Genomic DNA, 72089 nt, shown 5'->3' with positions numbered 1-72089 from the left:
TTTAAAAAACTCCATTAGTTCAAGGTAAGGGTCAAAGGATTTCTAAAATAAGTCGATTTTGAAATTCCATTTAAGAAAATGAGACTCATTCAAATTCAAATGAACAATCTAATTAAAATTTTAGGGTTTTAAAAAATAAATTTATCTATTAAAAAAAATTCTTAATAAAAAATATCACTCTATGCATGATATGCTAAACCTTTATCTAACAATTATATACTTTTGAATTTTCAGCATGGCCAATTTTTTTTCTGGTAATAGTTAATAAATGTTGTTTAAAATAGACTTTTGAGAGCTCATATGGATTGAGTGTGTCTTGGTTCACTTGATTTGTGCAAAATTAGCAACTAAAACTTGTCACTCAAAAAATCCCTCCTCAATTTTGGATAGATTACACGTGAAAATAGGCCCAACAATCTGTATAAAACATATAACTAATAGACTATGACATATGCCAATAAATGTGGACAATTTCATATATCTATTAGAGTCAACCATCATCAACCATGGTCAAGAATGGTTAATCATTGTCAACCACGGTCAACTATGGTCCAATATCACATTGTAACAAAGATTGTCTCAATTTCAAAATCAACCATGGTCACCCATTGTCAAGCATGGTTAATTATCGCTAATAACCATGGTCCCAATATGACAAAGATTCTCTAATTGTTGAATGTCACATTGTGTAAACCATGCTCAACCATGGTACACCATCACATTGTGACAAAGATTATGAATACCAAAATCAACCATGGTCAACAATGGTCTAACATCACATTATGACAAATATACTCTCAACATGAAAATCAATCATGCTCAACCATGGTCTAATGTCACATTTTGAAAACGTTTGTCTCACTATGAAAATAAACCATGGCTAGCCAACGTCCAACATGGGATTGTGACAACGATTGTCTCAATATAAAAATCAACCATGGTCAATCATAATATCAATAATATCAATCCCCATGGTTTATAATATATAATCCTTGGGTTTATTAATCTAAGGGTTCATATCCCTAGCGTATAATATTATTGATACGTTTATATTTTTAATCCTTGGGTTTAATATATATCCCTTTGGTTTATAATCCATTGTGTTTATAATATAAATTCTGTGGGTTTATAATATTAATCCCTTGTGTTTATTAATTTTAGGGTTTATGTTCCTAGGGTTTGATAGTCAACCATGGTCAACCATGTTTGTTTTAGGGTTCATAATATTTATCTAAGGGTTTATACGCCTTGGGTTTACAATATAAATCCTTTTGGTTTTTGGGTTTTTAGTATTAATCCCTTACATTTATTAGTGTCATCGGTTTATAATGTCAATCCTTTGGGTTTATTAATCTAAGGGTTAATATTCCTAGGGTATAATATTATTCATAAGATTTATAATTAATCTTAGGGTTTAATATAGGTATTTTCGGTTTATAATCCATTAGGTTTATATTATAAATTCCTTGGGTTTATAATTATAATCACAGGGTTTACATTCCTACGGTTTAGTATTAAGTATAGGGTTTATAATATTAATCTCTTACGTTTTTAATTTTAGTATTTATATTCCTAGGGTTTAATATTCATCCTAAGGTTTAATGTTATTCCCTTGGGTTTTTAACATTAATCTCTTGGATTCACATTATGACAAATATTGTCTCAATATGAAAAACAACCATGTTCCAATGTTGTATTGTGACAAAGATTATCTCGATATGAAAATCAATCGTGGTCAACCATGGTCCAATGTCGCATTCTCACAAGTATTGTGTCAATACGAAAATGAGCCATGGTCAACAATGGTCAACCATAATATCTAAAACATCAATCCCTTGGGTTTTTAGTATTAGTCTCTTGGGTTTATAATATAAATCCCTTCGGTATATTACTATAACGGTTCATATTCCTAGGGTATAATATTATTCATAGGTTTGTAATATTAATCCCTTAGTTTCAATATACATCATGGTCAACCAAGGGTTTATATACCTTGGATTTATAATATTACCCCCCCGGGTTTAATAATATTAGTCCCTTAAGTTTATATTACCTTGCAGTTTTATTATTAACCCATTGGGGTTATTATTCCCTTGGGTTTATAATAACAATCCATTAGGTTTATTAATCTAAGGTTTCATATTCCTAAGGTATAATACTAAAACCACAAGGGATTAAAACCCAAGGATATAATATTAAGTGAAGGGATGATAAATCCAAGGGATTAATTCTAAAAACCCAAGGAATTATAAACCCAAGGGAATCATATTAAACCCTAAGGATTAATATTATAAACCCAAGGTATATAAACCCTAAAATAAACATGGTTGATAATGGTTATTTTCATTTTGAGAGAGTCATTATCACAATGCGATGTTGGACCATTGTTGACCTTGTCAACCATATTTATTCGAGGGTATTTCATATTTATCTTAGGTTTTATATACCTTGGGTCTAATTTTCTTCCTTTGTGTTTATAATCCCTTGGGTTTAATACTAAAAACCCAAGGAATTATAAGCACTAAGGAATAATATTATACACTTGGAATATGAACCCTTAGATTTATAAACCCACGACATTGATATGATAAACCCAAGGGATTACCCTTGAGTTTATAATACCTTGGGGTTTTATTATTAACCACTTGGGTTTATAATATCACTTCTTTGGGTTTATCAATCTAAGGATTCATATTCCTAGTGTCTAATATTATTCATAGGGTTTGTAATTAATATTAATCCCTAAGGTTTATAATTATTCAGTAGCATTTATAATTCCTTGGGATTTTAGTATTAAACCAAAGGCATTTTTAAACCTGAAGGAATAATATTAAACCCAAGGAATTAGTATTTTAAAGTGAAGGTATATAAATCCTAAGTTAAATATTATAAACCCTAGAATAAACATTCAACCATGGTCCAAGGTTGCATTGTGAAAATCAATCATTCTCAACCATGCTTATTTAGAGTTTATAATATTTATCTTAGGGCTTATACACCTTGGGTTTATAATATTAATCCGTAGGGTTTAATATTATGCCCTTAGTTTTATAACTCCTTGGGTTTTTAGTATTAATCCATTGGGTTAATATTATTGCCTTGGGTTTGTAATCTATTGGGGTTTTATTATTAAACCCTAGGAATAAGAACCCTTAAATTTCTAATCGTGAGGGATTGATATTATCAACGCAAGGGTTAATACTCAAACCCCAAGGTATTATAAACCCAATGGAATTATATTATAAATAAAAGGTATATAAATCCTTGAATGAACATGATTTATATTGAACCTAAATGATTAATATTATAAACCTATGAATAATATTATACCCTTCGAATGTGAATCCTTAGATTAATATACCCAAGGGATTAATACTAAAAGGTGAGGGGAATATAAACCTTGGAGATTTAAGTATTAATCCATTGGGTTTATTATCCCTAGGGTTAATATTATTCCCTTGGGATTATAATATCAATCACTTTTTATTAATCTATGGGTTCATATTTATATTTCCTAATTTGAAATTAAATAATAATAAATAACATTTAATATTAAAGAATTACTTTTTATAAATAAATCATTATTATATATAAATAATAATTATTAATTATAATGATAACAATAATATTTTTATTGAAATAGGCTTTTTTGTATTATTATTTCTATTGTAACATATGGTAGATACAAATGAACCCTTGAGCTATATCAACCACATTAATATTTTTAATGTGGTTGTGCTAGTCTATGTTGTTTAAAATGCACTTTTAAGACCATATATGGATTTAGTGTGTCTTGATTCACTTAATTTAGGAAAATTAAGAAGTCAAAGTTATCATTCCAACAAATCCCTCCTTTATTTTTGGCATATTAGACTAGAAAAAACCAATAAAAAACACATAACAAATAAAATAAGGAGTATGCTAATAAAGGGGGTCAACTACACATATCACATTACTTTATAAATTCTTATCTACCTTTTGACTAGGTAATTTAAAAAATCCATTAGTCCAAGGCCACCACCAAAGAACTTCTTTGACAAGTGGGAGGTTATTTATAAACGCCATTAAGGTGAGGACCAAAGGACTTCTAAAATAAAGTTGTTTCTAAATTCCATTTAAGTAAATTTGACTCATTCAAATTCACATGAGCTATCTATCTTTTTAAAATTTTAGGGTTTTTCCAAATAAATTTATTTATAAAACAAATAAGGTTTTTCAAAATAAATTTATTTATAAAATAAATATCACTCTGTTTCAAGGAGAGTCTGCAAAGGGAAAAGAAAGGCATTGGCTCTCAAAAATTGTAGTCATTGAGCATATTATGTTTTACTCTCTATATAAATAACAAATAACTAAATATATTGTGTCCCTTTGGTCCTATTTGTTAAGAAGATAAGCCAATGGATCCTAAATGTGAAGAAGTCTTCGAGATGCAACTTGTTCAAGTTTTTTGGTGTTGTTACACTTACTTTGGTCTTATTTGACATTTTATATTTCTTCTTGGAGAGTTGGAACTTTCAGTCCAAAAATGCGATCCATGTGAGTATTTTTAATTGATTGGAAAAATAAAATTTATTTTCAATGTTTTACTTCATGTAATTATTTTTAATTGTATAATATGTACCTATTGTTTTCATTTTTAAGGAGTGAATATTATTTTTGTTTTTATGTATTGAGGCCTCTGTGATCTATAAAGAATTAGGAAAAATTTTTCAATAGAAATCACAATATAGAAATTTTTTGGGTGATGCTTTTGGAATTAACAAGTGTGGTTCATCATCATATGTTATTGATGATCAACCACACTTGTTGGCTCGAAAAGCCTCCACCAAAATTTTCTCTTATGTGATTTCTACTCTTCTTTTTGTTTAACATATATCTCGTCTTCTAAATTTTCTTTATAAAAGATAACTTGACATTTATTTGATAAACTTTGAGGTTTGAAGAACGCAAACCCAAAACATTGGGATAGAAAATGTTTAAGTGAAAACCCTTTACCATATCCTTTACACACCAATATACCCTTATCTCTTATCTTTTCATGGATAGTAATTTACCTTTTTGTTAGGACCCATTTTGTAAGGTCCTCGGGTTGATGACTCGACCGAGCGCAGGTGAGCGCACACGACGGGCGCGCGGGTGGGCGCACATGGCGGGCGCGCAGGCGAATGCACACGGCAGGCGCGCGGGCGAGCGCACAAGGAGGGCGCGCGGGTGAGCACACACGGTGGGTGCGCAGGTGGGCCGCGCACACACGAAAAAGTGACGAAACCAAGAGTTTAATGCGAAGACAGTGCAGACTTGGTGAAACGACATGCGACGGTTTATACCCTTCACTTGGAGTGTTTGTGGTGGTGAATGGATGAAATTTGTTGGGGGCAGGCTGACTTGTAAATACGCCCAAACGTTGTGTGTTACAGGTGTGTGGGTGGTCGACTGGGCAGCGCCACCCACACTTACAACACATATATATTTCGATGCGTTGGAGCGTTCAAAGGCATTCAACAAGTTCGATCAACACATCTTCTACAGTCTTGGAGATAAGTGCGCAGATTTGAAGGAGGCTTGAGCGCATAGCTCATGCGCACTCCTTGAGGATGCACTTGTGAAGATTACTCATGGGGAGAGGCGATGGTGTTGGGCAAGACGTGCCCGGGTTGGTTGCATGGTTGTGATATTGTGCCAGGACTTGGCGAGGGTGTCTTGGTGGCTCGGGTGAGTACCCGCCCATCCTGCAAGGTGTGCACAACGTTGTAAAAGGTAGGTTTGCCTCTCATTGTAAAATTGGTTATGAGACTTGGTCTTGCCAAGACATACTTGTGAATTGATATTCTTAATATATTATCGGGCAGACTCATTGTTCAGGGAGTTGCCCCTCCCTTTATACTGTGCAATTGTTGTTCTCTTTTATAATTGCTGATGATAATGAATGAGTATGGGTGTTCATTAGTATAAAAGAAAAAACATAATATTGCTTGGTTGCGAAACACAAACTAAGTAAGGAAAAAGTGTAATAGGTGTAGTCCAAGAACATTAGTATTGGCGAAAAGAAAGTATTTAGTGGTGCCACACCTCGCTATAAGTGGTTGGAAGACTACCGCAGGTGTAGGGGTGTGACAGGTGGTATCAGAGCTTTGGTTTGAAGCTGGTGAGCAGGGTTTCTCATGACAGTGGAAAGGGTACTTGCAGGTGAAGGAAGTCGTTTCACACAAGTGGAACAAGGGTTGGTTCAGGTTGCAGGTGACTTGGTGAAGCTGGTAAAGAATCGTGAAGGATGTCTATCTTGCAGGAAATGGGTTTTGCAACCTTCAAGGAATTTGAAGGGAGTCTACTTGAAGAATCAAGGGAGGTTGAACAAAAGTTTGCAGAATGGGGCAAAGGCTTGTTCAAAGCAAAGGATGCTCTTCGTGCCTTGGCCAAGGAAGGGATTTCTGATAGGAATAGGGACGAAGCCTATCGACTTGCAAAGGAAGTGGACTTGTTTGAAGCAGAACTCAAGGAATTGGAGATAAGGTGGAAATTGATTCGAAAGAAGTGGGAATGGCTAACTCTTGAGGTGAAGCATTCCATAGCTTTGACTCATAAGGGGAAAGCTGCAGAAGATAAGAAGAATGAAGATGCTTCTGTGGGGATGATGCAGATACTTGGTGCTTCTGCTACTATGGAGGTGGCCTCTAGGAGGGATCCTGAGAGGAACAGATTGGAGTATGTTCGAATGAAGGTTGGAGGTGCTGATGTACTCACTATGGTGGATAGTGGGGCTTCTCACAACTTCATGGGAGAAGATACTGCGAGAAGAATTGGGTTGAAATTTGTATCGGCAAAGGCACAAATGAAGACAGTGAATTCTTCTCCTATTGAAATTCTTGGTATAGTTGAGAAGGTGGACACTACACTTGGTGAATGGACAGGGAAGGTTGACTTCACTATAGTGCGGATTGATGACTATGAAGCTATATTGGGGATGGAATTCATGAAACAATTTGACGCTATGATTGTTCCACATTTGAAGAAGCTCTATATTTATGATGGAAGGGAAGATGTACCCATTGGTGTGCCAACCATTGTTGTGACAAGTCCTCATTGTAAATTGGGAGTGATGCAAATGGAGGATGAGAAGAGAATGGGAGATATGAGTAAGTGGTTGTCTACTGTTGAGGCAAAGATTATCGAGCAGTCATTGGTCATGAGGTCACTTTCAGATAGCATCTTGAATTTGTCAAGAAGGCTAGAGTTGGTTGAGGATGATGATGATGATGAGGAGGTATATGTGAGGCCAGATGTCCAGAAGGAAGACCAGGTTGCTTATTTACAAAGGATGGAGATTGGGGATCCTGATAGATGGATTGAGTTGATTAGTGAGGGAGAGCCTTCAAGCTCTACTCCCTCTACAGCTTCTTAGATGAATGAGAAGATGGGGCTCATTGTTAGCTGCTCATGGTAGTGAGTCCTTAGACATGTTGAGCAGATATGATTGATGGTGCAGGGATGGTTTGGCATCAAGCATCATGACATGTTGTAGATGAGATGGATGGAGTTTCCACGGACCTGAGCATGGATTGTGGAGATAGATTCTTGATGAGTCAAGAATGTGGCAGGATGTTTTGAGGAACAACTGATGATGACATGAGGATGTTAACTCTCATGAATTGAGTGTGACAGTTGGATTAGCTACCCAACTAGTTCAGAGATGGGGTCGCGAAGTGTGCAGAGATATGTTAGCATTGTGCTGGAGTATCATGACAAGAGGTTCACATGGGGACACATGATGAGGTCGACACGAGATGTTGCAATGAAGATTGTGGCAGAGGGGTTGATGATCATGGATCGAGATGATATCTAATGGAGGACATACCATTGAGGTGTATGCCATGGTATGGAAAGCTTGGTGGAAGTTGGTTACTAAGTTGGAGACATGATGGAGATGGAGTTCTACATATGTTGCAGGGATGTTTTATTTATGTGGAGGAGTTGACATCATGGATAATGATGATCTTTGTGGATGGCTACGAGGATGGTATGTTGTTGAGGAGGACAACGATTTCAGGTGGAGGAGGATGTAAGGTCCTCGAGTTGATGACTCGACCGGGCGCGGGTGAGCGCACACGACGGGCGCGCGGGTGGGCGCACATGGCGGGCGCGTGGGCGAACGCACATAGTGGGCGCGCGGGCGAGTGCACACGGAGGGCGCGCGGGTGATCGCACAAGGCGGGCGCATGGGTGGGCGCGTGGGCGTGCAGGCGGGCGAGCACACACGGAAAAGCGACGAAACCAAGAGTTGAATGCGACGATAGTGCAGACTTGGTGAAACGACATGCGACGGTTTATACCCTTCACTTGGAGTGTTTGCGGTGGTGAACGGCCGACCTTTGTCGGGGGCGGGCCGACTTGTAAATACGCCCAAACGTTGTGTGTAAGGGGTGTGTGGGTGGTGAGCTGGGCAGCCCCACCCACAGTTACAACACATATATATTTGGATGCGTTGGAGCATTCAAAGGCATTCAACAAGTTCGATCAACACATCTTCTATAGTCTTGGAGATAAGTGCTTAGATTTGAAGGAGGCTTGAGTGCATAGCTCATGCGCACTCCTTGAGGATGCACTTGTGAAGATTGCTCACGGGGAGAGGGGAAGGTGTTGGGAAAGACGTGCCCGGGTTGGTTGCACGGTTGTGATATTGTGCCAGGACTTGGCGAGGGTGTCTTGGTGGCTCGGGTGAGCACCCACCCATCGTGCAAGGTGTGCACAAGGTTGTAAAAGGGAGGTTTGCCTCTCATTGTAAAATTGGTTAAGTATGAGACTTGGCCTTGCCAAGACATACTTGTGAATTGATATTCTTAATATATTATCGGGCAGACTCATTGTTCAGGGAGTTGCCCCTCCGTTTATACTGTGCAATTGTTGTTCTCTTTTATAATTGCTGATGATAATGAACGAATATGGGTGTTCATTAGTATAAAGGATAAACATAATATTTTTTGGTTGCGAAACACAAACTAAGTAAGGAAAATGTGTAATAGGCGTAGTCCACGAACATTAGTATTGGTGAAAAGAAAGTGTTCGGTGGTGCTGCATCTCACTATAAGCGGTTGGAAGACTATCGCAGGTGTAGGGGCGTGACACATTTGATGTCAATCATATTCTTGTCTTTTTGGTTTCTAGGCAAATGAGTTTTACTAGTCCCATTGGATATTTTAATGTAGGAGCACTTCAAAATGGATAAGTCCTTGCATGGCCAACATCAACAACAATTGGTGATATGATAGAGTTTGATTGACTATATGACACCCACGGAGAGGGCAATAGCAGTAGGGCAAAAAATGAGGTAAGGTGGATGAGAGAGAAGAACTCTAGTCTCCCATTCTTTGAGAAAAAGAAGAAGAGGACCAACACTTAGAAGCCACTGTAGTAAGTTGTGTCCATCTATCCAAAAAAGAAAAGGAGAATCCAAATATCATTCCATCACTAGCTCTACCTTTGGATAACCTTCTACATACAACCTATAACTAGAATTGTAGCAGCTTGTTAGAGCTAGAGGTTTTCAAATAGGATATGGCCATGGATAAGTCCTTGCCATAGTGCCATAGAGAAAAGGCAATTATGTGTCTATCAGCCCAAAGAACAAATAAGAACTCTATATAGTTTCCTCCAAAAGAAAATACCCCACTCTAGTTAGTCTCCATTCCTCGGAAGAAAAGAATAAGAAATAAGGCTTACTTGTAAGACCTAAAATTAATAAGAGTCAACTCCTCTCTTTTGAAACATAGGAGAATACCTACTAAACCTAACCTGCAGACCTAATAGTAGGCGGACCTACTACAACCACCATCTATTAATTACAATGCCATTTAGACGTTTACCCTGTCCATGTTCTAGCGTAGATATAGGATGCGCAATAGATTCAAAGTCCACTACTAGTAAATCATCCCCGTCTGCGTTAGAGGGGTACACCACAAAACTTGTCGAGGTCCATGTTGATTACGAGTTGCATTGGTTATTATTCAATAAGTTCAATGAAATGGGATTTTTGAAGACTAGTGTCGGGTTGGGATAACCGACCAGAAGAGGTGCACAAAACTACACTTATTCCATGACCTGGTAACAAACGACCTGGTAACAAACAATCTGAAGTTGATTTGAATGTGTCCCCTGAACTCCAGAGAAGAAGCTATAAAGTGGTGTCCATAGTTGGTGGTGAGAGGAGAGAGTTTGACTACGATACCCAGCAGGGAGAGGCACAATAGGGGGCCAAAAAGGCAGGTCTTTATGGCAGGACTCTTTCCCCCCGCTAGTCAATACAGTAGGAGGTAGGTGTCGATGCCGGGCTCAATTCAGGTGTTGATGCCGCTAGTTGATCCCAGGAAGGAGCCAATTCTACGTCCTTACCATTTGAATATGTTATCTGTGAAATCAGCAGAATCTGAAAATGAATACGCGTAGCCTGTAGTTGTACCACCTAGGGTTTTACCTTCTTATTATACTTGCCCAAAGGCATGGTATATAGCTATTGATTTTTAAAATAATAATATGATTTTTAAAAATTATTTAAATTTTTTTTAATGGTTGAACATTTCATTGGTTGATATACATTGAGGGCTTATTGCCAGCTAATGTCACATATACTAATAAAATTTTATAATACAATTACAATGGAAAACCTAGAGATCTATTAACGCTAATTTCATAGCTACTATGAATCCACAACATAAAATGTTTTATACTTTTGTATTGAAAAGACCTTGGGTTTATTTTCCTAATATCTCACTAATGGTGTTGTGTAACAAGATGTTAGCATGTAATCCATTTGTCAATCCACAACATAAAATGTTTTATACTTTTGTATTGAAAAGACCTTGGGTTTATTTTCCTATCATCTCACTAATGGTGTTGTGTAACAAGATGTTAGCATGTAATCTATTTGTCAGGCTTCTTAGCCACTAATCCCTATTTAAAAATAAACTCATATTACAAATAGACTCATATTATTCTCTAGGCTCCACACTGCTTTGTTTGCACCATCTAATTCTACACAGGGTGTCTTCTCTTCCAATGACTTCTTAAGGTAAGAAAATCTATACCATCTACACAGGGTGTCTTCTAGTCCTGTCTTCTTCTCAAATGACTTCTTAATGTAGGAAACTCTACTAGACTTCAGTCCTTAGAAAGAACCTTCTCCACTCAACCCTTTCAATCCTTTCTAATTTAGAAGAGAGAGAAGTATGGCAGTCTACTACAAATTCAATTGAAAAAGCTTAAATTTATAGAGTGCAGTTCTAGAATTTCTAAGAGAAGGAAGTATGGCTATCTACTACAAATTCAATTGAAAAGGAAGAAACTTATAGAAGGTAATTCTCTGCTATGGAACTGACTGATTGTACTGCTTAGGTATAGGAAGGATTGTACTCCTTAGGTATCTTAATCTTTAATTTGTCAAAAAGTGGTGGGTTAGGGCTCTGAATCTAAGAACTTGTCTAGAGAAGGGAGACCTGGTTCAACCAGACATATTACTTTGGGGCTGGAAAGACACCACTAACTAGGGAGCTAGCTCCAACATTGCAGAATATCCTCAAAATTATACTTGAAAGTCCTAGTTTTATAGTAATACGTCTCTTAATAGTCAATCTTCATAAGCAATTTTCAGCTACCTCATGCAAATCTAAGTAAGGTGCATCACATAAATCTAAGTCAAGAAAACCAGAATACAAGTTGACTACAAGGAAAGCACCCACTTCCACCCAGAGATTCACTTCCACCGTGAGAACCTCTTAACTATGAAAAGGGTTTGAATATAACATTTTAATGACAATTCAATGTTAACATAACAAAATACAGAAGGATATCACTTGTATATTGGTTCATGGCACCATTTCCACCTAGTGATTTTTCCCAAATCCCCCTGGCCCTTGTGAAGGTTAGTGTTCATCTTATCCTCTTAAATCTTTTATTTTTCCTTCTCAGAATATCATTTCATTTTATTAGAATAACTCACTATTTTTCAGAAATTTAAAAGAAACACTTTATGTTCCTGAGTGTACTTTAACTCTCATCCCAACCTAAAAAATTAGAAAAATAGAGCTGTGAAAACTTTGTATAGGTAAGGAAACATTTGTTGGTCATAAATTCAAATGAAAAACCTATTATAGTAGGAAAATTTTAGCTAAAGCAAAACTTGTTAAGGTAACAACATTTTAACTAAACCTATACCTTGACTTTAGGGCGTTTGGTTGCCAAAACTCTATCCAAACCCTCTACATTCTATTTTTTATCTGCAAACTCCTCAACTAGAAAATGATTATCCCTATGCTTCGAGTAACCAATCATGGTAGCCTTTCTGAGAACTGTATTCATGGATGTATGGGTAGGCCATTTCCACTTGCACACAAAGGTGAGGGGCCTGAAGCCTCAATGATGGGATGGTATTTTCACTTACAAAAGTGAATGGCCCAAGAGGTTTCTAGCTGCACACAGAGGTGAAAGGCTAGAAGCTTTAAGGATGCCTTTTGGTATTTTCACTCTATCCTGAAGTGACATCACATAAGAGGCATGCAAATGAAGAGGAAGTGGTTTCCTTTTTTTTCAGCATGTTGTTGCCTTTTTCTTCACTTTATGTAAATGGGTTTACAACTAGACCATATTTTTTTATGATTTTTTTTTATAGTTGCAAACTTCAAACTAAAAGAAATAAAATGTTTTGTGAACAATTACAACTTGTTCTTATTATTCCTTTTCATTTCTTAAAATTGTATGATGCCGAGTTATTTGGCTTATCTATGTTGATGTTGTATGATTTGGCTTACCTATGTTGATTCTTGTGGCATTATACTAACATATTATGGATTATTCCAATTTGAACACAATGTCTAGAATAAACTTATTACACTACTTCTATGGGGAGAACAAGACCATACTGAGCATGAAATTGTGCTCCAAGCATAAGCATATGGATTGAAAACTCCATAGAGCCTTAAGCCTAAGTACCAAACACCCATCCCATGGGTAGATGATATTTAAGTGCATCTTTGTATGCTTACTTTAACCAATTACAGATGCGAAAAATGAACTTTCCACACCAGCTGAAACATTTGTATGGTAATCCCAATTGTGAAGAGTTGGGAAACTTCCAAATCTGGTAGAAATGTCAAATGATATTGCAGCATGTGATATGAGCTCAAAAATTACTACTCCAACAACACTAAAAGGCACTTCAAAAAGAAAAAAGGTCTATGCCTCTTGAATGGCATTTAATACAGAATTATTATTGAAGATTCTCTTTTGTTGATTTGCACATAGTAAGAAGCAAATGGGAGGTTGGCACCCACCTGTTTAACCCTCTAATGTGGGTGCACTTTCCATGTGCAGTTTTCAGTGTTTTCCATTGTTGCAAGTATATATTCTCCACTTCAACACAAAGCAAACATAGGTCTCATCTTTCTCCTGATTTTTCTCTACATTTATTTTGGTTAAATTGGTTAAATTTGAAAAGTGTACACCAATATAGCACCAACCAAGATTTGGCTACTGAATAGATAAGCCATACTTCCTTCATATGATGTTCTTTGTGGTAATGCACCATGTCTAAAATAAAAATTCCTTCATATGATTTTCTTTGTGGTGATGCACCAAGTACGAAATAAAAAAACATTTCTTCTACTTTATTCTTGATTGTGATGTTATTAGAGTTAACATCTTTGTTGTCAATTGCACTAGTAGAAGAGTTGAAGCTCTCATATTCAACAATCACTTCCAACAATGAACTGCAGTCTACAAGAAATATCATGTAATTTCTAACCAAAGCTCTATTTACTCAGTGTTTAAGTCAAAGGTCATACATGAGTTGCATCATGCTTTAAACTCATAATCACTTCGCTTGTGGTTTCAGTGAGTAATATAAGCACTTCACTTGCCGTTTAAGTGAGTAATATTATAGTTAGCAACAAATACTTAAGACTAATTACTAATCAAATAAATTTAAATTTTAGTGAAAATTAATAAATAAATATGATGTAATTTAAAATTGTTTTCTCTCCTAAAAAACTTTGGTGGGTATATCACAATATTTCCTTATTTAAATACTAAATAAAAATAAAGTAGAAAACTGATTGTGAATGTTTAGGTTCTTGATTTGCATCCATTATGCAAGAAACATACATCTCATTTATTTATTTTTATTGCAACAATATTAAACCCAACAATGGAATTGAACCCCTAAAAGAGAAAATTGAATTTCTCATTTTTATTGCAACAATGATGCAGTAAAGCCAACAATGGAATTGATCCCCCAAACTAGAAGGTTGAATTTCTCATGTACTTTGGGTGTCTGGCTAGAAGAGTTGCCATGGAAAGGTTGGTTGAACCCATAGAGTAGTGCCATAGTAGTGTGTCTTCCATAATTAATAATAACATATGCACAAATAACTACTATCTGAAAAGTGGTCCCTAAATAAAGCCTAAATAATAACCATAGTCTATCTCTCATTCTTTGAATAAAGAGAAGAACAACACCAACCAGGCTCCATAGCTGTCCATGGATGGGTTGAAATGTGCCATTGAACAAGAAATAAATAAGAATTTATCAAATCTCTAATGAGTTGATTGGATTGAGATTTTATTCTAACTCACTAGTCTTCTTAGTTGAGTGGGTTGGGGGGAAAGGATAGGTCCATATTGGGATACCAATAATTGTTATATTTCCCTCTATTACAAATGTATCATATGTTAAGATTTTGTCTAACCATTATATGTTTTGTTTCATTTCCCTCCATTACTAATGTATGATATGCTAAGATTTTGTCTAACCCTTGTATGTTTTTGAATTATCAGCATTTCCAATTTGGGTAAAATCTTGATCTATGCTTAAACTAGACTTTTAACAATATATGTGGATTGAGGGTGTCTTGGCCCACTAGATTTTTGGAAAGTCAACAGCTCAAAATTGTGATTCCAGCAAATCCCTTTTAGATTTTGAGCAAATTAGGAGGGAAAATATTCCCAAAACCTATAAATTTATTTACAAAACAAAATTCTTAATGAGAAATATATCACACTTCTAAAAGGGAGACTGAACAGCAAATTGAGGCATTGGCTCTGAGCAATTGTCATTGTGAGCATATTATGTTTTAATGATCGATTGAATAAAAAATAACTAAATATTCTGTGTGTTAAGAAGTTACTTCTATGTCCAAAATCTATCTTCAGGATGCAATTTATTCAGAGAAGAAATACCTTTATTCCCGATTTTAAGGAAACTAACTACTCTCACCAGTAAGAAGTGGATCAGTTCTGTAGCAATGCGCTATGCTTGGCTTACGCGCATTATATCTTTTATCATCGGATATAATCGGCTTGATCGTGGACAAAGGTTAAGACTTCTTTTAATTCTAATTTTTGAAAGTTGAAGATTTTAGAAATTCGTGCACTGATATGAATTATATTATTTTGGGGTTGACTGATAGATTTATTGATAAATCTTTTTAGGTTGTTTATGTGTTTTTACGCAGAGATATACTATATGAGCACATATGCACTTTGGGCACTATTGCAGAGGAGGTAGCCCTCTTTTATAGCAGAAATAGGGTACGCGCCAATGTGGATCTCATATACCATGCAAAGAGAGTGATGAGCATCGAAATTGATGACGCAGAGCAATAATGGAACACTGAAGTTTAGGAGTTTACGTAGTTTGTTTTGAAATGTTCATTTACAATTTTTAGAGATCGATTTGAGCATGTAACAATGGTAGAGATTCTATGGTAGATAGTTACATGGAAGTCCAAAGGTAGGTGAATAATCATGGTAGATGAATAGTTATTTGATTTTTATAGTTATATTTTTATGTTTTATTTGGAGGGGATTAAATAGTTGATTTTTACTTGAAGAGCTAGAGGTATTTAATTCTTCTAGCCTAGTAGATGTTGGGAATAATGCTTAATTAGTTATGTAAATTGCTGACAAAGTACCCAGCAGATTTGATTGAAGAGTTGATTGAAAAATATTTTAGTAATAGTTTTACTATTTAAGAATGTAGTTTATAGTTGAATTTAATATATGATATTTGCACCATTTCTTAGCTCACACAGTCACTGTTTTTTTAATTGTTTTATCTTTTATATGTTTTTTTCTTCATAGCAATGTTTTCTCATTTGGCTGGAAATAAGTCATTTCATATTCTACATGTGGTATCAGAGCAGTTAAAATTATTTTGGGTTAAAGCTATATTGTTGGAATTTCGCCATAGTTAATCATGTCGAATTCTAACCAGATGCTAGTTCCAGAATTTGATGGTAACGATTATGATTATTGATGCATTAAGATGTTATTTGTGGGAGATTGTTGAATCAGGATATGAAGCTGATTGGAATGCTCTTACAGCCAATGAAAAAACAGCAAGAAAGGAAGCAAGGAAGAAGAATGCTCAAGCTTTGTTTCACATTCAAATAGCTCTTGATAAGAGCTTATTTCCAAGAATATCTCGAGCAAAAACTGCCAAAGCTGCGTGGGAGACTCTACAAGAAGCTTACCAAGGTAGTGACCAAGTTAAGGTGGTCAAGCTTCAGACATTGAGGTGAGATTTCGAGAATTCGAAGATGCAAGAAGCTGAAAGTATCAGTGACTATTGTGTGAGAGTCAAAGATGTGGTAAGTAATGAAGTTTTAATTAAAAAAGTATTGAGATCTTTAACACATAGATGGAATCATGTTGCAATAATCATGGAAGAAAGTAAGGATTTAACAAAACTACAGTTTGATGAATTGGTTGGATCTTTGATGTCTCATGAAGAAAGATTGAAGGAAAGTTTTGAAGCTGTAGAGAAAGCTTTTTCCTCTAAATTACAAATTACAAAGAATGAAGATGCAAGTAGCAGCAGTACCAAAAGCCATCAAAGTCAAAGTAAATGGCAAAGCCAAAATTATTCAAGAGGTAGAGGAAGAGGTGGCTCAAGTGGAAGAGGTAGTTTCAGAGGAAGAAGTAGAGGTAGATTTGATAAGAGAAATGTTAAATGTTATCATTGTAACAGGTATGGTCACTTTGAAAGAGAATGCAGATTGAAAGAAGGTAAAAATGCTAATTATGCTCAAGAAAATGGTGAGTATCCTCCAGATCACTTATTTTTATCTTATGCCAAAGGTGAAAATACTACTAAAGATGTTTGGTACCTAGATTTTGGATGCTCTAACCATATGACAGGGAATGAGAAGTTGTTTTCACCAAAGGATGGAAGTTTCAAATCCAAGATCCAGCTTGGTGATGATAAATCATTGGAGGTTGCTGCAAAAGGAGCTATGGAGGTCCAGACAAAAGAAGGTACAAAGAGTATTCATGACATTTATTATACTCCAAAATTGAAGCATAATTTGTTGAGTGTTGGACAACTATGTGAGAAAAATTATAAAGTAGTCTTTGAAAATAAGACATGTACTATCTATGATAAGAATAAGGGAAATAGGGTGATCACGGTTGTGCCTATGACAAGAAATAGGATGTTTCCCTTGAGGTTTGATGAACATAACAGCAATCTTGCTAATATGGCTTATGAGGATTCAAGTTGGTTATGGCATCTCAGGTATGGGCATTTAAATTTCACAGTTTGAAGTTTCTAACCTCACATGCATTAGTTTCTGGTTTGCCCAAGGTAGAAGAGCATAAGGAAGTTTGTGAAGGATGTGCTAAAGGAAAGCATGCAAGGGAAAGGTTTCCAAAGGGAAGTGCATGGAGGGCTCATTACCCACTTCAGCTTGTTAATTCAGACATATGTGGTCCTATGCAGACTAAGAGTTTGGGTAAGTCATCATATTTCATCACTTTTATTGATGATTACTCACGAAATTGTTGGGTATATTTTTTGAAGGCCAAAAGTGAAGCCCTGGATACATTCAAGAAGTTCAAAGCCCTTGTAGAAAATGAGAGAGGGTGCAAGATCAAATGTTTGCGGACTGACCGTGGGGGAAAATTCTGCTCAAAATCTTTCCAGAGTTATTGTGATATGAATGGCATCAGGAGGCAGCATACTACAGCATACACACCCCAGCAGAATGGCATAGCTGAAAGAAAAAATCGTACTGTGGTTGAAATGGCAAGATGCATGCTACAAACTAAGGGATTGAGAAACACTTATTGGGGAGATGCAGTTGCTACAACAGTATACATCCTCAACCGTAGCCCCACCAATGCATTGAAAAATATGACTCCTTATGAAGCTTGGTATGAAAAAAAGCCTAATGTTAATCATCTCAAAGTTTTTGGTTGTTTGGCTTATGTGCATGTACCTGATCAGAATAGAAAAAAGTTAGATGCAAAGAGTGAGTTATGTATTTTTATTGGGTATAGTGAGACAAGCAAGGCTTATAAATTGTATAATCCTCTAACTAACAAGCTTATTGTCTCAAGAGATGTAATTTTTGATGAAGGGGGAGTTTATGGTCATCAAAAAGGCCATGTTGAGAAGACAAAATCTGTTTTGAATGATGATATAATTGTTGATAATGATCATGAGCAGCCAACTAATGTTTCTGTAATTAGTGGCTTAACTCCACCAAGGAGCCCTTCATCAATTTCTTCAACATCAAGTTCAAGTCCAACTTCTTCTCCAAGTTCTACAAGGAAGGTAAGAAGATTGAGTGATATTTATGGGAGGAGTGCAAATCAAGCACATGAAGAAAGCCCAATAGGTGAGATAGTCAATTTTGCTTTATTAGCTAAGGCTGAATTTGAACCAGCATGTTTTGAAGATGCATGTACTAATGAGGTTTGGATGCAAGCCATGCAAGAAGAGATGGATTCCATTCAAAGGAATGACACTTGGAAGTTGACAGAGCTTCCACATGACAAGAAAAAGATTGGCACCAAATGGGTCTATAAGACTAAATTTAACAGTGATGGGAGTGTTGAAAGACACAAAGCAAGATTAGTTGCTAAAGGATGCACACAGAAGTATGGAATTGATTATGAAGAGACATTTGTACCAGTAGCAAGACAAGAGACCATTAGAATGTTGATTTCATTAGCAGCTCATAAAAAGTGGAGCATACATCATATGGATGTGAAAAGTGCCTCCTTGAATGGATACTTAGAAGAGGAAGTATATGTGGAGCAGCCACAAGGTTTTGAAGTGGAAGGAAAGGAGAATAATGTCTACAAGTTGAAGAAGGCTTTGTATGGCCTTAAGCAAGCACCAAGAGCGTGGTATGCAAGGATTGATGGATACTTTAAGGAAAATGGCTTCGAGAGAAGTAAGAATGATCCTACCCTTTACTACAAACAAGAAGGTATTGATATTTTAATCATAAGTTTGTATGTTGATGATCTATTGTATATGGGTAGTAGTTCTAAGATGAATGATAAATTCAAAGCTGTTATGATGAATGAATTTGAGATGAAAGATCTACGCATCATGAAATATTTTCTAGGAATGGAGGTTTATCAAAGTAGGGATGAGATTTTCATTTGTCAGACAAAGTATGCACATGATATGTTAAAGAAATTTGATATGCTTGATTGTCATCCATCCCCTACTCCAAGTGCTCATGGAGAGGTGTTATGTAGAGATGATGGTGCTGATTTAGTTGATGAGAAAACTTACAGAAGTATTGTGGGAAGCTTGATATTTCTAACCCACACAAGGCCTGATATTACATATTCAGTTTCACTTGTTTCAAGGTATATGACAAATCCATCTGAAATACATATGAAGGCAGCCAAGAGGATTTTAAGGTATGTGAAAGGCACTCTAAATTTTGGTATTCATTACTACTCTTCTGAAAAGTTCAATCTTGTTGGATTTAGTGATTCAGATTGGGGAGGTAGTCTTGATGACCGTAAGTCCACATCTGGAAATTGTTTCTCTTTTGGTTCTGGTTTGATTACATGGAGCTAAAAAAAAACAAAGCATTGTTGCCCTCTCATCCACAAAAGTGGAATATGTTGCAGTTACTTCAGCATGTACACAAGCTCTTTGGCTCAGAAAAATTTTGGAAGAAATTGGAGAAAAACAAGTTCAGCCTACAGTGATTTATTGTGATAATGTAAGTGCCATCAAGTTAGCAAAGAATCCGTTCATCACAACAGGACAAACCATTTTGACCTGAAATATCACTTCATTAGAGATTTGGTGCAGAAGATAGAGATTTGGTGCAGAAGAAGGATATTGAATTGAAGCATATTAATACTCAAGCATCAACTAGCACATATATTCACTAAAGAAGTTGCAAAAGATCAGTTTTTGGCATTATGAGATAAGATAGTAAATCCTCATTAATCATTAAGGGGGAGTGTTGGGAATAATGCTTAATTAGTTATGTAAATTGCTGACAAAGTAGGCAACAGATTTTGTGTTGTCTGTAACAGCAGATTGTTTTTCAACTACATTCTTAAATAGTAGAGTAAGTCATTTCATATTCTACAGTAGAGTATTATTTAAGAATAGGAAATAAGTCATTTCATATTTCATAATTCATATTTCATAATTCATATTTCATATTCATACTTCATAAGTCATTTCATATTTCATAATTCATATTTCATAATTTCATATTTCATAATTCATAATTCTTATGAAATATGAAATAAGAAATAAGTCATTTCATATTTCATAATTCATAATTTCATATTTCATAAGTCATTTCATATTCTACAGTAGAGTAAGTTGTGGTGAGGGTAGGTTTTTGTTTTGGATGATGGTATGAGCAGCTCATGTTCCACAGTTGGGTTTGGGCTTGATGGCTTGTAACAGTTGGGCTTGATGGCTTGTAAAAGGTGTATTTTTATTTGCAATAATAGTAATAAGAGGTTATTTTCTTTTAGTATGAATTCTCTTGCATCTTTATGATGTTTGTACTAACATTCTTGTATTTCCAAGTATGTGTGCTTTCATGTGAGAATATTTTAATTATGTCATTTTTAACTTATAGTTTTCATGTCCTTTTGAATATTTGCTTACTTATTTCACCCATGCTATTAGCCTATTATGCAATGATTTGCAATTAACCTCTAGCATGTTCCTGTTTAAGACAATTTTAACAATTTTAAAGTACTAATTTTTCTCATGTCATGTTTCTTCTTTCTTTTGTTGTTAGTTTCCTATATCTTCTTCTACTATTTGTCAAACTTAGGCTGACATTGTTCCCATTCTCTAGGCATTTCATTCTTGCTGAAGCTCTGACATCTGATTTGACAACTAGGAGTGAAAGTAGTATGGTGGAAGGTGTTTTGAAAGGTTCATTTGCAATTTTTAGAGTTAATTATGTCAATCAAGATAAGCTAGATTTCATATTAGCATCATAAAGAGAAAACTAAGTACTCTTCAGCATTTTGAAATATTAGAGAGATTAATGAAATATATGTGAAACTGATATATGATGTTAAGTAGTCTCATAAGCCTCTCAGGACCAAGTAGGAAATTGATGAAGCATGAGCCTTTTCCACAACAATGAACTTTAAGTAGGCATGTCCAGACATAGCAATAAGTTTCATTTTGAAATGTTCCTTTACAATTTTCAAATCATTATGGAAAAGTCCATTAAGTGAATCATGATGAGCTAGATTTCCTATTAGCATTCTAGAGATAAAACTAAGCATTTGTCACCCTTTTGACACTTCAAAAATTGAAGAAACAAATGTCAGTAAAAGAAGTTTTGAATCATATTTGAAGTAAACATGCTTTATAAATACCCACAATTAATGTTAGTTTTTCTTTTTCATAAATCAAGTTTATTTTAGATGGATGATGCCCTTTTAATAGAATCTAGAATATAGATTTCTAAGGGAATGCATATTGTGTTGTAATTGTTAAGATATTACTACTCTTTTATTAAGATAAGTAGTAGTATATATTGTTGTATAAGAGTTATGCAATTTCATTTATAATTATATTTGGATATATTTTCATCGTTTGTTATTAATTCCATTTAATATTTTTTTGAAGAGTTTATATTTAGTTATATATATGTTTTTGAATTAATGCAAATAAAAAAATTATATATACAAATTTATGAGAAATACTAAATTTAATGTATTATCATCATGTTATAACATTAATTATTTATGTTTGTCTAATTTATAAATCAACTTGGTATTAAAATGCAATGTAACAAATAGGAATTTGTAAGGTCACATTGATATAGGAATGCATGATTTGTTATTGTAACGAACAAAGAAACTGTGAGTTCAAGTTTGGAATTACAATTCAATGTTAGCTACATTGACCATTAATAAATTGTGAGGTCATACATGTGAGTGAGAAAGGTAACACTGAATTGAGGTTGTTGAGATTAGGAGAGGTCATGTATGCTCTTATTTTAAATGGTATTGGGCCACTTATTTCAAGTAGAATATTCTCATGACTTCAAAATGGATCAAACTCTCATTCAAGTAAGGATTGGATGACAACATAACTGGGTCCAAAGAAGTTTGATATATTATAGGGATTGCATATAATGGAAGGTAAAGTACACCTGATGATAAACATAGCATCATAGTTTTTGATGAAACAAATATTGTAACAAATAAGTAAATATAATATTTTGACATTGAAAAAATATTTGGATAAAGTTTACAAATCAAAAGAAGTTAAAAAACACATTTAAGTTAAAAAGGCTATATAAGGCATATATGGTATATGTTTCTAAAATAATATAATCTTACAATGTTGGAAAACTTAATGAGGTTATAATGTAAATTTTAAGGGAAATGATGGTTATATATATGATAAACCTCCAAGTAAGGTGTTGATTTCTACTGACTTCAAGATGACAAAGACTATATGTATATTATTGCCATGAACTATGATAGAAATAATTCCTCATTTTACAAAAGGGGAAGATGTTTAGATGTATTTTAGTGAAATTTTAGATTTGGTCATCACATTTTGGTGGCATAAAAATATTATATCAAGATAATATTGTTGAAGGTTTTGGGCCAACTAGTTCATGTGAGTACATGTGAGAGCTCCATTGTCAGAAAGTAGCACAAGGACAATTTCTGTAAAGGAATTCCTTGTAGATAAATGACTGTATTGGAGTTGCTTCATATAGCTCTATGTGGTTTGTTATGGAAAAATATCTCACTTCTTGAGTAAATTGAAAAGACTAAGGTGGGGGATGTTGTATACTCAAGAGGTGGTCCAATGTTACCTCACTAACCCTCTTGTCACTTCTAGCTAGCTCTCCTCTAACTGAAAGAGGGGTTTCCCTGTCAGATCTTAGGATATGCTAGCATGATCAAGTCAAAAGTCCCCTATGAATTCTACAAATACGGCTTCACATAGGATTGAAACAATATTATTTAAGTTGGAAAAGGTTCCTATAGTTCTTTTGGGTTTACAGGTTTGAGTTCAAAGTCACAGCTCACTAAAGATACAAATAAGGAATCCATAGGAGAGTAATACCCTAAAAAAATAGTTTAGATGACTTACACAAGAAAGAGTGATATATAATATAAGATCGATTCCTCATTTTCCAATATATTTTTTGAGACATATGGGGTTAAGGAGTAGCATAATTGGAGAGAAAGGGAGCATATTTTTGTTCAAAGAGACTAACCAGGATGTGTATTTGAGGATTTTGCTAGGGATTTTTGTATGAAAAATCAAAAGAATAGTTGAGCAACCCTCCATTTGAGAAGTGTGTAAGTAGGGGATCACATCTCATAATGAGAAGTTATGGATAACAACCATTGGAGGGAAAAATAAATGATTGAAATTTCTTGAAGAAGATATATAATTCATAGAAGAATGCTAGATATGTGAGACAACTATTGGTGACAATTAAGGATGAAATTTAACAGTTGTAGATAAGAATAGAGTGCTAAAATAATAAAATTGAATTTCATAGGTTCATAGGTGGGATGTGGGTGATGTCATAGATGAAGTACTTCCCCCACTAGGCTTCAATAAATTATAAATGGTTATAAAAAATGTTAATGAAAAAATAAGTTTTTTAAATTGGGAAGGTATATTGGGTTAATATTAGTAGGCTGTTAAATAATGTGATTTTTAGAGGTATTTTCTAAGTCAATTAAAGGTATTGTTTAATATTCCACTAACTCACATGATATGATATGTGAGATGTGACTTCCTCAAGCAACAAAAAATTAAATTAAGTGTATTCCTCTAGCTTACCCTTGGTTGAAGGTTGTTCTAGTTGTGTGGAACGTGTCCTAGAACAAGAACACCATAGTGTCCTGAAGAAAGAGAGATATCTAGAGTGTGGATGGGGAAGTCAGCTAAGAGTGAAAGTGGAAGGCAGAAAAATCAGTGAAAATAAATTTGAAAAAGATTTCCCCATACCTGAGTTTGAAAATCTTATGAAAAATAAGGATGGGACTAGAAAAGAATGATATTACTCAGGAAAACTATCTACTACATTAATATCATTTTGCCTCTGAAAACAAAGTCTTTTCTTTTCTTGGCCTATCTAAGATAATAATATTAAGTTCCTCCAACAATAAAATCCATATAATAATCCTATCATTAGTGACTGATTTGTTCATCGAATATCTGATAGCATAATAATATATGAGATAATCATTACCACATATCACTGTTATTGTCAAAGCATCGGTCAGATATGATCTACGCCGAGTCACAAAGAAAACGATCAATTGGTGTGAGCCTCACGGTATGCAAGCTCAAAGAATTGAGGGCCTGCGAGCCTTGGAAAATCGCCGACCTTATCATAAAGAAATGCAATCCCTTACTTGGAGAAATGCAGACCATACCATAGCAGAGTGCGGGTTATACTTGTCACTAAGTTATATGGCTATTCTCTAGTCAGAAGGATACGAGTTACATAGATGCCGTGGGATCTTCCATACGATCTAATCAACGATACAAAGAACCACATAAATCCAGCCTTTGAGAATATTTCTAGCTACAACGAATCATATAAAGAGCTACTGATATATATATATATAAACAAGCCACAATGAGCCTTTGTCGATCATATTGAGCCACATAACAAATACATCGAGCCTTATAGATAAAGCGATCAAGCCATTATATTGTGTGCCACTGTATTCGATGCTACTGAGAGAGTAATATAGATCTCGGAGAATACGATCCATGACGTAAGAGCCATACCATAGTCATACCTCATGCTAGTGATACTAGTCATACAGCACACTGCAATGTTGTCAAGCCACACATCATTGTTTGCAATATTGTAATCTTTGGATCTTAATTATAGACAGACTTCAGTAACAGTTACATCGGATCACTGAACTTCTGATAGCATTCCAATGAAGATGACGAGTAGAAGTTGCATGGTAAATTCAGATGTTTTCCAAAGGAGATGAAGAACAGAACATATATGCCTTCATATCTCAGGAAATTCGCACATATTACAGCCAATAGAAGTGATATTGATGCCATTTTCTTCAAACTTTAGCTCTGATTCCACGTTGAGAAATCAATAGGTATGTAAATATCATCATATTTTTTAATTGATAATTACTTGTGAAATTTTCGTTAGCTTATTATTATTATTTTGTGTTTTCATCCAGTAATTTTCAAATTAAAAAAATAAAATATAAGATTTAAGCCATGCCAAAAACCCAGAAAAATCTCTTCTTTTTAGAGAATCAGATTAAAGTCAGATTAAAGTGACAAATCCAACACCTAAATCCAACCTCCAAAAAAACAATGGCAAGCCCTCGAAAATCAGATTATAGCACTTGCATTGTCTCAGATTATCTTCCACAAGAAACCTACATTATCTCAACTATATAATCTAGGAAGTTCACATTATATTGCAAACATATCACTTCAGGAAATTGTCATTCCTTCACAAGAGAGCATCTACTGAGATTAACATTTTTTTCTTCTTCATAACTTATCACATAGAAGTGCTAAACTGCTTATCATTTGGTGAAGGATGCATGCCAATGTATAGTTGTTGTAATTTGGTAAAAGAAACATCATTTCAGTGAGTAGAATTGGCTTCTTCAAGTAATTTTATCCAAATTACATTCTCAAAATTTCTTTTTCATTTTTCTTTACAAGAGGTCCAAATAGGCCTTTGACTCCTTCACTCAACAAATCTTAGAAACATGAAGAACATGTTTAACTAATGAAATAATATTTTTTTTTCTCTTTTTCCTCCTTCTGTATAAAATGTATAAGTACAATGATAATTATGAAAACCCAATCTAGTAACATTTTCCAACATACATGACCTATTCTAGACACCATTCATAAATGATTTCTTAGAGAATGTTAGAGGGAAAGAGGCTTACTCCTCCATATACACTTTCTCACTATACGACCAACAACATATTAACATTACCAGGGAGGAATTTGGTAAGACAATGTTAGCTATGGGACAATTCTAGCATAATTTCATGCCATTTGGATAAAAGGAATGTAGGAAAACTTTTTCTAAAGTGGTGATGGCTGAATTTAAAGAGTTTGTACATAATGTTTTGCAAGTTTATTTGGAGTATTGGACCATCTTCATCCCATTATAGAAGCACATAGAGGTACTGTGACTCATGTTCTACAAAAGTAGGAAGTTTTAAATTTCCTTGAATCTAAACAAATGTATTTTTTAGGCCCATAAATTTTTTGTTGAGACATGTTTGGAAATAGGCATTGCTAAAGGATCTAGCAAAGGTTTGTGTGATTGTGAACCTTCCACCTCCATCTTTAGTGTGAAAATTGTGCACAAATTTGGCGCATATTGGTTATTAAATGAAGTTTATGCATGGGTATGCATAGATTAGTGCATTGTTGGAATGATTACTAAAGAAGGACACTAGGTTTGAGTGGACTAAAGAGTGCAAAAAGGCACTAGATACATTAAAGGAAAAATTATTATGGGCACTAATCCTAGTGTTTACTCACTAGAGTAAAGAGTTTCATGTTCATGTGGATGCTACCTCTAATACTACTAGTTGTACTAGCATAACTAAGAGAGGATGAGATGGACCACCCAATCACTTTTTTTAGTAGGAAGCTATCCCGGGCAACTTGAAACTACACCAAAATAGAGCATGAAGGATTGTCCATGGTGTACTCTCTAGAAATTTAATTTAAGGACTGCTAGCTTGGATCACATTGTAAGTTGTATACTACCATTATGCATTAAGCTACCGGGTCAAAAAGCTAGTGTTTGGGGAGAGGATATGGGGATAGGATATGCAAGTGGGTATTAATTTTTGATGATTACAACTCCAAGGCGATATCAAGGTAGTGTTTGTTAAACATAGTGATGGACCATTTATACAATACACTTTCTACTGAAGATGTAGGAAAATGTGAATGATGGCTTTAGTGATGCACAATTATTTAGTGTGGAGATGGTAAATGATCCTTTTGTAAAGATCTTCCATTACCTTAGTAAGGGGATAACAACTTAGGATTGCATGGTTCCACAAAAGAAGTAGTTGGTAGTTAAGGTTGTAGACTATGAGTTGATTAGAGGTTGTCTATACAAGTTGGGCATGGATGAAATACTTTTTCCTAGCATATTGTGGCATGAAAGACTATCCATTTTGATGGGGTGCATGAAAGGGTGGCTCCACATTACTTTGCCATAAAAATGATTACACAAATTATTTTGTAGGTAAGTATATAAAGGCTTAGGGTTTATGGTTTGGGGTTTATGAACCTTTAGTAAATTCTTTTAATAAACAGATAAATAAAAGTTACAAAACAATTTTTAAAACGTTGTAAAATGCTTAGGGTTTAGGGTTTAGGGTTTGGGATTTAGGGTTTAGGATTTAGGGTTTAGGGCTTATGCTTTATAACACTTTAACAAAAGTTATTAATAAACACGTAAATAAAAGTTACAAAACAATTTTTAAAATTTATAAAATGCTTAGTGTTGAGTGTTTAGGGTTTATGGTTTAGAGTTTATGCTTTAAAGTTTATAACACTTTAGAAAATGCTTTTAATAAACAATTAAATAAAAGTTATAAAATAGTTTTTAAAAGGCTATAAAATGCTTGGGTTTTAGGGCTTAGAATTTAGGCTTTAGGCTTTAGACTTTAGGGTTTCGGGTTTAGGTTTTAGGTTTTATAATACTTTAATATATGATTTTAATAAACACTTAAATATAAGTTAGAGAATGTTTTTAAAATGTTATAAAATTATTAGTGTTTGAGGTTTAGAGTTTAGGGTTTGGGGTTTAGGTTTTAGGGTTAGGGGTTTATAACCCTTAAATTTTTTTAGGGTTTAGAACACTTTATAAAATGTTTAGGGTTTATAACGCTTTATAAAATGTCTAGGGTTTAGGGTTTAGGGTTTACAACACTTAATACACACTTAAAAAAAGTTACAAAACACTTGTTAAAATGTTATAAAATGCTTAGGGTTTTGGGTCTAAAATGTTATAAAATGTTTAGTGTTTAGGGTTGAGGGTATATGGTTTACGGTTTATAACACTTTAGTAAATTATTTTAATAAACACTTCAAAAAAATTACATTAAACTTTTAAAAATGTTATAAAATGCTTAGGGTTTAGGTTTTAGCATTTAGGGTTTATAAACTTTAATAAATGATTTTAATAAACACTTAAAAAATAGTTGTCAAAATTTTATAAAATACTTAGGATTTAGCATTTATGATTTGGGGTTTAGGGTTTAGGGTTTATAACATTTTAGGAAATGATTTTAATAAACGCTTAAATAAAAGTTACAAAATGTTTTTTACAATGTTATAAAATGCTTAGGGTGTAGGGTTTAGGGTTTGGGGTTTATAAAAATTTGGTAAATGCTTTTAATAGATACTTTTAATAAATACTTAGTGAATGTTATAAAATACTTAGGATTTAGGATTTAGGGTTTAGGTTTTAGGGTTTTGGTTTCACGGTTTATAAGACTCTAGTAAATGCTTTTAATAAACACTTAAATAAAAGTTAGAAAATGTTTTTCAAATGTTATAAAATGTTTAGGGTTTAGGGCTTAGGTTTGGGGTGTAGGGTTTAAAATGTTATAAAATGTTTAGGGTTTAGGGTATAGGCTTAAGGGTTTAGGGTTTACGATTTATAACACTTTATTAAATGTTTTTAATAAATAATTAAATAAAACTTACAAAATTATTTCTAAAGTGTTATAAAATGTTTATGGTTTAGGGTTTATAACAATTTAGTAAATGATTTCAACAAAAAATAAAATAAAAGTTACAATACACATTTTGAAATTTTATAAGATGCTTAGGGTTTAGGGTTTAGTATTTGGTGTTTAGGGTTTACGATTTACAATTTATAGTTTACGATTTAGGGTTTATAACACTTTAGTAAATGCTTTTAATAAACACTTAAATAAAAGTTACAAAACGCTTTTTAAAATGTTATAAAATTCTTAGGGTTTAGGGTTTAGGGCTTGGGGTTAAGGTTTGGGCTTTAGGGTTTAGGGTTTAAGGTCTAGGGTTTGGGGTTTATAACACTTTATTAAATTCTTTTAATAAACACTTAAAAAACATTTACAAAACCCTTTTTGAAATTTTATAAAATCCTTAGGGTTTAGGGTTTAGGGTTTAGGGTTTATAACACTTAAGTAAATTCTCTTAACAAATACTTAAAATAAAGTTACAAAACACTTGTTAAATTGTTATAAAATGCTCATGGTTTAAAACACTTTAGTAAATGCATTTAATAAACACTTAAAAAAGGTTACAAAACACTTGTTAAAATGTTATAAAATGCTTAGGGTTTATGGCTTATAACACTTTAGTAAATGATTTTAATAAACACTTAAAAAAATGTTACAAAACGCTTTTTAAAATGTTATCAAATACTTTGTGTTTAGGATTTAGGGTTTAGGGTTTGGAGTTTAAAGTTTTGGGTTTAAGGTTTGGGGTTTGGGTTTAGGGTTTATGGCTTATAACAGTTTAGTAAATTCTTTTGATAAACACTTGAATAAAAGTTACAAAACACTTTTTAAAATGTTATAAAATTCTTAGGGTTTAGGGTTTAGGTTTTGGGGATTTAGGCTTGAGGCTTTAGGCCTTAAGGTTTCTAACACTTTAGTAAATGCTTTTAATAACGGCTTAAATAAAAGTTACAAAACACTTTTTAACATGTTATAACATTTTTAGATCTTAGGGTATATGGTTTAGGGTTAAGGGTTTGGGGTGTAGGGTTTAGGGTTTAGGGTTTACAAGACTTTAGTAAATTATTTAAAGAAAATTATTTTAAAAGACACCTAAATAAAAGTTACAAAACAACTTTTAAAATGTTATAAAATGCTTAGGGTTTAGGGTTTATAACACTTTAGTAAATGCTTTCAATAAAAATTTAAATAAAAGTTACAAAACTCCTTTTACAACGTTATAAAATGATTAGGGTTTAGTGTTTAGTGTTTAGGGTTTAGGTTTTGGGGTTTAGGGTTGAGGCTTTATGGATTATAACTCTTTAGTAAATGCTTTTAATAAACACTAAAATAAAAGTTACAAATCGATTTTCAAAATGTTATCAAATACTTAGGGTTTAGGGTTTGGGATTTAGAGTTTAGGATTAAGGGTTTGGAGTTTAGGGTTTAAGGTTTAGGTTTAATAACACTTTAGAAAAGTATTCTAATAAACACTTAAATGAAAGTTACAAAACACTTTTTAAGATGTTATAAAATGCTTAGGGTTTAGGATTTGGGGTTTAGGGTTTAGGGTTTATACCAATTTAGTAAATACTTTTAATAAACAGTTAAATAAAAGTTACAAAACACTCTTTAAAATGTTATTAAATGCTTAGGATTTAGGGTTTAGGATTTTGGGTTTAGGGTTTAAGGTTTCGGTTTATAACAGTTTACTAAATTCTTTTAATAAACACTTAAATAAAAGTTACAAAACAATTTTGAAAATGTTATAAAATGCTTAGCGTTTGGTGTTTATGGTTTAGGGTATAAGGTTTAAAACAATTTAGAAAATTCTTCTAATAAACACTTAAATGAAAGCTACAAAACACTTTTTAAGATATTATAAAACTCTTAAGGTTTAGGGGTTTAGGGTTTAGGGTTTTAATAAACACTTAAATAAATGTTACAAAACACATTCTAAACTGTTAAAAAATTCTGAGGATTTAGGGTTTGGGCCTTGGGATTTAGTGTTATGGATTAGGGTTTATAACCCTTTAGTAAATTCTTTTAATCAACACTTAAAAAAATGTTAAAAAACACTTTTTAAAATGTTATAAAATGCTTAGGGTATTGGGTTTAGAGTTTGGGGTTTAGGGTTTAGGTTTTAGGGTTTAGTGTTTATAAGAGTTAAGTGAATGCTTTTAATAAACACTTAAATAAAAGTTGCAAAACATTTTTTAAAATGTTATAAAATTCTTAGGGTTTAGGGGTTCACGGTTTAGGATTTGGGGTTTAGGGTTTATAACACTTTAGTAATTGCTTTTAATAAACACTTAAATAAAAGGTAAAAAAACGCTTTTTAAAATGTTATAAAATGTTTATGGTTTAGCATTTAGTTGTTTAAAGTATGGGGTGTAGGGTTAAGGGTTTAGGGTTTATAAGGCTTTAGTCAATTATTTTAATAAACACTTAAATAAATTTTACAAAACAGTTTTTAAAATGTTATAAAATGCTTCACGTTTAGGGCTTATGGTTTATAGTTTAGGGTTTGGGCTTTATGGTTTATAGTGAAGGTTTTCAATAAACACTTAAATGAAAGTTACAAAATGCTGTTTGATTTTTTTCAAAATACTTAGGTTTTAGGGTTTAAGGTTTTTGTTTCTGGGCTTAGGGTTTAGGGTTTATAACACTTTAGTGAATGTTTTCAATTAACAATTAAATAAAAGTTACAAAATGCTTATTAAAATGTTATAAAATACTTAGGTTTTGGGGTTTATGGTTTAGTGTTTCGGGCTTAGGTTTTAGGGTTTAGGGTTTATAAAACTTTAGTAAATGATTTTAATGAACATTTGAGTAAAAGATACAAGATGATTTTTAAAATGTTATAAAATGCTTAGGGTTTAGGGTTTGGGGTTGAGGGTTTAGATTTTAATGTTTAGGGTTTATAACAATTTAGTAAATTCTTTTAATAAACACTTGAATTAAGGTTAAAAAACATTTTTTAAAATGTTATAAAATTCTTAGGGTTTAGGTTTTAGGGCTTGGGTTTAAGGTTTGGGGTTTAGGGTTTATAACACTTTAGTAAATTCTTTAAATAAACACTTAAATAAAAATTAAGCAAACTCTTTTTGAAATGTTATAAAATGCTTAGGGTTTAGGGTTTAGTTGTTTAGGGGAGAGGGTGTAGGGTTTAGTGTTTAGGGCTTATGATACTTTAGTAAATGCTTTTAATAAAAACTTAAATAAATATTACAAAATTCTTTTTAGAATGTTATAAAATGCTTCAGATTTAGGTTTTAGGGTTTATGGTGTAGGTTTTCGGGTTTAGGGTCTACGGTTTACGGTTTATATGACTTTAGTAAATGTTTTAATAAACACTTAAATAAATGGTACGAAACACTCTTTAAAATGTTGTAAAATTATTAGGGTTTAGGGTTTACGGTTTATGCTTTAGGGTTAGTTATTCAGGTTTAGGGTTTATAACACATTAGTAAATTCTTTTAATAAACACTTAAATAAAGTTTACAAAACACTTTTTAAAATGTTATAAAATGGTTAGGATTTAGCGTTTGGGGTTTAGGGTTTAGATTTTACGGTTTACGATTTAGGGTTTATAACACTTTAGTAAATGGTTTCAATAAACACTTAAATAAAAGTTACAAAATCTTTCCGAAATTCTATAAAATACTTAGGTTTTAGGGCTTAGGGTGTTCAGTTTAGTGTTTATGATTTACGGTTTAAGTTTTATAACACTTTAGTGAATGCTTTCAATAAACATGTTAGATGATCCAGAAATAAAATAGTGTCATAGTTTATAAAGTTGGAATAAAATAATTATTAATTTAAGATATTATAGTAATAATTATTAATCTACAATATTTAATTATTTAATGGAGACATTTAGAATTAGTATATATTGTTGTAACAACATATTACTCTACAAATGTGTCGTATCTTAGGCTCTAATTTAGGGCATTTGTTAGCAAGTTGTTTGAATAACATTTATTGTAAGTGGACACTTGTTATTTAATAAGTGATCCATAATTAGAGGTAGTTATGACATTTGAGTTTATAAATAGCTCATTGCAAGATTGTTTTGTTGTTCGGGTGTAAACTCTAGCAAAATTCTAGATGTGATTGTTTTTTTTATTAATAAAATTATGTGTCTAAGGACACTTTTGCCATTATTGTGGTATCAGAGCTCCAGCAATGTTGTAGTGGATGTGAGGAGGATATTCCATCTCAACAAAGTCCTGGAAAACTCCATTCAATTGACTAGTAAATTATTGAACTCATCAAATTATAATTCATACAAGCGTGAAGGAGGGGTCATTTGAAGTGGTTCCGACACATATTACTCTCACCCCCACTCTTTGAATATTCCCCAAAGTAATTTCGACACCATTTACTGATTTTATTTGTTGTAAGCAATAACTCTTATGCCTAGCCTGCGAGTCTGCTATACAGTTTCGAAATTCGAGTGACTGAGGGAAGCACCATTCTTTGCTTTGTTAGTAACTCCTCAATTTGGAAGATTGTACCCTATTTGGCCTACGTTCTAAGCAAGCCTTTCAACATTTTCCTCCAGAGCTTGACACTTCCTTTGATATTCCTCTATTCTAGCATTTTGGTCACTTTTTTCTGGCAAGCATACAAAGAGTGGGACTACTATCCTCTGATTTCAAAGCGAAGTCTCATCGTAGACAACGATAAGGAGAAGGAGGAATTAATCAATTCCATCAGCCACTCCATCGTACAACATTCCAGTGTGAGCGTGAAATCAGCAGATGAAGCAAGCTTGAGCTAGCTACCAGCGAGCAAGCAAGCATGAGTAGAGCCAGTAGAGCCAGCGTGAAGCCAGCAAAGCCAACGTGAAGCCAGCAGAGCCAAGTAGAACCAGCGTGAAGCTAGCAGGATCCAGCAAGAGCCAAGACATTATGTGATCTGCGTAAAACATTGGATCAATATTTTTCAGGTTGTAGGGTTCAAGCATACTTTGAAATCCTCACACCAAAGTGAAGAATTAGTCTTTGTTGCCAAATTGAATGTTTTAAAGATTGCTTTGTTTTTTTAATAGGGAGATACGTTCACTTTTTTTCAAGTGACTTCATAAAATATTATTCTTTTTTGTTGAGGATTTCTGATAGTGATAATTTGGAGTATTTCAATGGAGTGACAAGGTGTAATTTATTTTAAAATTTTGTATTTTTAGTGGAGAGAGAAGTTGTGGATTTTGTAATTTGGAGAGATAAGGAATTTTTTTTTTTTTTTTTTAACTAGGAGAAATAAGGAAGTTTCTATTAATTTGTAATATTTTTGGAGAAATAAGGTGTGAGGGGTTATTTGTAAATGTTTAGGGCAGTAAATTTTTTGGAGTAATAAGGTAATTTTATTTGTAATTCTTTTATATATGGAGAGATAAGTGTGACATTGTAACTCAAAGCAATTTTAATTTTGGGGGGGTAACATTTTTTACTAGGTTTTGCAAGAGCATCATTGTAAAAGTAAAATTTTGAAAGTTACCTTGTAAATATTTGAGAAATTGACTAGAGCCAAGTGCAAAGCTCAGTCATTTTTCTCTTGTTTCAACGACTATACGAGGGTCAAGGCCAAGCCCCTATAGATCGTTTTTTGCATAGTGTGTTGCGTGTTGTGTTGCCCATCTTGATATTTTTTCTAAGACTGATTCTTGGTGCAAAGCTTCAACACTACAATCTCAAAGTTGATTAATTTGCTTTTTGATTCTGACAAACTTCAAGGTACAAAATCTTATAAAACATGGCAACTCCTCATCGAAAGAAATCTCATTTATAATGAATTGTAGTAGGGTCTATGTGATGGTGATATTAATCCAAATAATCCCATAGATGCAGCTTGACTAGCAAAATGGGAAGTTAAGAATGCCAAAGCATTAGCTCTCATTAAATCTTCTGTCAATGATGAAGTGTATGTCCATATAGCAAATGCTACAGATGCATGGTCTGCTTTGAGAAATTTTAAAGAATTCTTTGATACTCAGCCTGAATCAAAGAAAGTTGATCTACAATTAAAATTGTTGCAACAAAAATTGAGTGAACGAGGTGATGTTCTTGAATGTATCTACAAACTTAAGAATATTAAGTAGGAAATCATTAATGCTAGTTTTCAAGCAGTAGATGATAGTTTTATGGTGACAATTTTAATTGTTGGACTTCGTTCTTCCTACACACATTTTTTTGAGACTCTACAATTAACTAGTAAGTTAGAGAAACTAAAGTTTGATGAGCTCTGTGAAATGTTGACCCAATGTGATAAAACCTTTGGGAAGAAAAAGAAAGTTGTTGAAGATGTCTTTTTCATAGAGGCTGACACTAGTAAATCATCAACTAATAGTTCTAGAAACACAGGCAGAGGGAATTTCAATCAGAATCAAGTAACACATAATGTACAAAGTTGAGGTCGACGCCAAAGCAGAGGAAACAACTTTAACAATGCCAATAGTTTAGGCAAGAGTAATTATCAAGGTAGAGGAAACAATCAAGGAAGAGGCTATTTTCAAGGAAGAGGAAATAATAATCAAGGTAGAGGACAACCTCAAAATAGAGGTTAAAGCAGAGGCAGAGGACAATCTCCAGGAAGAGGAAGAGACTTAAGTCAATTTTTGTGTTGAAGATGTAACAAAGTTGGACATTATGTTGAAGATTGTCGAACTTCTCTTAATAAAATTCCCAAGTTTCATCAGCACTCAGCACAATTTGCAAATGCTCAAGATGATGATAATTAAGAATATGTTTTTACTTCTTTTTTCGGCATTACAACTTTCATCCCATCTTTGAAGTGATTATGAAGATGCATGGATCTTGGATTCAGGGAAAATAAACACATGACTTGTCAACGTGAATTTTTTTTGGAATTTTGAAGATTTCCAACTTAATTCCATTTTTATTGCAGATGATACAAAACATACTCCTTATGGAAAAGGAGCAGTTAAAGTTTTTCTCCCTGGCATTGGAGCAAAAATTATTTTAAATGTATGGTATGCACCAACCTTTAAGAAAAAATTGTTATCTTTAGTCATGATTCGACAAGTAGGACATCAAATACTTATGGAAGATGGCTTAGTTAAGATTAATTCAGAAAAACAGAGCTTACAAACTGTGATGACAGGTTATGAAGATGGAAAATTGTTAAGGATGAAAGGGAGAGTTATTCCAAGGCATTCTGATTTTGGCAGGGTAGTGACTACAAGAATTTCACCTATAAGATTATGGCATGTAAGATATGGAAATTTAAATTTTGATAGTCTTTCTCAATTGCAGAAACAAGGGATGGTTAAAGGACTTCCCACTTTCAAAAATGAAAATGCAGAATGTGAAGCTTGCATTTATGGAAAACAAATCTGAGAAAGCTTTCCAACAAGTTCATGGTGCGCAAACAGGCTGCTACAACTAGTTCAAAGTGATGTTTGTGGACCACTACAGACTTCATTCGGTGGTTGCAAATATTTCTTACTATTAATTGATGATTTCAGAAGAACGACTTGGGTTTATTTCTTAAAGCAAAAGTCAGAAGCATTTGAAAAGTTTAAAATTTTTTGCCAACTTGTTGAAAATGAAGTCAAAGAAAAGATATATACTCTCAAGACAGATAATGGGAGAGGATTCACTTCAAATGAATTCAAAACTTATTGCAGTAATAATGGCATAAGAAGACATCTTACAAATGTTTACACTCCATAGAAAAATGGAGTAGTAGAAAGAATGAATCGCACCTTGTTAGGAATGGTGAGATATATGTTAACTTTTAAAAGGTTAAGTCCAACATATTGGGCAGAATCAATTCATATAGCTATCTACTTAAGAAAAAGATCTCCAAGTGCTTCTTTAGATGGAATCACACCTTATGAAGCTTGGTTTGGTTTCAAACCTCGAGTTAAACATCTTAGAGTTTTTGGATCAATATGTTATGCCTTAGTTCTAAAAGAAAAAGGAACTAAGCTTGAATGAAGAAGTTTGAAATGCATAATGATTGGATATTCTGATGAGAATAAAGGGTACCATGTTTTGACCAATGGAAAATTTATTGTGAGTAGGGATGCCAGTTTTGATGAAACAGAGAGTAAGAGTGCTAAAGAAATCAAAAGTCTTCTTCAAAAGTTAGAAACTAATGGCAGTAAAAGAAAAGGAAATACGCAAAGTCAACCAAATTCACCAAATTGGTATGAACTTGATTTTCCTTCCTATGAAGACGATCATCCAGTCCATCTACTTCAAAAACACCATCTGGATCTTCCAGCAGTTCATCCGCATCCCCAAGTAGTAGTAGTTCTTGTGACAGTTATTCTCCACCTCCAGAATCTCCCACTCATTGACAAACATCAGTTTATATTAATCCTCTTTACAATGATGGTGACTTTTCAGAATCTCAAACAATTGAGCATCAACTACCAAAATAGGCAGTTCAACTTTTGAAAGATGTAAAGCCTAATGAGAAAAATGAAATAGGCATAGGAAAGTCACACAAAAGTGAAGGAAATTTTGCCTTGATAGCAAATGATTTTACTGAACCTTCCACATACAAAGAAGAAGTAAAACATAAAGAATGGCAAGAGGCTATGATTGAAGAATATCAAGCAGTAATTGATAACAACACTTGGAAACTTTTTGATTGTCCTCAAAATGTTAAACCCATAGGATGAAAATGGGTTTACAGAATTAAGTACAACCAAAAGGGAGAACTTGAAAAGTGTAAAGCAAGACTTGTCGCTAAAGGTTTTTCATAGTAGGAAGGCATTGATTATGAGGAAAATTTTGGTCCTATAGCTAAATGGAACACCATCCAATTAACCCTTGCATTGGCCGCTCAGAAAGGGTGGAAAGTTCATTAAATGGATGTCAAAAGTGCTTTTCTCAATGGGGATTTACAGGAAGAAGTTTATATGACACAACCCCAGGTCTTGAAATTAAAGGGCAAGAACATAAAGTTTGCAAATTGATTAAGGCCTTATATGGGTTAAAACAAGCTCCCCAAGCTTCGTATGCAAAAATGGATGAAGTACCTTAGCAAAGATGGTTTTCAATGAAGTGAATCTAATGATACTTTGTATGTGCGACAATAGGGAGAATATTTGGTGATTCTGGTTATGTATATAGATGATTTGATCATTATTGGAAACAATGATGATCACATTCCATAGGTAAAAATGGAGTTACATGCAGATTTTAAGATGATATATTTGGGATTACTTCACTACTATCTTGTAGTTGAAGTTTTCCAACATCCACATCATATTTTCATTTCTCAGAGTAAGTATGTAGTAGAGGTTCTTCAATGATTTGGAATGCAGGCTTGGAAGCCCGTTCTTACCCCCATGGAGCAAAACTTGAAACTTTCAAAATTTGAAGGGAGGGAAATGGTGGACAACACTACTCACAGACAGTTGATTGACAACTTGATTTATTTGAAAAATACTCGCCCTGATCTATCTTATGTAGTGAGTATTCTTTCACATTTTATGCAGGAACCACGAGACAGCCACTGGAATGCCACCACAAGAGTTCTTCGATATATCCAAGGAACAAAAGATTTTGCTCTTCTTTACACAAAGACTGAAAACTTTGTACTTGGTGGATATTCAGATGCCAACTTTGTTGGAAGTATTGATGATCTAGCATCAACATCAAGTTATTTAATGAACATGGGGTCAGTAGCAGTGTCTTGGAGTTGTAAGAAACAAGCTATAGCGGGCACTTCTTCAGGAGAAGTAGAGTACATTTCAGCATGGGAAGTAGTGTGTGAAATTGTTTGGTTGCACAACATTTTGCAGGACTTGGGCATTTCTCATGAAGAAGCTACATCATTATTCATTGACATCTAGTGAGCCATCAAACTTACTAAGAACCCAGTTTTTCATTCAAAGACAAAGCATGTGGACACCAAGTATCATCATATCAGATCTCTCATTGCCAAAGATGTCCTCAAGCCAGTTTATTCTCCTTCACAAGATCAGATCTTTGACATTTTCACGAAACCTCTTGGCAGAATAAAATTTACTAAGTTCAAGGATAAACTTGGTATCTATTGTAATGTATCTTTGGATCATGGGGAGAATGTTAGATGATCTAAAATTAAAATATTATCATAGGTTATAAAGTTGGAATAAAATAATTATTAATTTAAGATATTAAATTATTAATTATTAATCTAGAATATTTAATAATTTAATGGATACATTTAGAATTAGTATATTGTTGTAACAAGATATGACTCTACAAATGTGTCGTATCTTAGGCTCTAAGTTAGGAGATTTCTTAGCAAGTTGTTTGAATATAATTTATTGTAAGTGGACACTTGTTATTTAATAAGTGATCAATAATTAGAGGTAGTTAGGACATTTGAGCTTATAAATAGCTCATTGCAAGAGTGTTTTGTTGTTTGGGTGTAAACTCTTGTAGAATTCCAGATGTAATTATTCTTTGTGATTAATAAAATTACTTGTGTGAGGACACTTATACCATTAAAAAACTTAAATAAAAGTTACAAAATGCTTATTAAAATGATATAAAATACTTAGGGTTTAGGGTTTAGTGTTTGGGGCTTAGGTTTTATGGTTTATAAGACTTTAGTGAATGCTTTTAATAAACACTTGAATAAAAACTACCAAATGCTTTTTAAAATGTTATAAAGTGCTTAAGGTTTAGGGTTTAGGGTTTAGGGTTTGGGGTTTAGGGTTTACGTTTTAATGTTTAGGTTTTATAACACTTTAATAATGTCTTTTAATAAACAATTAAATAAAAGTTGCAAAACATTTTTTAAAATGTTATAAAATTCTTAGGGTTTAGGGTTTAAGGTTTCTAGTTTAGGGTTTAGCACTTAGGGTTTATAACTGTTTAGTAAATTATTTTAATAAACAATTAAATAAAATTTACAAAACACTTTTTAAATGTTGTAAAATTCTTAGGGTTTAGGGTTTGGGGTTTACGGTTTAGGGTTTACAATACATTAGAAAATTCTTTTAATAAACAATTAAACAAAAGTTAGAAAATTATTTTTAAAATGTTATAAAATGCTTAGGGTTTAGGGTTTAGAGTGTGAGGTTTATGGTTTAGGGTTTAGGGTTTGGGGTTTAAGGTTTAGGGTTTAGGGTTTGGGGTTTAAGGTTTAGAGTTTAGGGTTTGGGGTTTAGTGTTTAGGTTTTAAAGTTTAAGGTTTATAACACTTTAGTAAATGTTTTTAATAAACACTTAAATAAAAGTTACAAAACACTTTTTAAAATGCTATAAAATTCTTAGGGTTTAGGGTGTTGGCTAAACGGTTAAGGGTTTAAGGTTTGGGGTTTAGGGTTTAGGGTTTAGTGTGTATAACACTTTAGTAAAAAAAAATTAATCAATGCTTAAAGAAAAGTTATAAAATCTTTTTTTAAATGATATAAAATGCTTAGGGTTTAGGGTTTGGGAATTAGGGTTTAGGTTTCCAGGTTTAGGGTCTAGGGTTTGAGGATTAGGGTTTAGGGTTCATGGTTTTAGGTTTAGGGCTTATTGTTTATAGGACATTAGAAAATGCTTGTAATAAATAGTAAAATAAAAGTTACAAAACACATTTCAAAATGTTATAAAATGCTTAGGGTTTATGGTTTATGGTTTAGTGTTTTGGGTTTAGGGTATAGAGTTTAGGGTTTGGGGTTTAGGGTTTAAGGTTTAGGTTTAGGCTTTAGGGGTTATAACAATTTATTAAATTCTTCTAATAAACACCTATATCAAATTTACAAAACACTTTTCAAAATGTTATAAAATTCTTAGGGTTTAGGGTTTATGGTTTATAACACTTTATTTAATGCTTTTAATAAACACTTAAAAATAGTTACAAAACACTTGTTAAAATGTTATAAAATTCTTAGGGTTTGAGGTTTTGGGTTTAAGGTTTATGGTTTAGGGTTTATAACACTTTAGTTAATGATTTCAATAAACACTTAACTAAAAGTTACAAAAAACGTTTTAAAATGTTATAAAATGCTTCGGGTTTAGGGTTTAGGGTTTGGGGTTTAGGGTTTAGGGTTTATAACAATTTAGTAAAAACTATTAATAAACACTTAAATGAAGGTTACAAAACACTTTTTGAAATCTTATAAATTTTTTATTGTTTAGGATTTGGGGTTTAGGGTTTAGAGTTTAGGTTTTAAGGTTTATAACACTTTAGTAAATCCTTTTAATAAAAAACTAAATAAAATTTACAAAATGGTTTTGAAAATGTTATAAAATGCTTAGTTTTTAGGTCTTACACTATAGTGATGGGTCTTCTATGTGAGATGGAGTTACGTTTGATTGGATCTTCACATGAGGGAGACCCCCTAGCTGATGTTAGTACATTCCATATCATCAACAATATCTCATCTCCATCTCCTCAATAATTTATTATTTGAAACATCTCAATAAAAATTATAGAAAGAGTGCCAAACTAATTTTTTTGTAGATGATTTCCCTATTGTTTAGTAACCCTAAATCCATAGGGCATATATGTGAAATTAGATTGAACCAATGTCTTATAATTTCTACCATTAATTCCTAGGGATTTCTTATCTATCTCCTAAATATTTCAATTGATGAAACATCTCATAATAAGCTAGATTTTATGAGCTTTAGGAACCTTAACTTCCTTATGGAATATCTATGAAATTACAATGAAGAAAGTTGTAAATGTATTATCCCAAGTACATGAATATTTCTCATATATATCCTCTAAGTTTCATGGCATGAAAAATTACAAAAAAAGTTGTGAAATTCTATAGCTTAACTTTTTGTTGAACAAATCACATTTTTGTTACACCTTTAAGACCTCGAGAGTAATCCCCATATTTTGATGCACACCTTATATCTCTTCTTCAATGGAGGTTCTTAGAATCAAGTGATCTATCCTTTATTTATAGCATTTCTATGTTTAATAATATGGACGGCTTGACAACATTAGTGAATGTGAATAATACGAGGAGAGAATGGCAAGGGTTTCTGAGATTGTGCTCTTTGATGGTGACCTCTTGATCATCAATGAAGAGTGTAGGACTGCCAACTGACGACTCCACCATAGGTATGAAGATGAATACAAGTTTTTTTCATGTCATTTTTTCGACGCAAACTACTATGGTGAAGATCATGAATCCCATTCATTCGAGCGACCGCCACTGTGCCCTGATTGAGCTTCACCTCCCATGATGTGAGGTATTGTCCATAGATTGGGACTCTGATTCTCCAATCGAGACCCCCTATTGTAGATCGGCCCTTATTTTGGCCAGATCTGGAAGCCCTCTCACTGTATGGCATGACCATCCTTGTCAATGATGTCACAGAGTGAATGAGATCTGTTTTGAAGAACTAGGTAGCGATGGTAGATTTTGTATTTTCTTTACATTTCATTATTTCTACATCTCGATCTCCCTTTTGCTTCATGAACCTCTACTCTAAATATGATATGGATGGAGCATTGTGTGATATTTGGAAATGGAATCTAGATCGTGGAAATTGACGTCAACGTGGCATGCTATGCCTCAAACACCCACTCAAAGGAATTTTTGGGGATGCATTGAAGGTGTGGGCAGGGAAGATGTATAGATACACTCTTCTTGCCAAAAAAATAATAATAGTTGTAGTGAATACTAACACATATGCATCATATACTTCAGATTTAAGATCTTCACGTGCAAATGGAAAGCCCAAATCACATTCAAATCTGCTAATGGTGGCACCTCCAGATCAATGCAGGATCTCTACAAATGAGACTGTGCATTACACTCTACATCAATTCTGGGATCGCAGTATCAGGGAAACTATATGTACACAATGTTATGGGGTAGAGAATCATTCACCACATTAGGAGTTTGGGACTGTACATAGCTTTAGCTTTTGGGCACCACGAGACATAGTACACAAGGACTCAGAACACAAGTAAGAACCAAGGGATGGGTGAAAACACTGCCCTACAGTCAAAAATCTTCGACCAAATCTTGAAGACCCCTCAATAGAACCACATGAAGGAACACAAAGAAATATCTTCATCAAAACCATCGAAGGGAAAACTTTTTGTATAAATATCGGTTGCTAGGAGGAGATAAAAACTATTAAACTTAGGATACATGAAAAGATGAGTATATGAGCTGGCTTACAACTCCTGATCTGTGTAGGGAAAGAACTGTAGGAGGAACTCAAGCTACAAAATTATAACATCGGTTGTGACTCAACCATCTTCCTCACTACAAAACTTCTAGAAGGATGTCCTCACATAAGCTCTAAAGCACAAGCCACCTTCAAAGATGCAGTCAAAGGAAAGATGGAGCCACAAAAACAAATAGAAAAATGGACAACCACTCCTTGTACCTACATTGTGGAGCAGATGACTCAGACCCAAGACTTAACAATTACTCTGAGTGAGGAAAATGATCTCCATAATTACTTTATCTTTAAAGTGGTGTTATGTATATTTAATGGATTCTGGCCCAAACTGGAATCTCTAAGACAATGGATTTTCTCCATATCGATAGAAAATTGCGACATACTCTTATGCTCAAAAGGCTTCTTCATTGTTAAGTTCGACACAACTAAAGACAATGAATATGCACTACCGGAAGGACCATGGTTTTGGGGTAATGTAGGTCTCTTCATAACACCATGACCTTTAGATTTTGACAGACATACCATAGTGGTTTCTGAAATGCTATGTTTTGCACCACAAAGTATTAGCACACATTGGAAATGCTACTGGTAAATTCTTAAAAGTAGATGGAGATTGACTCACTAAGGATACTCTCACCTTTTCCACAATTTGTGTGGATGTAGACCTTAGTCAAGGATTACGAGATCGAATTCTATTATATCATAACAATCAGCAATGGTCCGAGGCCCTCAACTATGAGATTACAAACTTTACATGCCACATATGTCTACAAGCTGGTCATCTACAAAGTGTCTATCCATAAAACAAAAAACACAAGAAGAAAGACATCCACAAAAGCCAAAAGGATGGCAGTTTTCAGATACATTGGCATTTGATCCAGAAGAGGAAGAACCTACAAAAAACACCTCCAATGCCAAATATCAAGAAGAAGAACTCCGTGGAAACGACACAGAAATCAACGAACAAACCACCTAGAACAATTCACAGAACGACAATATCAAGAACTACACCACTTGAATCTCAAGGTCATCCATCCCACAACAGAAAAGTTAACAGCACACCCGTGGGAAAGAAGTTAGTGGAAGAAAAATAACACATGGATTATAAGGCTTTGATTCTCACAAAGAACTCCCATCAATTACCAAAGAGACACAGATGTGTATTGTTACATCCATACCCAACAATGGTAGTTGGCGAAAAGTGGAAAAAAGAAAGGTATAAAAGAAAAAATTAGTCTTATGGATTATCTATAGATTCTGAGAAATGAGGACATGATTATTATGCATATGCTTATTATATATATACAACGTGTAATTTTTCCCATTATGAATAAAATTGTGATTTTTTCCTTGGGAAAAATAATGGGGATCGCTTGTTAATCTGAACGACCAACCTGTACTTCCTAGTTGGTGAACTTGATAGAATATTTTATATCTCCTGATTCCTATGGAGTTACAAGGAGCTCCATATAACATTGAAAATGTATTAGAATAATATTATTGACAATATATCCTATGCTCACATTTGAGATAAACATGTAGGGTAAAATTCCCTTCACATATATGGTATCCAAAGTGGCCTTCCACAAAAAATGAGGTATGCAAATAATATTTCCAATAATATTCAAATTACAATATTTATCTTCAAGACCTTCTATATTTGACATCATTGGCAATAATGTTTCCAACAACCTAGCTGTAAATTTGACATTCTTTTTCTCTCTCAAATTTCGACATCAATGATGACACAATATTCAATAATCTCCCGTTCTATCATTGATCCCAAAATTAAACATTTTTTGCATTTATATTGTATAGACCCCCTATCTATAATCTCTTCCTCTTTAACATCAATGGAAAAGTGATACTTCCCTTGGGATTGTCCTTTCCTTTGCTGATGATTTGGGATATATAGGAATCCCATATTTTGTTTAACATATTCAAATGTTTCTCTAGAAAGAGGTTTATTAAATATGTCTGCAACATATTCCTTGGTAGCAATGTATTCTAGCTTAAATTTTTCTCACCTAAATTTTCTCTTAAGGAGTATTAATTGATTGGAACATATCTTATATTTGAATGCATCACATCTTATAAAGGTTTATTACACTTGTATTATCACAGATGATTGATATTGGCTAATGCAATTCCTCCATGATATCCTTTAGAGTCACTTCATCCAAATACGCTGAGTACAATGTGTTTCTACTGCAATTTACATTAACGTAAGCTTCGGAAAGAGAGATTGGTGTTTGTTTCTTTCTAAGCCATGATACTAGACATTTTTCAAGAAATAATGGTCCTCCACTTCTAATTTTCTTGGCATCTAGACTTCCCACTAAATCCACATCTATATATGTTGAATTAGAGTTGTTTCTTATAAATATAGTAATTTTTTAATCATTTACATGTACACAATTTGATTTTCATAAGGGGATTCATCGTCTTTGCTCAACTTACATCAAGTGACCATGGATGTTCCAATAGATGCACATTTTTTGATCCCAAATTTCATTAACATTTCCTTATTGTATTTAGTTTTGGTCATGAATATGGCTTTACTACATCAAAACTTGAAGACGTAGAAATAATGACTATTCAAATTCTCATTTTTTTTTTTTTTCTGTAGCTAGCATCCTTATGGTTGTTTAACAATTACCTCTTTTTCTAAATTTCCTTTACGAAAAATTCGCTTGAAATCCATTTGATAAACTTTGAAGTTTTTAAGCCTGAAAATTCGAAGAACATTCCCTCAAATTGCACATATCCTTTACACACCAATATAGACTTATTTATTACCTTATCATCTATCATCATTAAACCTTTTACTGAGATACATTTGATGTCAACCATATTCTTGTCTTTATGGTGTAGGCTCAAATGAACTATATTATTCAAATTAGAAATTTTAATTTATGACAACTTTAAATATAGGTAGGATATGTGGATATTGGGATACCAATAATAGTTATACTTCCATCCATTAAAAATCCATGATATGCTAAGGAGTTGTCTAACTATTATAAGTTTTGGAGTTTTTTTTTTGCGTCAACAAGCTAAAATTGTTTTGGTCAAATTTGATCTATGTTGTTTAAAATGGATTTTTGAGAGAATATATGGATTAACCACCCTAAAAAACACTGATAAATTCTATCATAACATATGCTAATAAAAGCAGACAAATCCTCATATCAAGTTACTTTATAAATTCCAAGCTACCATTGAAAAGTTGCATTTTTTCTAAAAACTCCATTAGTTCAAGGTGAGGGTCAAATTATTTCTAAAATAAGCCAATTTTGAAATTCCATTTAAGAAAATGAGACTCATTCCAATTCACATCAACACTATTTTGAAAATTTTAGGTTTTTTCAAACTAAATTTATCTATAAAAATAAATTCTTAATAAAAAATATCACTATGCGTGATATGGTAAACCTTTGTCTAACAATTATATACTTTTGAATTTTCGGCATGATCAATGTTTTTTTTCCTGGTAAGACTTAATCTATGTTGTTCAAAATAGACTTTTGAGAGCGTATATGGATTGCGTGTGTCTCGGTTCACTTGATTTGTGAAAAATTAGCAGCTAAAACTTGTCACTCAAACAATTCCCTCCTCGATTTTCAATAGATTACATGGGAAAATAAGCCCAAAAATCCGTATAAAACATATAATGAATAGACTATGACATATGCCAATAAATGTGGACAACTGTATATATCAATTATGGTCAACCATCACCAACCGTGGTCAAGCATGGTTGATCATTGTCAACCATGATCAACTATGGTCCAACCTCACATTGTAACATAGATTGTCTCAATCTAAAAATCAACCATGGTCGGCCATTGTCAAGCATGGTTAATGATCATTAATAACCATGGTCCAATTATGACAAATATTCTCTAATTGTTGAATGTCACATTGTGTAAACCATGCTCAACCATGGTACAACATCACATTGTGACAAAGATTCTAAATACCAAAATCAACCATAGTCAACAATGGTCTAATGTCACATTATGACAAAGATTCTCTCAATATGAAAATCAATCATGGTCAACCATGGTCTAGTGTCACATTTTGAAAAGTTTTGTCTCACTATGAAAATAAACCATGGACAACCATCGTCCAATGTCACATTGTGGCAACGATTGCCTCAATATGAAAATCAACCATGGTCAATCATAATATCAATAATATCAATCCCCATGGTTTATAATATCAATCCCTTGGGTTTATTAATATAATGGTTCATATCCATAGGGTATAATATTATTGATACATTTATATTGTTAATCCTTGGGTTTAATATAAACCACTTTGGTTTATAATCCATGGGGTTTATAATATAAATTCCTTGGGTTTATAATTTTAATCATAGGGTTTATATTCCTAGGTTTATTATTCACCCTAGGGTTTACAATATTAATCCCTTGTGTTTAGTAATTTTAGGGTTTATGTTCCTAGGGTTTAATATTCAATCATGGTCAACCATGTTTATTTTAGGGTTCATCATATTTATCTAATGGTTTATAATATTTATCTAAGGGTTTATATGCCTTGGGTTTACAATATAAATCCTTTTGGGTTTTTAGTATTAATCCCTTGCATTTGTTAGTGTCATCGGTTTATAATATCAATCCTTTGGGTTTATTAATATAACGGTTAATATTCCTAGGGTATAATATTATTCATAGGATTTATAATTAATCTTAGGGTTTAATATAAATATTTTGGGTTTATAATCCATTAGGTTTATACTATAAATTCCTTGGGTTTATAATTATAATCATATGGTTTACATTCCTAGGGTTTAATATTAAGTATAGGGCTTATAATATTAATCTCTTAGGTTTATTAATTTTAGGGTTTATATTCTTAGGGTTTAATATTCATCCTCACGTTTAATGTTATTCCCTTAGGTTTTTAATATTAATCTCTTGGGTTCACATTATGACAAATATTATCTCAATATGAAAATCAGCCATGCTCCAACGTCGTATTGTGACAAAGATTATCTCGATATGAAAATAAATCATGGTCAACCATGTTCCAATGTCGCATTGTCATAAATATTGTGTCAATATGAAAATCAACCATTGTCAACAATGGTCAACAATAATATCAATAATATAAACCATGGTCAACCATAATATCAAAAACATCAATCCCTTGGGTTTCTAGTATTAGTCCCTTGGGTTTATAACATAAATCCCTTTGGTATATTACTCTAAGGGTTCAAATTCCTAGGGTATAATATTATTCATAGGTTTCTAATATTAATCCCTTAGTTTCAATATAAAACATGGTCAACCAAGGGTTTATATACCTTGGATTTATAATATTATCCCCTTAGGTTTAATAATATTAATCCCTTCAGTTTATATTACCTTGAGGTTTTAGTATTAACCCATTGGGTTTATTATTCCCTCGGGCTTATAATAACAATCCATTAGGTCTATTAATCTAAGGTTTCATATTCCTAGGGTATAATACTAAAACCGCAAGGGATTAAAACCCAAGGATATAATATTAAGTGAAGGGATAATAAATCCAAGGGATTAATGCTAAAAACCCAAGGAATTATAAACCCAAGGGAATCATATTAAACCCAAGAGATTAATATTATAAACCCAAGGTATATAAACCATAAAATAAACATGGTTGAAAATGGTTGATTTTCATTTTGAGAGAGCCATTGTCACAATGCAACATTGGACCACTCTTGACCTAGTCAACCATATTTATTCGAGGGTATTTCATATTTATCTTAGGTTTTGTATACCATGGGTTTAATTTTATTCCTTTGGGTTTATAATCCATTGGGTTTAATACTAAAAACCCAAGGAATTATAAGCACAAAGGAATAATATTAAACCCTAGAAATTAATATTAATTTCAAACCCTATGAATAATATTATACACTTGGAATATGAACCCTTAGATTAATAAACCCACGACATTGATATGATAAACCCAAGGGATTGCCCTTGACTTTATAATACCTTGAGGTTTTAGTATTAACCCCTTGGGTTTATAATATCACTTCTTTGGGTTTATTAATCTAAGAATTCATATTCCGAGTGTCTAATATTATTCATAGGGTTTGTAAATAATATTAATCCCTAAGGTTTAATATTATTCACTCGTGTTTATAATTCCTTGGATTTTAGTATTAAATCAAAGGCATTATAAACCCAAAGGAATAATATGAACCCAAGGAATTAGTATTTTGAAGTGAAGGTATATAAATCCTAGGATAAATATTATGAACCCTAGAATAAACATTCAACGATGGTCCAACATGGCATTGTGAAAATCAGTCATTCTCAACCATGTTTATTTAGAGTTTATAATATTTATCTTAGGGTTTATATACCTTGGGTTTATAATATTAATCTGTAGGGTTTAATATTATTCACTTAGGTTTATAATTCCTTGGGTTTTTAGTGTTAATGCATTGGGTTAATATTATTGCCGTGGGTTGGTAATCTATTGGGGTTTTAGTATTAAACCCTAGGAATACAAACCCTTAAATTTATAAACGTGAGGGATTGATATTATCAACCCAAGGGTTAATAATCAATCCCCAAGGTATTATAAACCCAATGGACTTATATTATAAATCAAAGGTATATAAATCCTTCAATGACCATGATTTATATTGAACCTAAATGATTAATATTATAAACCTATGAATAATATTATACCCTTCGAATGTGAATACTTAGATTAATATACCCAAGGGATTAATACTAAAAGTCAAGGGGAATATAAACCGTTTTAAGTATTGATCCATTGGGTTTATTATGCCTTCATTTAATATTATTCCCTTGGGTTTATAATATCAATCACTTTTTATTAATCTAAGGTTTCATATTTATATTACCTAATTTGAAATTAAATAATAATAAATAACCTTTAATATTAAAGAAATAATTTTTATAAATAAATCATTATTATATAGAAATAATAATTATTAATTATAATGATAATAATAATATTTTTATTGCAATAGTTTTTCCTGTATTGTTATTTCTATTATAACATATGGTAGATACAAATGAACCCTTCCGCTATATCAACCAAATTAATATTTTTAATGTGGTTGTGCTAGTCTATGTTGTTTAAAATGGAGTTTTGAGAGCATATGTGGATTGAGTGTGTTTTGATTCAATTAATTTATGGGAAATTAAGAAGTCAAAGTTGTCATCCCAACAAATCCGTCCTTCATTGTTGGCATATTAGGCAGGAAAAAACCAATATAATACATATAACAAATAAACTAAGGAGTATTCTAATAAAGGGGGACAACTACACATATCACATTACTTTATAAATTCTTATCTACATTTTGACCAGGTAATTGAAAAAATACATTAGTTCAAGGCCATGACCAAAGGAATTCTTTGATAAGTGGGAGGTTATCTACAAACCCCATTAAGGCGAGGACCAAAGGACTTCTAAAATAAAGTGGTTTCTAAATGCCATTTAAGTAAATGAGACTCATTCGAAAAGAGAGGCATTGGCTTTGAACAATTGTAGTCACTGAGAATATTATGTTTTACTCAATATATAAATAACAAATAACTAAATATATTGTCCCTTTGGTCCTATTTGTTAAGAAGATAAGCCAAGGGATCCAACATGTGAAGAAATCTTCGAGATGCAATTTGTTCCAAGAATAAATGCTCTTTTTCGAGCTTTTACTGAGGCTAATTATTGTCACCAATATAAGTTTTTTGGTATTGTTAGACGTACTCTTAATTTGGTCTTATTTGACATTTTATGTTTCTTCTTGCAAAGTTGGAACTTTTAGTGCAAAAATGTGATCCATGTGAGTATTTTTAATTTTTTGGAAAAAAAAAATGTAGTTTCAATGTTTTACTTCATGTAAGTTTTTTTAATTGTTTAATATGTTCTTATTGTTTTCATTTTTAAGCAATGAACATTCTTTTTGTTCTTATGTATTAATGCTTTTGTGATCCATAAAGAATTAAGAAAATTATTTCACTAGAAATCACAATATAGAAATTTTTTGGGTGACACTTTTCGAGCCAATTTGATTTCTACTCTTCTTTTTGTTTAACATATATTTCTTCTTCTAAATTTTCTTTATAAAATCTAACTTGGAATTTATTTGATAAAATTTATTTTTTTTAAGCATGCAAACCCAAAACATTTTGACAACAAATGTTTAAGTGAAAACCCTTAACTTGAGCATATCCTTTACACACCAATATACCCTTTTATCTTATCATTTCATCGATAGTAATTTACCTTTTTGTTAAGAGCCATTTGATGTCAATCATATTCTTGTCTTTTTGGTTTCCAAGCAAATGAGTTATACTAGTTGCATTGGACATTTTAGTGTAGGAGCACTTCAAAATGGATAAGTCCTTGCATGGCCAACATCAACAACACGTGGTGAAATGATAGAGTTTGATTGACTATATGACACCCAGGGAGAGGGAAATAGTAGTAAGGCCAAAAATGAGGTAAGGTACAACAAGTCAGGTACTGATCTCCAGGAGAGAGAAGAACTCTAGTCTCCCATTCTTTAAAAAAAAGAGAAGAGGACTGAAGCAAGTAGAAGCCACTATAATAAGTTGTGTCCATCCATCCAAAAAAGAAAGAGAGAATCCACATATCATTCCGCCACTAACTCTACCTTTGAACAACATTCTACATACAACCTATAACTCAAATTACAACAGCTTGTCAGTGCTAGAGGTTTTCAAATAGGATATCACCATGGATAAGTCCTTGGAAAAAAAGAATAAGAAATAGGCTTTACTTCTAAGACCTAAGGCTAGTAAGAGCCAACTCCTCTCTTTTGAAAATAGGAGAATACCTAGTAACCCTAACCCGTCCTAATAACAGGTGGACCTACTACAACCACCATCTATTAATTACGATGCCATTTAAATGTTTACCTTGTCCATGTTCTAGCGTAGATATAGAATGCACCATAGATTCAAAGTCCACTACTAATAAATCATCCTCGTCTGCGTTAAAAGGGTGCACCACAAAACTTGTCGAGGTCCATGTTGATTTTGATTTGCCGTGGTTATTATTCAATAAGTTCAATGAAATGGGATTTTTGAAGACTAGTGTCGAGATGCGATAACCCACCAGAAGAGGTGCACAAAACTACACTTATTGCATGACCTCGTAACAAACAATATGAAGTTGATTTGAATCTCTCCCCTGAACTCTGGTGAAGAAGCTATAAAGTGGTGTCCATAGTTGTTGGTGAGAGGAGAGAGTTTGACTATGATACCTACCATGGAGAGGCACATTAGGGGGCCAAAAAGGTAGGTCTTTATGGCAAGACTCTTTCACCCGCTAGTCAATGCAGTAGGAGGTAGGTAATTAGGTAGGTTTCAATGCCAAGCTCAATTCAGGTGTTGATGCTGGTAGTTGATCCTAAGAAGGAGCCAATTCTACGTCTTTACCATTTTAATATGTTATTTGTGAAATCAACAGAATCGAAAAATGAATAGGAGTAGTGTGTAGTTGTAACACCTAGGGTTTTACTTTCTTATTATGCCTTCCCAAAGGCATGGTATATGGCCATCAATTTTTAAAATAATAATATGATTTTTAAAATTTATTTTGTTTTTTTAGTTTTGAATATTTCATTGGTTGATATACATTGAGGTCTTGTTGCCAGCTAATGTCACATATATTGATAAAATTTTATAATAAAATTAAAATGGAGAGCCTAGAGATCTATTAATGCTAATTTCATAGATAGCATTAATCCACAACATAAAATGTTTTATCCTTTTGTTTTAAAAAGACCTTGGTTTTATTTTCCTATCATCTCACTAATGGTGTTGTGTAACTAGATGTTAGCATGTAATCCATTTGTCAGGCTTAGGAGCCACTTATCCCTATTTAAAAATAAACTCATATTACAAATAGACTCATATTATTCTCTAGGCTCCACACTACTTTGCTTGCACCATCTAATTGTACACATGGTGTCTTCTCCTCCAATGACTTCTTAAGGTAGGAATCCCTACACCATCTACACAGGGTGCCTTTTAGTCCTATTCTCTTCTCAAATGACTTCGTAATGTAGGAAACTCTACTATACTTTTAGGTTCAGGCCTCCCAAAGGACCTTACTGAATCAACTCAATCCTTTCGAATTTAGAAGAGAAAGAAGTATGGTCATCCACTACAAATTCAATTGAAAAAGTGGAAACTTATAGAGTGAAATTCTAGAATTTCTAAGAGAAGGAAGTATGGCTATCTACTACAAATTCAATTGAAAAGGAAGAAACTTATAGAAGGTAATTATCTGTTATGGAACTGACTGATTGTACTTCTTAGGTATTAGAATGATTGTACTTCTTAGGTATCGTGATCTTTAATTTGTCAAAAATTCGTGGGTTAGGGCTCAAAATATAAGAACCTCTATAGAGAAGAGACTCCTAGTTCAACATAGACATATTGAACTAGCACTGGAAAGCCACCACTAATTAGGGAACTAACTCAACCATTGTAGAATATACTTAAAAATATGCTTGAAATTCCTAGTTTTATAGTAATACCTCTCTTAATAGTCAATATTCTCAAGAAATTTTCAGCTTCCTCATGTAAATTTGAGCAATTTTCAGGTGCCTCATGTAAATATGATTTAAGAAAACCAGAATACAATTTGACTACAAGGAAAGCACCCACTTCCACCTCATGTTCACCGTGAGAATCTAGTGACTCTGAATAGATGTGAAAATGGGTTTGAACATAACATTTTAATGACAATTCAATGTTAACATAATGTGTGAATTTGCAAAATACAAAAGGATATCACTTCCATATTGGTTCATGGAACCATTTCCAATTGGTGATTTTGCCAAAATCCCTATGGCACTTTCTGGAGGTTAATGTTCATGCTAACCTCTTAAATTTTTTATTTTTCCTTTTGAGAATATCATTTCATTTTATTTCAGAGAACTCAATGTTTTTTCAGAAATTTTAAAGATACACTTTATGTTCCTCAGCGTACTCTAACTCTCATCCACACATAAAAAATTAAAAAAATAGAGCCCTAGTATAGTAGGAACATTTTAGCTAAATCAAAACCTATTAAGGTAAAAGCATTTTAATGAAACCTCTAGGTTGACTTTAGGGTGTTTGGTTGCCAAAACTTTATCCAAACCTTCTGCATTCTATTTTGTATTTGCAAACTCCCCAACCAAAAGATGATTATCCCTATGCTGCTAGCAACCAATCATGGCGGCCTTTCTGAGAACTATATTCATGGATGTATGAGCCCTCTATTTCCACTTGCAGACAGAGATGAGGGGCTTGAAGCCTTAATGATGGCTGCTGGTATTTTCACTTACATAAGTAAATGGCCCAAGAGGTTTCTAGTTGCATACAGAGGTGGAAGGCCAGAAGGGCTAATGATGGATTTTGGTATTTTCACTCTATCTAGAAGTGGCATCACATAAGAATTGTAAGAGGGATGAACATGAACAGGAAGTGGTTGCCTTTTTCTTCAGCATGTTGTTGTATTTTTCTTCAATTTATGGAAATGGGTTTACAACTAGACCATATTTGTTTTATAGTTGTAAACTTCAAACTAAAAGAAATAAAATGTTTTGTGAACACTTACAACGTGTTATTATCATTCTTTTTCATTCCTTAAAATTGTATGATGCTGCGTGATTTGGCTTACCTATGTTGATGCTGCATGATTTGGCTTACCTATGTTGATTATTATGGTATTACACTAACATGTTATGGATTATTTAAAGAATATAATACTAACATATTCCAATTTGAATACAATGTTGAGAATAAACTTATTACACTGTTTCTACGGGGAGAATAAGATCATACTGAGCATGAAATTGTGCTCCAAGCATAAGCATATGGACTGAAAACTCCATAGAGCCCTAAGCCTAAGCTCCAAACACCCATCCCATGGGTAGATGATATTTAAGTGCATCTTTGTATGATTACACTAACCAAATACAGTTGTGAAAAATGAACTTTCCACATCAACTGAAACATTTGTATGGTATATGGTAATCCCAATTGTGAAGAGTTAGAAAAATTCCAAACCTGGCATAAATGTCAAAATATATTGTAGCATGTGATATGAGCTCAACAGATATGACTACTCCAACTGCACTAAAAGGCACTTCAAAAAGAAAAAAAGGTATATGTCTCTTCACTGACATTTAATACCGAATAATTACTGAAGATTCTCTTTTTGATTGGCAGATAGTAAGACTCAAATGGGAGGTTAGCTCCCACCTGTTTAACCCTCTAATGTGGGTGCACTTTCCATGTTCAATTTTTACTAGTGTTTTCCATTGCTGCAAGTATATATTCTCCATTTCAACAAAAATCAAACATATGGCTCATCTTTCTCATGATTTTCTCTACATTTATTTTGGTTAAATTGGTTTAATTTGAAAAGTGTACACCAATATACCACCAACCAATATACTTCTTCTACTTTGGTATTCATTTTGATGTTATTAGAGTTAACATCTTTGTTGTCAATTACACTAGCAGAAGAGTTGAAGCTCTCATATTCAACAATCACTTCCAACACTGAACTGCAGTCTACAATCTTCAAGGAGAAAAATTTCCATTCCTCATGTTTAATGCATTCTTTGGAGGTTGAGTATATGCATAATAGTGCATGCTTATCTAGCTCTAACAAAAGTTTTTTTTATTTGAATAATATTTCTACCCTTAGAAAAATACATTTCTTCATTGTTTCCTCCATCAATGTATTTTTTGCAATCGAGCAAGCTTCATTGATGTTTCTCAACAATTGTCTAACACTTCCTTCTCCCAAATGATAGAAATCTCGAGTCTGGCCCAATTTTCACACAAATGCCTTGGATGGTTATTTAAACCAACATGATAGAAGCTAAGAAAACCAACTGTATTATTGCGGGATGGACCTTTAAAAAATGAGCACTTACATCAAAAATTTATTATTTCAACATCAATAGAATAAGTTGATCATTTTTTATAAACCATTGAAGAAATATTATGTAAATACTCAGTGTTCCAAGTCAAAGGTCATACATCAGTTGCATCATGATTTAAGCTCATAAGCACTTCACTTGTGGTTTCAGTGAGTGATATAAGCACTTCACTTGCTATTTCAGTGAGTAATATTATAGTTAGCAATAAATACTTAAGACTAATTAGTAATCAAATAAATTTAAAATTTAGTGAAAAATAATAAACAAATATGATGTAATTTAAAATTGTTTGCTCTAAAATACCTTGGTGGGTATATCACAATATTTCCTTATTAAATACTAAATAAAAATAAAGTAGAAAATTGATTGTGAATGTTTTGGTTCTTGATTTGCATCCATTATGTAAGAAACATATATCTCATTTAATTTTTGATTGCGTCAATGATTTGGTTCTTAAGAAACATACATCTCCTTTATTTATTTTTATTGCAACAATAGTAAACCCAAAAATGAAATTGAACCCCTAAAAGAGAAAGTTGAATTTCTCATTTTTATTGCAACAATGATGCAGTAAAGCCAACAATGGAATTGAACCCCTAAACTAGAAGGTTGAATTTCTCATGTTCTTTGGTTGTCTCCCTAGAAGAGCTCCCATGGAGAGGTTGGTTGAACCCATAGAGTAGTGCCATAGTAGTGTGTCTTCAATAATTAATAATAACATATGCACAAATAACTACTATATGAAAAGCCCATTGCTGTAGGTGCGAAAATAAAGCCTAAATATAAACCATAGTCTATATCTTGTTCTTTGAATAAAGAGAAGAACAACCATAGGGAGGCTCCATAGCTCTCCATGGATGGGTTGAAATGTGTCACTGAGAAAAGAAATAAATGAGAATTTATCAGAGCTCTAATGAGTTGATTGGATTGAGATTTTGTTATAACTGATGAGTCTTCTTAGTTGAGTGGGCTAGGCCTTAAGGATAGGTCCATATTGGGATACCAATAATTGTTATATTTCCCTTTATTACGAATGTATCATATGTTAAGATTTTTTCTAACCATTATATGTTTTTTTTTTCATTTCCCTCCACTATTAATGTATGATATCCTAATATTTTGTCTAACCATTATATGTCTTTGAATTATCAACATTGCCAATTTGGTAAAATCTTGATCTATTCTATTTAAACTAGACTTTTGACATTATATATGGATTGAGGGTGTCTTGGTGATAGGGCCAGCTCTATTGTACCCCGTCAATTATTAAATGTGTGATTTGTGATAATATCCGATGGTGGATTTGCATTATTGTGTGATTAATTGTTTGGTACCAACTCTTAATTGTGAAGGGGACGCCTCTCCCAACCTCAGGCTTTGCTCTCCCACCTTTTCACTGCACTCTCGAAAAACCATAATCCCTCATTTGGTCATTGTGCCTGAAATTTTTCTATTCTCCCTAAAGGGTTTGTTGCTTTGGTTTCATTTTGTAGTTGATGAGGGTTCGATGGCTCTCTGTCTTCACACCTTGGTCATGAATCCCACTCTTGTCGCCGAGGGTTCTGGTTATGCGTTAGCTCTGGTTGCAGTCCTCTGTTTGCCAGTTCTCTTAGGGGTTTTGAAGCTTAGCTTTGTGGATGCCAAGTCTCAAGGTTCTACAAGTTGCTTTCTCCATTCAGATGGTGACGTTGGCTACCTCTTTGATGGCTTTGTGGGCGCTGTTTCACTTCATGGTTGCTTTGATTTTAAGATTATGCTTGTGGTTATAGTTCTGTTGAACCTTTCGATTTTCTATGCAATTGTTTCACTGTATAACTGTCAATTTGTCAATTGTTTCAGGCCACAGTCACGGGGTGACCCAGCGCTCAGCCGCTGCTCGAAAAGTTTGCATAGGTAAGCCCTCTATGTTTGATTCACGACACTGCTCTGATTTTATGTTAGTACTGAGGGTTTTTTTCTCCTTGTGAGCAGCGTCCACTCTAGTGGCTGTGACCTGGTCGAAATCTCTCCTTCTCCTGCGCAAGCTCGGCTCCTCTGGTAAGTTCCAACTATGTAAACCCTTACCTCTATCTTTCTGCTTCAGTTTCAGAATGTAACTTCTGTTTGTTGATGGTTGGATCTTGGTGGTTGCAGGTGGACAGTGAGCCATCCTAGTTGCTGGTCTAGGGTCCTGCTTCCCACATGTTGGAATGGGTAGGGTCATTCCATGTTGCTTTGTTTATTTTCTTGTCTCGACACTCTTGCTGCCTGTTGGTTGTCCCTAGTCTGTGGTTGAGGGTTTCAGCCTCTCTGTTACTCGCTTTATGTTTGAATGCTTTCAGGCCTTAAATAATTTTGTAACTTATGTCTGAACGTTGCTTAAGTTATTAGTTTGGGTTTTGAACAATGCTCTCGCCATTTGGTCTTTACAATTTACAATCTCATCCTTAACTTGGACTCTAAATATTTTTGATAATTCTATGTATATGTTTATGCAAATATTTTGAAAGGAAAAAGAAAATATATTTATATATTCTAGTACATGTAAATGTATGGGGCGTCCTTGCTATGACTGTGTTTATTGGTTCTATGAAACCCTCCGTCATTGTGTGACTGTAGTCTTTGCTAGGTTTGTATACTCAGGAACTGTAGATGTTGGTTGTAATCGTGTTTAATTCCTTCGCTGGTTATTTTACCCTTGGTTAGTTTTCAAAAATATTTGCTATTTATACAAGTGAAAAGTTCAAAATCTGAAAGAGAATTGGTGTCTTTTTGCGTAAATGCCTAATATAACCATTCAAAATGGGTTTTATTATGAAAAGAAAAACTATTCTACAAAAATAGAAGAATAATATTCTATGGAAAATAATTCTTGAGAATTTGTCCATTAACAGGAAAAGGATCCCTCTTGCCTGCTAAATCCTGTAACACAAATGTTGATGGACCTACGACTTCAACAATCTGAAAAGAACCAAGCCACATCCTTTGAAATTTTGTATGTTTTCCCTTTTATTCATGAGCCTTGTCCCACTTTAAAACTAAATCTCCCATCTGAAAATCTTTTCTAGTAATTATGTTTGAATCAAAAGAGGATTTTACTAGTGCTTGATGATGAGCATGCATTTTATTAGCTTGTTCTCGTTGCTCTTCTAATTTAATTATTTCCATTTGTCTTAGCTGTAAGGAGGAAGTGGGTACTTCATCAATGTATTGTACTAAAGACAAAGAAGGAATGGCTAAGTGAGTCGAAAGAACCACTTCTATCCCATAAACTAAATTAAAGGGAGAAGTGCCGATAGAAGTTTTTTGCGTTATCCTATCTGCCCATAAAGCATATATCAAAGACTTGTGCCAATTCTTTTGATTTTGGTCAACTGTTCTTTTAATAATCCTGATTAGGTTTTTATTTGTTGACTCCGCTAACCCATTACCTTGCGGGTAGTAATTGGCCGAATATTTAAGTTTGAATCCTCTTTTAAGTGCAAATTCAGTCATTGCATTTCCAGAAAAGTGTGATGCATTATCAAACATTAAAGCGGATGGCAATCCAAACCTGGCGATTATAAATTGATCTACGAACTCAATGATATTTTCAGAATGAGCTGTCTTGAGTGGAATTGCTTCTACCCATTTAGTAAAATAATCTGTTGCCGTGAGGATGTATCTATGCTGCTTAGAAGAGTGAGGAACAATCTCACCTATTATGTCCAAGCCTCACTGACTGAAAGTTTGCTCGATGTTTACCGGCTGTAGTGGGAGGGACGACTTCTTTTGTCTTCCAGCAGTAGTTTGGTAGACTTGACATCTTCTCACGTAACTGTGCGAGTCTTTGAAGAGCGTGGGCCAGTAATATCCTGCGCGTAAGATTTTATGTGCAGTAGCATCTCTAGCATAGTGTCCACCTACTGGCCCATTGTGGAGTTCCTGCAAAACTTTTTCAGCTTCAGCTTTCTCAAGACACCTAAGAAGAACATAATCATAATTTTTTCTAAAAAGAATATCATTTATGAGCTGATATTGCTTAGCCTTCAACCTTAGGGCTCTTTTCTTAGTATGGTCAAGGTGTGAAGGAGCATACCCATTCTTAAGATAATAAATGATATCAGCATATAGTGATTCTGCATCATTTAGGCTTACCTCACACATTTGTACCTCTTAAGATGGAATTTCAGAAATTTGCGATGCTCCAGCCAGCATTTTGCAGAAGCCTTGACCTCTTACAATGTTTTTTGGTTTGATCTGAAGGTCATATTCCTGTAAGGAAGTAACCCAATTGGCCCTTTTCTCACCCACATCCTTCTGTACTAGAAGATTCCTTACTGTTGGAAATGGTACTATGATCTTAGTATGGATTTTAAGTAAGAAAGATCTGAAATATTTGACCGCTTTGAAAATAGCATAAGCCTATTTCTCCACATCTGAATAATTGAGTTCAACACCCTGTAAATTTGAGCTAAAAAATGCAATTGGAGCTTCCACTTTTTCTTGATTTTCTTGAGTTAGAATTGCAGCATATGAATTATCTGAGGCAAATGTGTATAAAATAAAAGGCTCTGAAAAATTAGGGGTTGCTAAAGATGGAGCATTAATAATGGCTTGCTTGATCAGGTTGAATGCTTCATGTTCATCTTGACCCCATTTAAAATTTGAATTCTTTTTAATCATGGTTTGCAAAGGAGACACAATTTGTGAAAAATTTGGAACAAATCTCTTTACAAAATTGATTTGACCAAGGAAAGATTGCATGGCTTTTTTGTTATAAGGTAGGGATATTTCAGAAATTTCTTTGATTCTGTCGGGATCAATGTGAATACCGGATTTTGACACTATGAATCCTAGAATTTTCTCTTCAATTAGTGTGAAAAAAGATTTATTTGGGTTAAGTGAAATTCCATACCTTAAACATCGTTGAAATATTTGTTTCAGGTCTTTGAGATGGCCGTCTCACTTCTTCGAGTACACTGTTATATCATCCAAATAAATTACTACATATTTATTAACTAAACCTCTGAATGTGATGTCCATGGCTCTCTAAAATGTGGCACCAACATTAATCAAACCAAATGGCATCTTGTGATATGCGTATGTGCCCCATTTAGTTCTGAATGTGGTTTTCCACTGATCATCAGGATGTACCAACACTTGATTGTATCCTGAAAATCCATCCAAGAAAGACATTAATTCTGAGCCCACCACTACCTGCAGTATCTATTCCATAGGAGGTAAAGGAAAATTGTCTTTTTGACAGGCTTTGTTAAGGTTCCGAAAGTAAATTCAAATCCTAATATCTCCGTTTTTCTTTCTAACAGGTACCATATTGGAGACCCATTTGGAATGTCTGATGGGAAAGATTATTCTGGCTTTCAATAACTTATTGAGCTCAGTTTTTATCTGATTTTCTAAATTGGGGTGGATCTTTCTCAGCTTTTGTTGGATAGGTTTTTCGTTATCGATCATGGGAATAGTATGCTGGATGATAAAAGTTGTTAGAAAATTATATATTACAGAGCAATGGAACACATAAAATATTGCAGAAATATAAACACAGAAAATGCACAAAACAAGAGAGACGCAGATATACGTGGTTCACCCAGTTTGGGCTACGTCCACCCCGAACAGCCAGTCCTTCCTTTCTATTATCTAGCAAAATGAAGAGATACAACCTACAACAAAACTGCTGTAATATCCTCTGTTTTCTTTCACAGTCTCACCTCTATGTTTCTCGCTCACCGAATACACATCTCTCATAGCCTCAAATACAATGCCCTCATATAAAGAGAGGGGTTGCCTTCTAGGGCAAAAAACCCTAAACTAAACATAAGTTCTACCGTAAGATCATCCGCCTAATGAACGGCCCAGATTGACTAGATATTACTATACTTTTACAAGGCAATTTTATAGCTGTTTTTAGCTTCGGGGGCGCTGCCCCCGAAACCCCCCGCCCTGGACCCCCCACGGCAGCGATCATTTTATGGGCGGCGTTGCTGCCCCATTTTGAACTGGGGTCCAAAATGCCGGTACTATAGAAGATAATCAGGTTCCACACCCAACAAAAGTGTCATATGTTTTCAGCTCATCATAATTCGAGGCAAAAACATTTTTATATTGTCTCTAAAGACGAATATACACTAGTTTCTCTTCAGGGGCTAGGCCGAGGCCTAGATTAATGTTTTGTGGCTTAGCATCAGTACCTAGGTTTACTAATTTGTAGTTCAAGGTTGAACTTTGGATTTTTGAATTGGTAGACCTCTTAAACCAATCTTTCAAATCGTACAAGTCCTCTAACTTGACCACCGACTTACGTAAAGCATTATCAGTGCTATTTTGTTGCAATTGTCGACCGTGCTGGTCTTTGTCAATTATATGATTGGAGTAGGATCCTTCAGATGTAAGTAAATTTACGATATGAGGATCATCATTGAATACTCTCCAATTTGTGATGTTGTCAGGAATGGACGGTCTAAAGATTAATTCTATTGAGAATCTATCTGGACTAAAATCTTTGGAAATAATAAGCTTAGAAGCTACGTTAGCCAAAAGGTATGCACTTATGTTTTGGAGTCTGGTGATTGAAGAAATATTAAACGCTATGAAATGCTCAGTCAGATCTTTTCATAAGGATTGATATTGTTTTAAATGACTAGATAAGCAATGTATAGTGTTACGTACATGTTTAACTACAATCTGAGAGTCTCCAAAAACTTGAAGATACTTGACGTCTAACCCGATTGCTTTGTACAGGCCTTGAACCGAAGCCTCATATTCTGCTGTATTGTTTGTGCAATTGAATTCGAGTCTGCATGTGAGCATGATCTTATCTACTTCTAGACTAATCAGAATGCATCCTGCTCCTGCTCCTTCGTTAGATCTAGAGCCATCAAAAAATAATTTCCAAAACAAAGATTTATTTACAGGTTTATCTAAAAAATTGATACATTTCGAGCTATCAGTTCGAGAAAATTTTTCGACTTGGGACAAAACAGAGTGACGCATGAGCATTGAAATTGCCAAGGAAAAAATCTACCAAGTAATTGCCAATGATACTGCTGTTATACGCTATTGGTTCATTTTCTCCCTCTAACTCCGTTACTATGTACTTCTGGTGTAGCTCTCGTTCAACTTTTATTTGATTCAATTTACCGTTGTATGGTATCCACATGTGCGATCAGTTAGTTGCGAAGTATCCATGGAGTTTTTCTGACAAATCCCTACTAAGAATTAGGCCATAGAATTCTAGGATATCGGCAACTAGAATATAAATAACCTGACATACCATCGGGTTGGATGACAACCTTATGGTTACTTGATTTAGTTCGCCAATCACTTCGACTTGAGATCGATCTAGCTGAACTATGTGCACTGCGGATTTCTGTGGTTGAAAATTTAACTTGGCACATATAGATTTGGGTAAAATATTCGATGAAGCATCAGAATCTACCAAACAATTGTGCACATTTTTATTGAAGATTTCATAAGTAAGGAGAAATAGGGGAGTGTGAGATCTTGATCTTCCTCCAATTAAGGCGATGTCATTTGGATCAATCTTATTGATCGCGTTAGTTGGAGGTCTTCCCATGTTATGGGAAGCTTGAGAAAGTACAGCGGCAGGCAAAGGTGCAACTTGCATGGCATGTAATTCTTTCATCATTATCTTCTGTTGATGTTTCAACTTGCTCAGTTCGTAAAGAGTGATATTAGCCCTAGTCTTCTTCATGTCATCAATAATATTGTACTCCATTTCATCCGACACTATCAGTGTTTTAGATGGAGTTGTTTCATCTGCTTGGACTGGGCTAGTTTGAGTCACTTTAGATGTCCTTTTCTTTGTTGCGACTTTATCCTTTGTTGCATAGCTTGCGCTCTTCAGCTTAGGGGTAGTTTGGGGAGGATCAAGCTGATTTTTGCTTCGTGTGCTAATTGGAAATACTTCTTGATCTTCTTCTTGTGGGAGGATGAAATCCCACATTCATTATAATTACACAACCTCTTCGTCATCAGTCTGCCCTTCGGTGGCAATTTCCTCTTCCTCTTCCTCGGATTCAGCATTTGAAATGGCATTGGGTGGCTTTGCATCCATTGAAGGACCTCTTTTAAAAGCCCTGTAGGGCTTTTTCGAAGAAGTTTCTACTACTTGCTTTTTTATGTCAACCATCTCATTGGACATGGTCTTTAGAACTTTCTACAGTCCTTCCAAATCAAAACGATCTTTTTCTTGTTTCTTCTTGGAGTCTTCCTTGAAGGTGACTTTTTTGACTTACGTTCCACTATCTCGGATCTATTTTAATGGGCTATTATTCATTTCTCTACTGCTATCGCCTCTTTCATGTTATCAGCTGAGGTTATTTTATTTGCCCTGTCCACAAAGATTGCTATGTTTGATGGCAGAGCGGTAATATACCATTCACATCGTACTTCTTCGCTAGGCTGGGAAGCAGTAGGAATTTTGTTGAAAATTTTGTTGAACTGTAAATTGAAATCCTTGATAGGCTCTCTAGCTTCGGCTTTAAGATTGGATAGGTCATTGATTAACATTTCCGTCAACCTGTCATCACCAAACTTGGTTAGGAATTGGTCTTGGAAGATGTCCCAACTTGTGATGGATCCGGAGGATAATGAAAAGTACCATGACCCGGCTGTTCCTTGCAGTGTATAGGGAAAAAGCCGAACAAAAACATCTTCATTAGTTACTCCATTGAGATTAATGGAAAGCATGAAGTTGTTTATGTGCTCTTCTACTAGCATGCCTGCCTGTCTCAGGATTGAATTTAGGCAGCCATTTCTCAGGATGGGCTGGTCTTTGACTCAAGGGTGCAGGCATTAAGACTGCCCCAGGGTTATTCCATGGAGACTAGGCCATTGTTGAACTGCTAACAGAGGAAAGTGCAGAAGATGATCCCTGTGGCTGGGAGGATGAGGATACTACGATTGTAGATGATTGAAGAGGGGTTGTGGGGGTTCTAGTGGACAGATGGACGATGATTTGGAGTGGAGGTGTGGATGGTTGACTTCGCGGTAGTAGTTGAGATGGATGATCCTGACAAAAGAGTCTCACTGTCAGACTCTTGCAGTGATTTCCTCGCTCTTTTCCTGGTGGGAAGAGGTAATTCGATTGGCTGGACGCCAAAATTTTCACTCTTTAGCCTGGTCAGGGGATGAGCAGGGTTGTACTGCAAAGTCATGCTGCCTTGAGATTTATCAGACCTCTGAGGAGAAATGGAAAATCGCTGAAGTTTGTGAATCAGGGATTCGACTTCAGGAAGTTCAACGGTAGATTGTTATGAAATATCAAGGTGTGTAACAGTGGTTGATACTCGAGCGACTTCTAACTCTGGATTTAAATGTAATGGGGAAGTCGGGGGAGATGATGAGGGCAATTTGCTCTTAGAATGGTATTCAGATTTAGATTTACTTGCCATTCATAGTTTAGGCCCTCCTTCTAGCACCAAATATCTTGAGGCCCCGAAAATCGGGTCGACAACGAGGGAGATACCCGCCTGGTCCAGACCTTGGTTGGTAGCTCCTTATCTGTTTGGTATAAGCAGGTCCGACTGGGGATAATGGGACAAGTTTCCCAATCTATGGGTGTGTGTGTGTAGAATTGGATGTTGCTGATCTAACAGTTCCTATCTAAGATATTATAATTCAAACTTTAATCTAATTCTATGGTATTGTAATCTAATAAACAGCACATCTAAATCTATACTAACCCGGGATGTAATTCTTCTATTATGCGATCTAAAGACATTTCAAATAACAACTGGTAATAAAGATCATTCAAAGATTATAAGAAAGGAAATCAATTAAGATGAACTATTTCGCATAAAAAGTTAGACGAAACAGTTGTGAACAACATATCGCATAATGAGTTATTCATACATTAAACATAAATAAATAGCTACCACCTTACAAAAGTGCCAAATGATAACTCAAGCATTCATGCAATAATATATAAACAACAAAAAACTGTATATCAATTTAACATATAAGCAGAAATGGTCAAGAGATAAAAGTACCATTTATGAGTGGTCCTACTCATAAGCTTCAAGCAACAATGATTTATCTCTCCTTCCTCTAACACCTACTAAGAGTACAAAAGTGCAACATCAGTAGCAGATATCAAATGCAAACATCAACAAATATTGATCCATTCATTCACCAAAACCTCCTCTGTGGGTGCAAAAGTGCATGTTCTGAGGACATGTTTTTGATAAATTTCTGGACCCTTCTCTAAATGCATGAGAAGGTTTTAAATACTACTAACTAAATAACTTAATTACACAGATTCAGGATACGGTTTAAATGACCGCCCCTTTTCTAAGAAAAACTATTTCTAAAAATTAAATCTAATATCTAACTATTTCTGCATTTTCTCCTTAATGTTGCGAGCGTTCAATATTTGCCTGGGTAGAGTCGGCTAATTGTCTTCCACTTTTGGTTGAGCTAAGCAAACAAAAATGGTAAGAGCTGGCACCATCGTTTCAGCAAAATAGAAGATATAGTTTAGAATCATCCTCTGGCTATGTGGATTTACTATGTATGCCCAGTAATAATCCAAGTTCCACTTAGTTAATCCTCGAATTGCTTCTGCCTTTGCTTTCTTGCGTTTTCTGGGCTTACGAGTGACTGAGCAGTTAGGGACTTTTCTTTTTGAGCAATTTTCTCAGTGATGTGTGATTAGCACTAGGCGCTAATCACGCATCGGAAACTGTCTCCGTTCTTTGATCCGGGCCTTTCTGGTGCGTTTTTCACCTTTAGCGCCTTTTCCTTCACTAAGTATAAGCTTCAAAATTTCGTAAACCTACTACTTTCATGAGCTTCTGACCTTGAGCGTTAAATCACCTGTTGATATCAGCATTCAACTACTCATTCAACCATGGCTGTGACTGAGAGATCTGTAATGGATAGCTCGGTGGCGCTCTGTGAATTTGCGGCTCTGTTGCATGCGATATCCATTCATGAGGGCATCTCTTCTTTGTTTCCGAGCATTGGAGCTTTAACATTTTCCTTTATTGCTTCCTGCACATTGCTTTATGTTGTTTCTGTTTTTCATTCCTACAGTTCACACATGAGGAGAGACTAATGATAATAAAAATCGACAAGAAAGCTGTAAGCTCTACGGATGAACAAAAACATGCCACCTGACGTGAATTGATTCTTCGAAAAACACAAAACCATATTTCATTAACACTTGGTGTATCATTCACTAATTTTCATTAAATCACGTATCCAGTTTTTGGTTTATGGACAACTTTTCTTGAATGTTGAGCTGGGGAAAATTTGCGATGAACAGTTTCTGCGATTCACATCGTAGCATCGCATCATCGCAGTATTGCATTATCGCATTTTCATTAAGATGTGTTATTGCAAGGTTGCTCGATCGCGCTTATCGCAGAATCGTAGATTGCTGTATCGCGTGATCGCAAGATCACGCTATCACAAAATTGTTATAATCGTTTATGTGTTTTTATGTGATATTGCGATATGCGATATCGCATATCGGCCATCGACGATTTTTTAAGGTTATTCCAATATGAGTGTTTCTTAATACATGCGATGTGATGAACTTCGTGTCGCACTTTTGTAGTTTATCATTTTTAATCATAAGGAAGTGCCCTATCAGTATTTGCGCGATGCGATGTTTCCTTAAGGAGTAGAATACATGAGCCTTAATTGAATTTTTTGAATTTTTTACTAAGGGTCCCCACTTACTTAGTGTTATTTCTAATACTAAATAAGGAGGGGGGTTGTTTGTGGCCACAATAGTTCCCCATCCTCAATAATCAAAGCAAACGATGAAGTAGAATCTTCATACCTTTTGGGAGCTTTTCTTTCCCTTGTAGACCTTCTTAGAGTTACTGGTTGCTGAATTGGTTCGGAAACTTCAATAACTTCCTTTGTATCTTCAACACCTTTTTCTCCAGAAGTCTCTTCTTCCTTTTGACTCTCACCAAAAGGTCTAGCCTCTAGTTGAATTTATTGATTTGGCGATACTTGTTCCTGTTCAATTCTTTCAGCATTTTATTTTAAAAGAGAAAATTCATCAAATGTTACATCTCTACTAATGACTATCTTCCACGATGTAGGATCCCACAACCTGTATCCTTTCACCACATAGTCATACCCAACAAAGACATAACATTTTTGTTTTGGATCTAATTTTGAACACTGACTTTTAGGAATAAGAGCATACACATCACATCCAAATATCCTTAAATGTGAATAATCACAAGATTGACCTGGCCAAACTTCTTCTAGAATTTCACATTTAATTTCTACTGAAGGTGATATGTTAACTAAATATCAAGCAGTGGATACTGCTTCTGCCCACAACTCCTTTCGCAGGTTAGCATTGTTGATCATGCTTCTGGCTCTTTCCATAAGAGGTTGATTCATATATTCAACAACACCATTTTGTTGACGAGTGTAAACAACAGTTTTGTGTCTAACAATTCCTTCATCCTTATAGTATTGTTCAAATTCTATTGACGTAAATTCACCACCATTGTTAGTTCTTAAACATTTAATTGTTTCGTCTGTTCTTTTCTCTACCATTGCTTTAAATTGTTTAAAGATATTGAATACATCAGCTTTGTTTTTCAGCATAAAGACCCAAAATTTACAGGAGAAATGATCAATAACGTTAAAAAATATAGAGCACCTCCATATGATACAAGAGGAGATGGTCCCCATAGATCAGAATGAATATAGTCTAAAATATCTTTACTATTATGATTTCTGGTTTTAAATCTTTGTTTACATTGTTTTCCATACACACAATGTCTACAAAAAATCCAACTTCAAATATTTCAAATCAGGAAGTGATTTACGTTTCATCAGTATGTTAATACCTTTCTCGCTCATGTGACCCAATCGCTGATGACATAGGCGAGTAACTTCTTCTTTTTTTCTAGCAGAATCACTGCTTCACTAACGTGAGTACTTCCTTTGAGTCTGTAAAGATTTATGACCTTTTCTGCTTTCATAACAACTAGGGTGCCTTTAGAGATTTTCAGCACTCCATCCTGACCTATAAAATTATAACCATCCGAATCCAATACTCCCAAAGAAATCAAATTTTTCTTCAATTCAGGTACATGTCTAACACTAGTTAATGTTCTAACCATGTTATCATACATTTTTTTCCTGATTGTCTTCTTCCAACAAAGGGTTTTCCACTTTTTTTTTTAATTTTTTCTACTTCGATTTTCTGGAAAAATTTCACCAATTCCCCAAAAAAAATTCAGAATTTTACTTTCCCAAATTTTTTTCAAGTTGACTTAGAAAGCCTGCAACATATTTCTGAAAATTCCTTTTGTTTAATTTCAATTTCCTGAAAGAAAAATCTTTGTTCTTCGTTTTAAAGAAACCCTTTAACAAACCCTGCATTTATTCAACAAATTTTGAAAAAAAAATACACGGCCTTCCAAGATGATCAGGCAGAGGGTCCTCTTGACCGGTAGTTTTCACGGAGCTTTCACCAATGTCTTCCTTCTTACATAGTAGTTTACATGTAGACTCCAGTTCTCGACAGGGCCAACAATGGTAACACGTAGGCCTCCTCGATGAAATATTTCCTCTGGACAAATGAGAAAACACACATAGGCTACATAATAGCACGTAATGATCTACTCGCTCCAGTTCTGTTCGATGGCCCTCAACCAGCAGGAGCTCCTCGCTCTACTCTGGTTTGGACAGGGCTAGCAACATGGTCAATGTAGAGAGAAAATTTGGCTTCCTCGTCAGATGGAAATAAATAACAAACGAGCCTCCTCCCTAGTCCACGTAGAAAACGGGCCTCCTTGCCAGTCCACACAAAGACATGGGCTCTGGCTTCCCTGACCAACATGTAGAGGGCACAGGCTCTAGCTTCCTCAACCAGTACGCAGATGCACTTTGGCTTCCTCGAAGGAGTGATGCCTTCCTAATCTCCTCAATGCAAACCAGTAGTTCTTTCACCAGCGTTCGCCTCCAACTCAACTCAACTGCTCCGATACCATTTGTAGTTACAAGAGGTTACTAAACAAGAAAGAAAATGAAAGTAAATACAACCACACAAGTAAAAATTGAAGGTTTACGTGGTAAAACCCTGACAGGGTGTCAAGGAAACATCCACGGGGCAAGGGATTGAAATTTCTATTCAATCAATAAATGATTCTCCATTACAATAGTTTGGGCATTCATCAGTTTTATATGAGCCTCCTCAGTTACATAACTGTTGTTTCGATATAAAACTAGCTTTTCAATAAATAATACAATTTTACCCAAATTTACATTAATTAGTTATCAATTTCCAACAATCGAGGAGCAAACTAAGTTTCAGGAACACTGAAGTTTAGGTAGTTTGTTTTGAAATGTTCATTTACAATTTCTAGAGATCTATTTGAGCATGTAACAACAGTAGAGATTCCCTGGTAGATAGTTATATGGAACTCCAAGGGTAGGTGAATAATCACGTTAGGCTAATAGTTATTTTATTTTTATAATTATATTTTTATGCTTCAGGGAGTTTTAGCACTAGATTTAGGACCAACAATAAATAGTTGATCTTTGCTTGAAGAGATAGAAGCATCCAACTCTTCCCACCTAGTAGAGTAAGTTGTGGTGAGGCTAGGCTTTTGTTTTGGATGATGGTATGACCAGCCCATGTTTCACAATTGGGCTTGATGGCTTGCAAAAGGTGTATTTTTATTTGTAATAACAGTAATAAGAGATTATTTTCTTTCAGCATGGATTCTCTTACATCTTTGTGATGTTTGTACTAACTTTCTTCTATTTCCATCATCTTTGTATCTGTGCTTTAATTTGGGCATATTTTAATTATGTCATTCTTAACTTATTGCTTTCATGTCTTTTTTGAATATGTGCTTACTTATTTCACCCATTTTATTAAACTATTATGCACTGATTTGCAATTAACCTCTCACATGTTCTTGTTCAAGACAATATTAACTCACTAACTTTTCTCATGTCATGTTTCTTTTTTTTTGTTGTTGTTACTTTCCTATATCTTTTTCTACTATTTATCAACCTTGGGGTGACATTGTTCCCATTGTCTAGGCATTTCATTCTTTCTCTAGCTCTGACATCTCATTTGATAACTAGGAGTGAAACTAGTATGAATGAAGGTGTTTTGAAAGGTTCATTTACAATTTTTAGAGTTAATTATGTCAATCAAGATAAGCTAGATTTCATATTAGCATCATAAAGAGAAAACTAAGCAGTTTTCAGCATTTTGAAATATTAGAGAGATAAATGAAATATATGTGAAACTGATATATGATGTTAAGTAGTCTCATAAGCCTCTTAGGACCAAGTAGGAAATTGATGAAGCATGAGCCTTTTCCACAACAATGAACTTTAAGTAGGCATCTTCACGTGGTAAGACATGGCAATAAGTTTCATTTTGAAATGTGCATTTACAATTTTCAAATCATTATGGAAAAGTTAATTATGTCAATCACGATGAGCTAGATTTCCTATCAGCATTCTAGAGAGAAAACTAAGAAGTTGTCACCCTTTTGACACTCTAAAAATTGAAAAACAAACTGTGTGTAAAAGAAGTTATGAATCATACTTGAAGGAAACATGCTTTGTAAATACCAACCATTAATGTTAGTTTTTCTTTTTCATAAATCAAGTTCATTTTAGATGGATGATGCCCTTTTAATAGAATCTAGAATATAAATTTCTAAGAGAATGCATATTGTGTTGTAATTGTTAAGATATTACTACTCTTTTATTAAGATAAGTATTAGTATATATTGTTGTATAAGAGTTATGCAGTTTCATTTCTAATTATATTTGGATATATTTTCATTGTTTGTTATTAATTCTATTTAATATTTTTTTGAAGAGTTTATGTTTAGTTATATCTTTTTTTTGTGTTAATGCAAATAAAAAAAATATATATAAAAATTTATGAGAAATACTAAATTTGATATATTATCATTGTGTTATAACATTCATTATTTATATGCATCTAATTTATATATCGACTTGGTATT

This window comes from Pinus tabuliformis, chromosome Q (genome assembly GCF_031772625.1).
Source record: "Pinus tabuliformis cultivar Carrire ecotype Pingquan chromosome Q, CPIR1, whole genome shotgun sequence".
Lineage (NCBI taxonomy): Eukaryota > Viridiplantae > Streptophyta > Pinopsida > Pinales > Pinaceae > Pinus > Pinus tabuliformis.
This window is presented reverse-complemented; position numbering follows the sequence as displayed.